This window comes from Sparus aurata, chromosome 2 (genome assembly GCF_900880675.1).
Source record: "Sparus aurata chromosome 2, fSpaAur1.1, whole genome shotgun sequence".
Taxonomy (NCBI): domain Eukaryota; kingdom Metazoa; phylum Chordata; class Actinopteri; order Spariformes; family Sparidae; genus Sparus; species Sparus aurata.
In genome coordinates this window covers 2,048,213-2,118,905 of record NC_044188.1, presented here as the reverse complement: position 1 = coordinate 2,118,905, position 70,693 = coordinate 2,048,213, and the positions used below count along the sequence as shown (strand labels likewise).

The 70,693-nt window shown below is 44.0% G+C and overlaps 5 protein-coding genes across 8 annotated transcripts in view; 2 read left to right on the top strand and 3 right to left on the bottom strand.

Moving 5' to 3' along the window:
• Positions 1–17,270: 17,270 nt before the first annotated feature.
• Positions 17,271–18,460, bottom strand: triap1 (TP53 regulated inhibitor of apoptosis 1). Its single transcript, XM_030438410.1, has one exon. The coding sequence runs from the start codon at positions 18,349–18,351 to the stop codon at positions 18,127–18,129; it is 225 nt and encodes a 74-aa protein (XP_030294270.1). The 5' UTR covers positions 18,352–18,460; the 3' UTR covers positions 17,271–18,126.
• A 1,874-nt stretch (positions 18,461–20,334) lies between these two features.
• supt5h (SPT5 homolog, DSIF elongation factor subunit) lies at positions 20,335–45,670 on the top strand. 3 transcript variants are annotated; one of them, XM_030392655.1, is made up of 31 exons: positions 20,335–20,485; positions 20,711–20,806; positions 23,657–23,810; positions 23,948–24,016; positions 26,043–26,048; positions 28,636–28,647; positions 28,748–28,817; positions 30,248–30,316; positions 30,868–30,933; positions 31,030–31,060; positions 31,192–31,260; positions 31,377–31,628; positions 32,128–32,217; positions 32,345–32,415; positions 33,144–33,249; positions 33,992–34,082; positions 34,262–34,398; positions 34,518–34,673; positions 34,876–35,022; positions 35,126–35,272; positions 35,567–35,692; positions 36,409–36,493; positions 38,783–38,920; positions 39,022–39,124; positions 39,804–39,931; positions 39,986–40,091; positions 40,175–40,333; positions 40,739–40,907; positions 41,804–42,001; positions 44,440–44,535; positions 44,941–45,670. In XM_030392655.1, exons 2-31 carry the CDS (start codon positions 20,720–20,722, stop codon positions 45,079–45,081), a joined length of 3,279 nt encoding a protein of 1,092 aa, XP_030248515.1. In that variant the 5' UTR covers positions 20,335–20,485; positions 20,711–20,719; the 3' UTR covers positions 45,082–45,670. The 3 variants fall into 3 exon arrangements, with proteins under 3 accessions (XP_030248515.1, XP_030248522.1, XP_030248529.1); XM_030392662.1 differs by lacking the exon at positions 26,043–26,048; XM_030392669.1 differs by lacking the exons at positions 26,043–26,048; positions 28,636–28,647.
• A 603-nt stretch (positions 45,671–46,273) lies between these two features.
• rnaset2l (ribonuclease T2, like) lies at positions 46,274–56,771 on the bottom strand. 2 transcript variants are annotated; one of them, XM_030392688.1, is made up of 9 exons: positions 56,721–56,771; positions 53,967–54,171; positions 51,730–51,797; positions 51,552–51,609; positions 50,489–50,556; positions 49,086–49,199; positions 48,489–48,537; positions 48,271–48,345; positions 46,274–46,581 (listed from the first exon to the last, which is right to left on the bottom strand). In XM_030392688.1, the coding sequence occupies exons 2-9, from the start codon at positions 54,147–54,149 to the stop codon at positions 46,393–46,395; spliced, it is 804 nt and encodes a 267-aa protein (XP_030248548.1). In that variant the 5' UTR covers positions 54,150–54,171; positions 56,721–56,771; the 3' UTR covers positions 46,274–46,392. The 2 variants fall into 2 exon arrangements, with proteins under 2 accessions (XP_030248548.1, XP_030248538.1); XM_030392678.1 differs by lacking the exon at positions 56,721–56,771 and adding an exon at positions 54,762–54,904.
• A 2,658-nt stretch (positions 56,772–59,429) lies between these two features.
• cox7a1 (cytochrome c oxidase subunit 7A1) lies at positions 59,430–68,611 on the top strand. Its single transcript, XM_030407574.1, has 4 exons — positions 59,430–59,573; positions 64,983–65,069; positions 65,777–65,861; positions 68,392–68,611. The coding sequence occupies exons 1-4, from the start codon at positions 59,559–59,561 to the stop codon at positions 68,448–68,450; spliced, it is 246 nt and encodes an 81-aa protein (XP_030263434.1). The 5' UTR covers positions 59,430–59,558; the 3' UTR covers positions 68,451–68,611.
• A 706-nt stretch (positions 68,612–69,317) lies between these two features.
• Positions 69,318–70,693, bottom strand: part of chp2 (calcineurin-like EF-hand protein 2) — a 5,052-nt gene continuing 3,676 nt past the window's right edge. The window contains exon 7 of the mRNA XM_030407560.1: positions 69,318–70,474. Coding sequence (XP_030263420.1) covers positions 70,421–70,474 — 54 coding nt within the window. The 3' untranslated portion in view covers positions 69,318–70,420. The remainder of the gene's footprint in view (positions 70,475–70,693) is intronic.

Genomic DNA, 70,693 nt, shown 5'->3' with positions numbered 1-70,693 from the left:
ATGCATCTACAGTAAACCTTTAATTGCATTTGCAGCGAAGGGTTAAAGCTGTATAATGTGTTAATGGCTGAAAAACAAGACTACAAACTAATTCGTGCTTTTATTTGTTTGCAAAGCAAAAGTTGGCATTTTGGCAGGAAACAGTCAGTCAGGCATCTCTGTGCGATCCAAGATAGTGGTGGTGGATGTCTGCCTGTTAGAGTCCCTGACTGATGACTGAATACCAGAGGTGGGAGTAAGTCACATACGTGCAAGTCATAGGCCAGTCTCAAGTCTTAACCTTCAAGTGTCAAGCAAGTCCCACATTACTGTGATGAAATACAAGTCAAGTCGAGCTGGCTAAGGTCAAACTAGTCACAAGAAGTTCATATGAATGTATTCTTTATATCTGTAGACACAGTAAACAGAAGAGGGTGGTTAGTCAATAACATGATGTAATTACATAGTTGATCAATTTTACAATTTTAAACCCATGAATTCAAGAATAAGATCAGATTAATATCAACCCTGGAGCTGCAGCATACTGCACATCCTGCCAGCTGAGAATATTACTCTCAGGTATTGTTCCCCTCCCCTTCTATAAAAGGAGGCTGAAATCACAGGACATGTCTGTTCTGTCCTGAAATGTGTGTTTCTCTTCTATAAAACACATTCTACATCTCAAAGGCGACGTCTTTACTCATTCGGGCCCCTTCTCCTTTCAAAAGGGGCAGAGCTCCGTGAGAAACAGCAGGAGAGACTCAGACACAACACGATACGACATGACACGATACAATATGATACGATACGATACGATACGATATGATATGATACGACATGACACGATACAATACGATATGATATGATACGACATGACACGATACGATACGATACGATATGATACGATATGATATGATATGATATGATACGATATGACACGATACGATACGATACGATATGATATGATACGACATGACACGATACGATACGATACGATACGATATGATACAACATGACACGATACGACATGACACGATATGATACAATATGATATGATATGATACAACATGACACGATACGATACGATACGATATGATACGATACGATACGATATGATACGACATGACACGATACGATACGATACGATATGATATGATACAACATGACACGATACGATACGATATGATATGATACGACATGACACGATACAATACGATACGATATGATACGATATGATATGATATGATATGATACGATATGACACGATACGATACGATATGATATGATACGACATGACACGATACGATACGATACGATACGATACGATATGATACGATATGATATGATATGATATGATACGACATGACACGATACGATACGATACGATATGATATGATATGATACGATATGATACGACATGACACGATACGATACGATACGATACGATACGATATGATATGATACGATACGATATGATATGATATACCTTATTGTCCCGTTCAGGGAAATTTGTCTTGGACTCAACAACTGCACCATAAGTGCCTTGACAGCCACAATGACAACAAACAATACATCATCAGCCATCACTGACAAACACATAGCAGTATTGCACATATCCCATAACATAACACATACATACACTATACATTAATAATACATGCTAAAAGATCACCATAATAAATAATCAAAGCACTGTAAAAATTATTGCACAAATATCGGCCTCAAGCAGCATTATTTAGGAATTGATGGAGGTTGGAACAAATGAATTCTTAAAACGTTTGAGTTTACAGTGAGGGACTCGTTATCGTCTGCCCGAGGGCAGGAGGTCATATTCTAAATGAAGACTATGGGATGGGTCAGTCACTATCCTCTGGGCTTGCCTAAGAACAGTTTGTTCATAAGTAAACTACATGGTCTGATAGTCACTGTTTCCTATCACCTCGTAGCACCGCGTCATACAGTGGCAGAGAGCAGAGTATCAAAAACAAAACTAACTTCTCAATATGCGCAAAAAAAAAAGAAAAGAAAGAAAAGCCAAGACTTTCGAGTCATCCGTGTCAAGTCTATGTCAAGTCTCAAGTTATGAATGCCAAGTCCAAGTCAAGTCTTTCATAGGTGTTTGTCAAGTAAGTCTCAAGTTCTCAAATTTGCGACTCGAGTCGAGTCATGTGACTCGAGTCCTCCACCTCTGCTGAATACCTTGAATACGTTGTAGGCCTGATCACGTTACGTAGCTTAACTTCACGCTGGTGAAGGTTTGAGCTCTCAGCCTCGTGGATGAAGCTGAAGCGTCTTCAAGAAACTCAAACACGTCCAGTTGTCCATGATACAGCACCTACAAGTAACTTAACTACATTCGTGTGTTAAAATAACTCACTGTTGACTTCAGCTTTCACACTGGACATGGATGAAACTCCTGTGCATCCGTCTCTGGACTCTTCTGCATGCTGAGGTTGTCGGGGACATTAAACCTACATATGATAACCCTTTGCTCTGTGGCTCCATTTAAAACAGTGCAGCCCAAAGCTAAACCAGAGCCCTGGTTCAATGTGAGAACTCGCGCAACTAGACAGGATTGACTCAAACTGAACACAGGTGGAAAAAGGACAAGCTGCAGATTTCTCGCCAAATCCTAAAAGACTGCTGGCGCCGCTACCAGAACACCGCTAAAGAGGCCAGAAGAGAGCATCTGTCAAACATTATTGAATCAAATTCTCACAACCCACGTGTGTTATTTAAAACCATTGAATCTGTTCTTGGCTCACCTCAGCCTGCGTGCACAGAGCAATCCCCTGAAATGTGCAATGGCTTCCTGCATTTATTCATTAATAAGGTTGCTACTGCAAGGGCTCTCATTACCACACCTGCATCTGACCCCTCTGACCATGTTCTTGCTCAGCTGTGTTTGATTTATTTGAGCCTGTGTCTCTGATGGCTTTAGAAAATGTGGTTGGCCAGATTAAGCCATCAGGCTCTCCCTGTGACACTGTCCCGCCTCACTTTCTCAAAGAGGGATTCCCTTGTATAGGGCAGTCAGTTCTGGCCATTATTAACAGCAGTTGGCCTGGCCTTGATCGTGGTATGCTAGCCAATTATAGACCTATCTCCAAGCTGCCTTTCATTTAAAAACTCCTGGAAAAAGTCGTCCATGCTCAGTTAAAGTTGTTCCTGGATGAGCATGATATCCTGGAAGTTTTCCAGTCTGGTTTTAAAACAAGGCATAGTACGGAGTCAGCTTTATTAAGAGTCTTCAACGACATCCTCCTGGCGACTGACTCCGGAGACCACGTGATCCTTGTCCTGCTTGACCTAACTGCAGTGTTTGATACTGTGGTCCACAATATTTTAGTGTCACGCTTGCAGCACCTAGTGGGCATTAGTGGTAGCGCCCTGAATTGGTTTAGATCATATCTTGAGGGAAGATCTATGTGTGTACGCCTTGGTGGCTCTGAGTCCCGCTCTGCTCTGCTGTCATATGGGGTTCCACAGGGTTCAATTTTAGGGCCCCTGCTCTTCTCTCCGTATCTTCAGGTTCCATCCTGAGAAAACATGGCATCTCCTTTCATTTTTACACTGACGACAGTCAGATTTATGTGCCGCTGAAAAAGAAAAACGCCTGTCTGAAACCACTTCTTTCATGTCTTGAAGACATTAAAGCATGGATGTCACTGAACTTTTTAGTAAAAGAAGACAGAAGTGATGGTGTTTGGTCCGAGCGGCTCTAGTGAACCCCCCCCTGTTGACTTGAGCCCTTTGGCACACTATATGAAGCCATCAGTCTCAAGCTTGGGTTTTAAGATGGACAGTGATTTTAAATTGGACCGGCAAATTGGTGCAATAGTGAAATCCAGCTTCTTTCACCTGAGGCAGCTGGCAAAGGTGAAGCCCTTTTTTGCACAAAAGCACTTTGAAACAGTAATCCACGCCTTCATTACATCTCGGCTGGATTACTGTAATGCACTTTACTTTGGAGTCAGCCAGCCCTCCCTCACACGTCTCCAGTTGGTCCAGAACGCTGCTGCTCGCCTCTTAACTGGAGCACGTAAGAAGGAGCACATTACTCCCATCCTGGCCTCCCTCGACTGGCTGCCTGTGCATTTTAGAGTTCATTTTAAGATTCTTTTATTAGTTTTTAAATCTTTAAATGGTCTCGCCCTGCCTTCCCTCTCTGAGCTGCTCCATCCCTACACTCCTGCCTGGTGCCTCAGGTCAGCTGACCAGCTGCTCCTGGAGGTACCGAGGTCCAAGTGGAAGCTCAGAGGGGAAAGAGCTTTTTCTATTGCCGGTCCCAAACTTCGGAACGTCCTCCCACTCCATATCATACAAGAACAAGCCCCCTTAAAACCCATTTTTATTCTTCGGCTTTCAACCCAGCATGAGACTCTGCTCTTGTTTTAGTGTTTTTATTGTTTTTATTGTTTTAACATTTTTATTGTTTTATTGTTTTTATTTTGTCTACTATGTTTTTATGTTTTATTGTTTTTATTTTGTCTCCTATGTTTTTATGTTTTATGTTCTATTTGTTTTCGTGTACAGCACTTTGTCCCAGCTATGGCTGCTTAAAGCGCTTTATAAATAAAGTTGAGTTGAGTTGAGTTGAGTGGTTTAGGCAACAAAACTACCTGTATAGGTCAAGGAAAAGAGAAGAAAAAGAAGAAACTGTTAGGTTTGGTTTCACTACGAACAGCCGCCTCCTGGATGAAGTTCATCTCCTCCTCCTCCTCCTCCTCCTCCTCCCTGTGCAGACTGGCTTTACTTTTCTCTACGACCTCATGAAGTGGCCGGTATCTGTTGATCTGGACGAGGAGAGGTGGACTCTGTGTCTGTAACATCGATGCTTGGTGCTCACAAAACAGGCTGGATGCATTTCCCTTTATTTCAGTGCTTAAGTTTGACACTGTGAAGTCCTCCTGCATTCAGTCATCGTCTGTGAGAACTGTCCACTTCACTTGCACAATCCAGGGATTTACTCGTATGAATCCAACACTGAGTCTTTTATAGCACAGGTCTAAACCCGACCGCTGGATGACGCATGTTCGTCTGATGTTCACCATCCTGCTGAGCTGAGCCAGAAGATCAAAACACTTTTGCAATAACGGAAAGGACCTTTTTTTAAATGTACAGGTTGTGCAGTTAAAGGTTGGATGTTCGTCTGTGTGTTCCTAACTGTCGACAGATGTGCACACAAACACTATACTTATACTTATTGTCACTGAAGTCAAACCTCATGTAGTTTATGTAGTTGCGTGTTAAAGCTCAGTGAACTATATCGTCTACAACAAATGGAGCCAAATGGGTCAGAAAAAGTCGTGAACAAGATGAACATCACAATAAATCTGCTCATATTGACAACTGCAGTTCTGGTTCTGGTTCAGTTCTGTGAGCTGCTGATATCCAGGAGCAGCTCTACAGCGTTTAAGCTCGGAGATGACGTCGCTAACGACGCTGTCGGCTGTGATGTCTTTAAAATTATGGATTTTCAAATAGATCCAACGTTTGATAACTGTTATGACCCCTGAGGTCGTACAAACATTTCTGTACATGCTTGTCTCTCCTTGAATAACCCCGTTACCTGAGTGTGAGTGTGAGTGTGTTTATTGCAGGTTGTCCAGGGAGCTGATTGGTTGCTGCATTGAAGCCAGGAGTTTAAAGGCCGGCTCCTCCCACTTCCTGTGTCCTCTCCTCTGTTAGAATATCTGTGTGCAACATGTGTTTTTGAATAAAACCTTTTAAAAATGCTTCTCTGCTGGTGCTGGTTGGAGGACAGAAAGAGGGAAGTCTCATTTTCATGTTGCACCTGGGTTTCCCCTCGGCACTGGTCATAACAAACCCTACTGGAAGAACCAGCATAGACCAGCACCAAAACACAACATGTGCTGAGCCAACAAGACCAGCACATGTTGTGTTTTGGTGCTGGTCTATGCTGGTTTGCAGGGATGCTGCAGGAAGGCCAAACTGAGACTCTGACTTTACGAGTTGCTGGCTTTTATCCTTTTATTTGTGGGAGAATGTGATTTATCGTTTGCTGTCAGAGTTTGGCAAAATCAACAAAGCTCTGATTCTGACTGAATCTGTGTGAGTGTGTGTTCAGGCACTCAGAGTATTCTCATTTTTGTTGTGCAGCATTCCAAGCTGCTTGATCATACTCACTCTTGGCAGGACGAACTTGAACCTGGTGCCTGTTCTGTGGCTGCTGGAGTCCCAACATGTAGTCTTACTTATTCTGAGCGTCATTTCCCACGAGACCTCCACCACAAACACCAGAACCCTGGCCCAGAGAAAGTCCTTAACACACAAATAAAATTCATGGCACCATCTCAGAACCCAGGGTGTGACCTCCAATCCGGCTGCTGTTAGTCACTCAATTAATGATCTTGATGATTGAAACCAGGTGTATTGGCATCAATTTTGACTGTTTATGCATGAAAGCGTCAGACCACATTATTAAAACAAGCCTGTGTGCGTCCTCAGTCCCACCGTGATAATTAACCCCAGGAAGCAGGAACAAACAGGATTTTAATGACACGTGTAGTTCCAGCTGTGAAATATTAAAATATTGAGTGTTGTTTGATTCACAGGCTGAAGATCACATTGTTCTCCAGCTTCCATTCAAAGTTCAAAACGTTTCACCCAGGAATGTAAATCCTCTCCTCCTGATGATATAAAGTCCTCCTCTCCTCCTCCTGATGATATAAAGTCCTCCTCTCCTCCTGATGATATAAAGTCCTCCTCTCCTCCTGATGATATAAAGTCCTCCTCTCCTCCTCCTGATGATATAAAGTCCTCCTCTCCTCCTCCTGATGATATAAAGTCCTCCTCTCCTCCTCCTGATGATATAAAGTCCTCCTCTCCTCCTCCTGAGGATATAAAGTCCTCCTCTCCTCCTCCTGATGATTAAAGTCCTCCTCTCCTCCTCCTGATGATATAAGTCCTCCTCTCTCCTTCTGATGATATAAAGTCCTCCTCTCCTCCTCCTGATGATATAAAGTCCTCCTCTCCTCCTCCTGATGATATAAAGTCCTCCTCTCCTCCTCCTGATGATATAAAGTCCTCCTCTCCTCCTCATGATGATATAAAGTCCTCCTCTTCTCCTTCCTGATGATATAAAGTCCTCCTCTCCTCCTCCTGATGATATAAAGTCCTCCTCTCCTCCTCCTGATGATATAAAGTCCTCCTCTCCTCCTCCTGATGATATAAAGTCCTCCTCTCCTCCTCCTGATGATATAAAGTCCTCCTCTCCTCTCTGATGATATAAAGTCCTCCTCTCCTCCTCTGATGATATAAAGTCCTCCTCTCCTCTCCTCCTCCTGATGATATAAAGTCCTCCTCTCCTCCTCCTGATGATATAAAGTCCTCCTCTCCTCCTGATGATATAAAGTCCTCCTCTCCTGATGATATAAAGTCCTCCTCTCCTCCTGATGATATAAAGTCCTCCTCTCCTCCTCCTGATGATATAAAGTCCTCCTCCTCCTCCTGATGATATAAAGTCCTCCTCTCCTCCTCCTGATGATATAAAGTCCTCCTCTCCTCCTCCTGATGATATAAAGTCCTCCTCTCCTCCTCCTGAGGATATAAAGTCCTCCTCTCCTCCTCCTGATGATATAAAGTCCTCCTCTCCTCCTCCTGATGATATAAAGTCCTCCTCTCCTCCTCCTGATGATATAAAGTCCTCCTCTCCTCCTCCTGATGATATAAAGTCCTCCTCTCCTCCTCCTGATGATATAAAGTCCTCCTCTCCTCCTCCTGATGATATAAAGTCCTCCTCTCCTCCTCCTGATGATATAAAGTCCTCCTCTCCTCCTCCTGATGATATAAAGTCCTCCTCTCCTTCTCCTGATGATATAAAGTCCTCCTCTCCTCCTCCTGATGATATAAAGTCCTCCTCTCTCCTCCTGATGATATAAAGTCCTCCTCTCTCCTCCTGATGATATAAAGTCCTCCTCTCCTCCTCCTGATGATATAAAGTCCTCCTCTCCTCCTCCTGATGATATAAAGTCCTCCTCTCTCCTCCTGATGATATAAAGTCCTCCTCTCCTCCTCCTGATGATATAAAGTCCTCCTCTCCTCCTCCTGATGATATAAAGTCCTCCTCTCCTCCTCCTGATGATATAAAAGTCCTCCTCTCCTCCTCCTGATGATATAAAGTCCTCCTCTCCTCCTCCTGATGATATAAAGTCCTCCTCTCCTCCTCCTGATGATATAAAGTCCTCCTCTCCTCCTCCTGATGATATAAAGTCCTCCTCTCCTCCTCCTGATGATATAAAGTCCTCCTCTCCTCCTGATGATATAAAGTCCTCCTCTCCTCCTCCTGATGATATAAAGTCCTCCTCTCCTCCTCCTGATGATATAAAGTCCTCCTCTCCTCCTCCTGATGATATAAAGTCCTCCTCTCCTCCTCCTGATGATATAAAGTCCTCCTCTCCTCCTCCTGATGATATAAAGTCCTCCTCTCCTCCTCCTGATGATATAAAGTCCTCCTCTCCTCCTCCTGATGATATAAAGTCCTCCTCTCCTCCTCCTGATGATATAAAGTCCTCCTCTCCTCCTCCTGATGATATAAAGTCCTCCTCTCCTCCTCCTGATGATATAAAGTCCTCCTCTCCTCCTCCTGATGATATAAAGTCCTCCTCTCCTCCTCCTGATGATATAAAGTCCTCCTCTCCTCCTCCTGATGATATAAAGTCCTCCTCTCCTCCTCCTGATGATATAAAGTCCTCCTCTCCTCCTCCTGATGATATAAAGTCCTCCTCTCCTCCTGATGATATAAGTCCTCCTCTCCTCCTCCTGATGATATAAAGTCCTCCTCTCCTCCTGATGATATAAAGTCCTCCTCTCCTCCTCCTGATGATATAAAGTCCTCCTCTCCTCCTCCTGATGATATAAAGTCCTCCTCTCCTCCTGATGATATAAAGTCCTCCTCTCCTCCTCCTGATGATATAAAGTCCTCCTCTCCTCCTGATGATATAAAGTCCTCCTCTCCTCCTCCTGATGATATAAAGTCCTCCTCTCCTCCTGATGATATAAAGACCTCCTCTCCTCCTCCTGATGATATAAAGTCCTCCTCTCCTCCTCCTGACGATATAAAGTCCTCCTCTCCTCCTGATGATTAAAAGACCTCCTCTCTCCTCCTCCTGATGATATAAAGTCCTCCTCTCCTCCTCCTGATGATATAAAGTCCTCCTCTCCTCCTCCTGACGATATAAAGTCCTCCTCTCCTCCTCCTGATGATATAAAGACCTCCTCTCCTCCTCCTGATGATATAAAGTCCTCCTCTCCTCCTCCTGATGATATAAAGTCCTCCTCTCCTCCTCCTGATGATATAAAGTCCTCCTCTCCTCCTCCTGATGATATAAAGTCCTCCTCTCCTCCACCTGAGGATATAAAGTCCTCCTCTCCTCCTGATGATATAAAGTCCTCCTCTCCTCCTCCTGATGATATAAAGTCCTCCTCTCCTCCTGATGATATAAAGTCCTCCTCTCCTCCTCCTGATGATATAAAGTCCTCCTCTCCTCCTCCTGATGATATAAAGTCCTCCTCTCCTCCTCCTGATGATATAAAGTCCTCCTCTCCTCCTCCTGATGATATAAAGTCCTCCTCTCCTCCTCCTGATGATATAAAGTCCTCCTCTCCTCCTCCTGATGATATAAAGTCCTCCTCTCCTCCTGATGATATAAAGTCCTCCTCTCCTCCTCCTGATGATATAAAGTCCTCCTCTCCTCCTCCTGATGATATAAAGTCCTCCTCTCCTCCTCCTGATGATATAAAGTCCTCCTCTCCTCCTGATGAGATAAAGTCCTCCTCTCCTCCTGATGATATAAAGTCCTCCTCTCCTCCTCCTGATGATATAAAGTCCTCCTCTCCTCCTGATGATATAAAGTCCTCCTCTCCTCCTCCTGATGATATAAAGTCCTCCTCTCCTCCTCCTGATGATATAAAGTCCTCCTCTCCTCCTGATGAGATAAAGTCCTCCTCTCCTCCTGATGATATAAAGTCCTCCTCTCCTCCTCCTGATGATATAAAGTCCTCCTCTCCTCCTGATGATATAAAGTCCTCCTCTCCTCCTCCTGATGATATAAAGTCCTCCTCTCCTCCTCCTGATGAGATAAAGTCCTCCTCTCCTCCTGATGATATAAAGTCCTCCTCTCCTCCTCCTGATGATATAAAGTCCTCCTCTCCTCCTCCTGATGATATAAAGTCCTCCTCTCCTCCTGATGATATAAAGTCCTCCTCTCCTCCTCCTGATGATATAAAGTCCTCCTCTCCTCCTCCTGATGATATAAAGTCCTCCTCTCCTCCTCCTGATGATATAAAGTCCTCCTCTCCTCCTGATGATATTAAGTCCTCCTCTCCTCCTCCTGATGATATAAAGTCCTCCTCTCCTCCTCCTGATGATATAAAGTCCTCCTCTCCTCCTCCTGATGATATAAAGTCCTCCTCTCCTCCTCCTGATGATATAAAGTCCTCCTCTCCTCCTCCTGATGATATGAAGTCCTCCTCTCCTCCTCCTGATGATATAAGGTCCTCCTCTTCTCCTCCTGAGGATATAAAGTCCTCCTCTCCTCCTCCTGATGATATAAAGTCCTCCTCTCCTCCTCCTGATGATATAAAGTCCTCCTCTCCTCCTCCTGATGGTATAAAGTCCTCCTCTCCTCCTCCTGATGATATAAAGTCCTCCTCTCCTCCTCCTGATGATATAAGTCCTCCTCTCCTCCTCCTGATGATATAAAGTCCTCCTCTCCTCCTCCTGATGAGATAAAGTCCTCCTCTCCTCCTCCTGATGAGATAAAGTCCTCCTCTCCTCCTCCTGATGATATAAAGTCCTCCTCTCCTCCTCCTGATGAGATAAAGTCCTCCTCTCCTCCTCCTGATGATATAAAGTCCTCCTCTCCTCCTCCTGATGATATAAAGTCCTCCTCTCCTCCTGATGAGATAAAGTCCTCCTCTCCTCCTGATGATATAAAGTCCTCCTCTCCTCCTGATGATATAAAGTCCTCCTCTCCTCCTGATGATATAAAGTCCTCCTCTCCTCCTCCTGATGATATAAAGTCCTCCTCTCCTCCTCCTGATGATATAAAGTCCTCCTCTCCTCCTCCTGATGATATAAAGTCCTCCTCTCCTCCTCCTGATGATATAAAGTCCTCCTCTCCTCCTGATGATATAAAGTCCTCCTCTCCTCCTCCTGATGATATAAAGTCCTCCTCTCCTCCTCCTGATGATATAAAGTCCTCTCTCCTCCTCCTGATGATATAAAGTCCTCCTCTCCTCCTCCTGATGATATAAAGTCCTCCTCTCCTCCTCCTGATGATATAAAGTCCTCCTCTCTCCTCCTGATGATATAAAGTCCTCCTCTCCTCCTCCTGATGATATAAAGTCCTCCTCTCCTCCTCCTGATGATATAAAGTCCTCCTCTCCTCCTCCTGATGATATAAAGTCCTCCTCTCCTCCTCCTGATGATATAAGTCCTCCTCTCCTCCTCCTGATGATATAAAGTCCTCCTCTCCTCCTCCTGATGATATAAAGTCCTCCTCTCCTCCTCCTGATGATATAAAGTCCTCCTCTCCTCCTCCTGATGATATAAAGTCCTCCTCTCCTCCTCCTGATGATATGAAGTCCTCCTCTCCTCCTCCTGATGATATAAGGTCCTCCTCTTCTCCTCCTGAGGATATAAAGTCCTCCTCTCCTCCTCCTGATGATATAAAGTCCTCCTCTCCTCCTCCTGATGATATAAAGTCCTCCTCTCCTCCTCCTGATGGTATAAAGTCCTCCTCTCCTCCTCCTGATGATATAAAGTCCTCCTCTCCTCCTCCTGATGATATAAAGTCCTCCTCTCCTCCTCCTGATGATATAAAGTCCTCCTCTCCTCCTCCTGATGAGATAAAGTCCTCCTCTCCTCCTCCTGATGAGATAAAGTCCTCCTCTCCTCCTCCTGATGATATAAAGTCCTCCTCTCCTCCTCCTGATGAGATAAAGTCCTCCTCTCCTCCTCCTGATGAGATAAAGTCCTCCTCTCCTCCTCCTGATGAGATAACGTCCTCCTCCTCCTCACAGAGACATTAATCATGAAATTTGCATAGCATAGCTGGATGGAGAGAGGAGGCGTAGCAGCCAGGGACAGCCAGCAGGTGATTTATGACCCGGGAACAAAGAGACAGGTAATTTGACTAAACACAAAAAGAATGAATCACTGGATAATGAAAAAGAATTGACCCGAGGCAAACACAACACTGAGGTTGAGCAATCTGTCAGAGATTGCTTGAGGAGGAGAGGATGATAATAAAACTAATGTGAAGGTGAGAAAATCCGTGTGGACAGGTGAGAAGTCAGGACACGAGCAGAGGGTGGGAGATGCTGGGATGTTGGGAAATTTCCAGATATGTTTGTGGCGACATGTGCAGAACGTAATGTCTTCATAACACTGACCAAGTTGATTTTAACACCTGAATATATGTACAGTTGAAACCAGAAGTTTACATACACTATATAAAAAGACACATATGCTTTTTTTCTCACTGTCTGACATGAAATCAGACAATCACTTTTCCTGTTTTAGGTCCGTTAGGATTACCAAAATTATTTCTATTTGCTAAATGCCAGAATAATGAGAGAAGGATTTTTTTAGACAATTTTTTATTACTTTCTTCAAAGTCAGAAGTTTACATACACTAAGATTACTATGCCTTTAAACCATTGCTGATGTTGTCATGTATTTGGAAGCCTCTGATTTGAGTTAATTAGAGACACACCTGTGGATTTTAAGGCACACATGAAACACACTGCTTCTTTGTGTAACATCATGGGAAAGTCAAAAGAAATCAGCCAAGATATCAGGAAGGGAATTGTGGACTTGCACAAGTCTGGCTCATCCTTGGGTGCAATTTCCAGATGCCTGAAGGTGCCACGTTCATCTGTTCAAACAATTATATGCACGTATAAACACCATGGGAATGTCCAGCCATCACACCGCTCAGGAAGGAGACGGGTTCTGTGTCCCAGAGATGAATGTGCTTTGGTCAGAAATGTGCATATCAACCCAAGAACAAAAGCAAAAGACCTTGTGAAGATGCTGGCTGAAGCTGGTAAGAGTGTGTCATTATCCACAGTGAAACGAGTACTGTACCAACATGGGCTGAAAGGCCACTCTGCCAGGAAGAAGCCATTACTCCAAAAGAAACATAAAAAAGCCAGATTACAGTTTGCAAACGCACACAGGGACAAAGACCTTATTTTTTGGAGACATGTCCTGTGGTCTGACGGAACTAAAATCCAACTGTTTGGCCATAATGACCATCGTTACGTTTGGAGGAAAAAGGAGGAAGCTTGCAAGCCTGAGAACACCATCCCAACTGTGAAATACGGGGGGGGGGGGCAGCATCATGTTGTGGAGTTGTTTTGCTGCTGGAGGGACTGCTGCACTTCACAAAATAGATGGCATCATGAGGAAAGAACATCATGTGGGAATACTGAAGCAACATCTCAAGACATCAGCCAGGAAGTTAAAGCTTGGGTGCAAATGAGTCTTCCAAATGGACAACGACCCGAAGCATACTGCCAAACTGGTTACTAAGTGGCTTAAGGATAACAAAGTCAATGTTTTGCAGTGGTCATCACAAAGCTCTGATCTCAATCCTATTGAACATTTATGGGCAGAGCTGAAAAGGCATGTGCGAGCAGGCGGCTATACACTTGGCTCAGTTACACCAGTTCTGTCAGGAGGAATGGGACAAAATTCCTGCCAACTATTGTGAGAAGCTTGTGGAAGGATATCCAGAACGTTTGACCCAAGTCATACAGTTTAAAGGCAATGGTACCAAATACTAATGAAATGTATGTAAACTTCTGACTTTGAAGAAAGTAATAAAAATTGTCTAAAAAAATCCTTCTCTCATTATTCTGGCATTTAGCTAATAGAAATAATTTTGGTAATCCTAACAGACCTAAAACAGGAAAAGTGATTGTCTGATTTCATGTCAGACAGTGAGAAAAAAAAGAATGTGTGTCTTTTTATTAATGTATGTAAACTTCTGGTTTCAACTGTATGTATAGGACACGTACATTGCCCACATGTGTTCTGTTGGATTAAGCCTTTTAATCAAACGACTGAAATGAGTTGTAGTTTGTTGTAGTTGTGGTGAGTTAAAGCAAAACTCACCAAAACAAAACCGAGGGTCTTTTTGTGAATGTATACGAGTCAAACCTTCGTGTAAAAGCATAATTACGATGAAAGAGGCACTTTTAAGATTTACCGTATTTTCGTTTTCAGTCAAACTCATTTCCAATGGGAGTGCTACGGGCACTTTTACGATAGCATCAAAATCTCTCTGTTTAAAACAGTAAGAAGTCTCGACACAACATGAAACTTTGCTGGTAGCATCACCAGGGTCTCTTCACATGAACACGAGCATTGAGAACATTGTTTGTGTACACAGAGTTACTAAAAAGAAGGTTTTTGAACAACTCACGTTAGCAGTAGCTTGTTCCGCTCGCCGCCGTCCTGCCAGTGGAGAAGTGTCGATCTCAGAATGTGACGTAACCTGGAGGACAGTTAAGGTGGAACGCTCCTAAAGCTTAGTTCCATATAAATGCAGGATAATTTGTTGTTTTGTTGTTAGTGAAAAACAATATTGACCTTGAAGTTGAAAAAGGAGCCTCATATAAGAAACAATACTAAAATCAAAAGCTGTAAAAGTCACGTGAGATCTCGTGTGGATAGTTGTTGCTGGAAGACAGTAGTTCCACCTTAACTGTCCTCCAGGTTACGTCACATTCTGAGATCGACACTTCTCCACTGGCAGGACGGCGGCGAGCGGAACAAGCTACTGCTAACGTGAGTTGTTCAAAAACCTTCTTTTAGTAAACTCTGTGTACACAAACAATGTTCTCAATGCTCGTGTTCATGTGTAGAGACCCTGGTGATACTACCAGCAAAGTTTCATGTTGTGTCGAGACTTCTTACTGTTTTAAACAGAGAGATTTTGATGCTATCGTAAAAGTGCCAGTTGCACTCCCATTGAAAATGAGTTTGACCTGAAATACCTCTTGCCTCTTTTGTTGTAATTGTGCTTCTAAACGAACATTTGACTCGGGTACATTCACAAAAAGACCCTGGTTGTGTTTTGGTGAGAGTTTCAGTGTGAGTGCTGCAGGCTGGCGGCCACAGAGAGGGACGGATCTGTCGTACGTCACTCAGACAGGTGTGATCGATGGCACACTGATAAAACGAAGAAAAATGTATGTTTCACGTGACAGAGAATTGTTGCCACACAGTCGCATCGCAGTGAGTTTGACTTCAGTAAATCTCTGTCAGCTCTGTTGAAAGTCGTCTTCTGTTGCTGTTCGATTCTTTTCGTGCTGCTCATCCAGAAACAGACTCCCTGTCACAACACGTGTTCCCCAACACAACACAGCTGCTGCTTCTGATCGGGTCACACTCTGGTTAGAACTTCAGAAATTCACTGCAGTGATTTGACAGTTCTTGTGCTCTGTTTGTATTGGAGGGATTTCACTTTGACAGATTTAATCCAAGCTGCAATAAATTTGTGGAGGCAGCCTGTGATCTGTAGCGGGACGAGGGAAGGTCACACCTGAGTCCACGCAAACATATCATGTTGAAACAAATAACAAGATAATAGAATTTAATACTAAATTTACTAAAGTATCAAAGGCAGAGGTGGAAAGTAAAGTAAGTACTTTTACTGAAGTACAGCTTGAGGCACTTTTTACCTGTTGAAAAACCTTTAAAGGGCCAATACAACTCTTAAACGAGGTATTTCACCTGCCGGAAGGTGATTGCAGCTCCAACCTTGAGACTGACGGGTTGTTTCTGCTTCAAAATGACTTGATTTCGGTCTTGGTGGTTATATTTGACAGATTATAACCAATCCACTCATTTTCACCTGTTGAAATACCTTTAAAGGTCCAATACAACTCATAAGAGGCTGATAACACGTCATGACATCGAGTTCAGCGTGTTGACCTGCTCCACATTTACATGTCAGGATGTTGTTTCTATAGACACAGATCCAGTATGTAACTGTCATGTATCATCACAGTAACAGTGTTACAGACATCAGCAGCTGTGAACACATAACAACATCATGAACACTTCCTGTGGTTTGGTGCCGACCTGTTTATAAGGAGGAGTTCATGTTTATAATCATCAGAGGACGTTACAGACGGTGTTTTTGGTTCCTCTCTGTTTCCTGAATATATTTGTATGTGTGTGAATGTGGAAATGAGACACATGAACTTGTAGCACTTTGTAGAAGGAACTTTATAAAGTTCAGCAGCAGCGACCAACCTGCTCAGTGAGGCGTCTATGTTTACATGTGTACGGTTCTGTGTGTACGGTTCTGTGTGTGTATGGTTCTGTGTGTGTATGGTTCTGTGTGTGTATGGTTCTGTGTGTGTATGGTTCTGTGTGTGTGTACGGTTCTGTGTGTGTATGGTTCTGTGTGTGTATGGTTCTGTGTGTATGGTTCTGTGTGTGTATGGTTCTGTGTGTATGGTTCTGTGTGTGTATGGTTCTGTGTGTGTATGGTTCTGTGTGTATGGTTCTGTGTGTGTACGGTTCTGTGTGTGTATGGTTCTGTGTGTGTACGGTTCTGTGTGTACGGTTGTGTGTGAACAGTTCTGTGTGTATGGTTCTGTGTGTGTACGGTTCTGTGTGTATGGTTCTGTGTGTGTATGGTTCTGTGTGTGTACGGTTCTGTGTGTATGGTTCTGTGTGTGTGTATGGTTCTGTGTGTGTACGGTTCTGTGTGTGTACGGTTCTGTGTGTACAGTTCTGTGTGTGTGTACAGTTCTGTGTGTACAGTTCTGTGTGTGTACGGTTCTGTGTGTATGGTTCTGTGTGTGTATGGTTCTGTGTGTGTACAGTTCTGTGTGTATAGTTCTGTGTGTGTACAGTTCTGTGTGTACAGTTCTGTGTGTATGGTTCTGTGTGTGTATGGTTCTGTGTGTGTGGTTCTGATAAAAGCAGCTGTAGACGTTATAAACTGGCGATGCAGCTTTAAAGACTACGAGTGCTCCCGCAGACTGAAATCAGTTTCTGGCAGACGATCACTTTTCGGCGCCACACCGGCTCACTTCCAGTGGCTGCTCTGGTTATTTTCACAGCCAGGAAGTTCAACTTTGTTAGCTGCAAAACAGCACAGAGCAGCTTTAATAGGGATGAACGGGGCTCCGCCTCCAACACTGAGTCCAGTAATAACACGCTGTTAAGAGACCGCTGATTGGAATTCTGTAATGAGTCCAAACTTCTTCAGCTGAAAGAATAAAACTGAAGAACGAGCTGTCAGAGCAAAACATTTTATTCTATAATCACAACAATCCTTCAGTCAGCTGACATGTTATTAAAACATCTGTGTGAACTAACAAACAAACAAACAAACAAACAAACAGAGGAGTCGCCCAGCAGGGACAGAGAAGCAGCAGGACGCTCTGAGGAAGTGACATGTAAAAGTTGATGTCATGTAATAATTCTGCTGCACATCAGAGAACAACAGACCCGACTGGAAACGATCCAGAACCAACAGTCTCCATTAAAGAGCTGCAGTGACCTTTGACCCGTCAACCAAACACCAGAATTATAGCAAGAGGTGGAAATTAGGAACAAACACAAGAAGTTAACTCAAGACAAAACCATTTAAAACGATCCGCTAAGAGTCATGAAGCCAACAGTGAATTCAACTAGCTGCTGCAGACAGGAAGTGATCAGTCACTATTGATCAACCATCCAGTGCTTGTATCTCCTGATAATCCATAAATCCACGGTGACGCCTCCACACGTCCACAGCTGCAGCTCTCAACATGCAGGAGCTGCAACCAGAGAAGGTTCTGGGTGTCCTTGGTGTCTAATGGGTCCAGATCCATGTTAGTGATTGATTGATTGATTAATCGATCAGTTGTCTCAGCAGGCCAACAGCGACGTCCCTCAGGTTAAATAATCGAGCAGATGTAAGCAGCTGATATGAGAAGAAAAACGACTTTAAACCAAAAGATGTTTTGGGATCGGTTCAGTGTTCTGGTCCAGTCTCCTCGTCCACTACTGCGGCATCGTCTCTGCTCCTGCGCATGCTCAGTGGGCCTCGTGGACACGCGCCACGGGCAGCAGGGTGGAGTGACATCGGTGTGGATGTTTCCTCTCCATCAGCTCTCGGGTTTGTCCTTGTTGGGGCCCATGAACTCCACTCCGTCGATCGGGATGTCCTTCTCCTTGATGGCCTTCTGCACGCACCGCTGGTACTTCCGGAACGTCTCGGTACACGGGTCGCCGCTCCGGTCCCCCTTCAAGAACTTCTCGGCGAACCAGCGGTTGAAGCACTGGTCGTACTCCCGCTTCAGGTCGGTGCAGGCCTCCCCGACGCTGTTCATGTCCGACACAAACCAGAAAACACGACGAGGAGACGAAACGTGGAGGATTCCTTCAGCTGCGGCGTCAACATGAACTCTGTCGCTCTCCTTGAACCGCGCGATGCGATTGGCCGGTTTGAGAGCGCCGTCGAACGTTGTGGCGTCACGACGTGTCAAAGATCGCGTGTTGAAAGGAGGCATCACTCTGAGTCATCCCCGAAGAACTACAGACCCGAGTTGTCTTTTGTGCCTTCTGCGGCTTAAGTACAGCTCATGAGCAAGGCTTTAGCACCCTCACCCCCACCCATACATCCACCAGGAACACCCTGAAGACTTTAGTATAAATCTGTGCATTGTTCTGCATTTTAACAGGACCAGTAACCGCTTTAAAATAACATGAAAAATCAAATTCTGACAGAAGAAGAAAAAAAAGTAAAACTATGGTGAATTTTGTCTCCAGTTTATTAAACTAAAGTCTCTGCTCAAGAGAACTTATCAACAAGGATAACACTTTATAATAACCATCACTGATAAATTTACAGTTTATTTGAGTAATTTCACTGTCAAGAAACAATAACATGAATCATAAGTCATTTATTCAGCAGTGGTAAAAGTTAAAAACATCAGTTGCAACTCTTTAACAGCATCCAAATCATATAAATGAACTACACAGTATTTATCAACCATTGACAAGTTATTATGAACATCAGTTGCAACATTCCAATACACAATTTCTGATAGATGGTTAAAAATGCATTCCATTGCTCGTTAACAGTGACATAATTTCTCTTAAAACAATATGTCAGTCGTTCTCTTCCTGTTCCAGCATTCGATAATATTGTTTTACTTCACCTTTAAACTTCTCGTCCAGTGTTTTATACAGATGTAGTGGACGACTGTCAGAGGATGAAGTGAAGTGTTTGAGAGCATTAACAGATAACACAGAGTTCATGGTTGTGGCCTCCAAGGCGCTGCTCCAGAAGGTTGGAGATCTTCTCCTGGATGTGGACGGCTGCACTATCTCCCCATCCATGGAACCTGGGTGTCATCCTTGATTCCACACTATCTTTCCAATCACATATTAAATCCATCACTAAATCAGCTTTTTTACCATCTCAAAAACATCTCCAGACTCCGGCCCTCTCTCTCTGAACCTGTGGCTGAGACCCTCATCCATGCCTTCATCACCTCCCGCCTGGACTATAATGGAGTTCTGTCCGGGCTCCCTTCCAAAACCCTGGATAGGCTCCAGTATGTGCAGAACTCTGCTGCCAGGGTTCTGACCTGTACCAAGCCCTGGCATCACATCACCCCCACTCTCATCCACCTTCACTGGCTCCCAATTAAATCATGTATCACTTACAAAATTCTCCTCCTGACCTGTAAATCTCTCCATTCCCTCGCCTCCCAATATCTGTCTGACGTCCTCCTCCCCTACACACAGTCTCTGACGCTGCGCTCATCAGGCACACAGCTCTCCATCCCTCCCACCAAACTACAAACCCTCGGTGACAGAGCCTTCTGGTGACAGCCTCCGCTCTCTGGAACTCTCCCAGCTGAAATCCACAAACTGACTTCTCTGGAGACTTTCAAAAGAGACTTAAAAACCCATCTTTTTAATAAGGCCTATCAGCTCTAGATCCAGCCAAATCAATCAGCTTTTTTATTTCTTTATCTTATACGTGTATTTGTGTTGTTGTTCTTTTTTTTGTTTTTTGTTTATCCATTTATTCTTTGTTTTGTTTGTTCCACTTTGTTAAGTGTCCTTGGGTACCCTGAAAGGCGCTATAAAAATTAAATCTATTATTATTATCATTAAAACATGATATTGTTGTTTAACTTATGTAGTTATTTTTGTTATTGTATTTTTTATTATATTGAATAAAAAAAATATCAGCAACAACATTTTTCTGAATGAAAATGGAAACAGTCTATCTGTGAATGTTTTTTGTAAGTTTGGGTAAATAGATGAGGAGTGACACCTCTTCTCTTTTGACCCATTCGCTGTCGAAATCTCGCGATACATTTGCGCAGCTCTTCGAAATCTCGCGGTTCTCCATGAAGACGTGAGAGGCATCAGGGTGTGGAACTGGGCTGATTTTGACATTTATTCATCAACGAACAGGATATTAAACAGAGGCGGGAGTGAACGCGGGTAAGAAACCTTCGCAGAGCTTATCGGCTAACATTTGATCTCAACCGTTCTCGAGATATGGAGCATTACATCAGTGCTAACTACATTAGCATGCTGTGCTAGGCCATCCTGATTGTTGTGGCCGGATGCTTCGGGGCTGCTAGCTTAATGTTAGCTGTTAGCTGGTTTTAATTCAAACTTGAAAACGGTGGTTTTGTTTTAATTGCGCCGTCGTTGTCTGTTCAGGATTACAAGATGTCCGACAGCGAGGACAGCGACTTCTCCGACAACCAGAGTGAGCGCAGCAGCGACGGAGAGGCCGAGGAGGTGGAGGAGAATGAGGTAAGCTAACCGCTAGCTAGTTATGCTAACTCCCCGTGGGTTCAGGTAAACACTGTGATGAGCTGCCCGAAGTAGCACCGCGGGAGGAGCTCCAGTCACACCAGCCACAAAAACATACGAATATAAGTTACTATAAAGAGGACAGAGAATATTGTTAAGTTTATTAGGGCCCGAGCAGGTCATCGACCTGTGAGGTCCCTATTGAAATTGGAAAAATTCTTCTTCTTCTAGTTTTGGAAGCCTGAACATATCCTAAAACTCACCAAATTTGGTATATACCTCACATCTGGCGAAAATTGCAATAGAGCTCAACAGTGACCGCCCACTTTATTAACGGCTCCGGTTCCTGAAGTGAATTTGCCATTCATTTACTCCATTGACGTTTCATAAAATCCTTATATAAAGAGTTTTAGGCCTGGAACCAAGCCAATCAGCTAGCAGATGAATCGTGATCATAAAACATTTAATTCGGCGCAAAACAATGTTGGAAAACGGAGAAAAAAGCAAAGTTACAAGACTGTGTACATAATTATCTTAAGAGTAAAGCAACTACTCATCCCATAAACCATTGCGAATGTAACAGCGACGTCTCTGATTGGTGGAGCTCGCTGTTACCATGGAAATGTTTACCGAACCAGCAAATTTCATGTTCGGCTGAACCCTTAATAAACTCTCCTCATCACTACCAACGCAGCAGGTCAGAAAGTGACATCATGGTCGCTCTGTGGTAAACGATCGTAGAGTTCAGTGTTAGCAGTAACTAGCTAACATGAAATTCGGGGGTTTGGTAAACATTTCCATGGTAACAGCGAGCTCCACCAATCAGAGACGTCGCTGTTGCACTATAGGATTGTGGGTAGTGTAGTACTTCTCCATGACATCGCGAATAAAACATGTTTTACTCAAAACAAGGTTGATATCATACGGACTTGTGGCTTCTACAGGATCATATATCATCGTTTGACAATCTGATAGCTCTTGGTGAGTCTACTTTGTATTATTACGACATTATGGCCAATAATCAAAATCTATATGCAGAATATGAATGGCATTTTCACTTCCGGAACCTCACTGTTGAGCTCTATACTGCATTGTCACTGGGCGTGGTCGTGACCTGCGGGCTCTGTAGCGCCCCCTAATGTTCAGCCCCGCCTCCCACAAGTGCGTAGAAAAACGAAATTCAATACGCAGATTCCTCATGACCAGACGCACAAACAACCCTCTTGTTCCGATACCGTCAGTCCAACAGGAAGTCAGCCATTTTGATGTGTGACAGCGTTTTTGACAAATTCATGCCTACTTTGAAAACTATCTTGTCCTCGAGCTTAACCACCACAGTCTTCACATTCACGCAGTATCATCTTCATGCCTTGAAGACCAAAAGTTATTAGAATCTTTCAGCTACGTCATACTTTAGTGGGCGGGGCGGTGGAAACCATTTTTTTCCCCTCGCCATCAAGCATCAAGGATTTAAAACTTCAACATGCAATTTCCTATCCACACCAAACTGCTCATAAGTGTAGAGGCTGTCGCCCTGAATACATCTCCGCATCAATATTTAGTTGGCCATTTTGATTTTGGCTGCCATTTTGAAATACTGCCAATCTTCGTACTTAAATTATCTCCTCCTACAGATGTAACACCACCGACTTCACAGTCACTCAGTACCATCCTCTGACCTTGAAGATGAAAAGTTATTGAAATCTTTATCCTACGTCAAACCTGCTGGCCGCGGTGGAGCGGTCAATTCAAATCCTTCGCCGTAAAACATCGAGTCCTCATAACTTCTTCATACAATTTCCTATCTTGGCAAAATCTCTCAGGAATGCAGAGGGAGTCACCCTGAAAATATCTGTGTTGTTAAGGGGCGTGGCCGTGACCTGCGGGCTCTGTAGCGCTCCCTATTGTGATGCCCCGCCTCCTACTTGTACATAGAAGGACGAAATTTGGTACGCACATTCATCATGACCAGACGCACAAAAAACCCATTTGGATGCTTACTCTCAGTCCAACAGGAAGTCAGCCATTTTGATGTGTGGCGGCGTTTTCGACAAATTCATGCCTACTTTGAAAACTATCTTGTCCTAGAGCTTAAACACCAGAGTCTTCACATTAACTCACTTATCTTCTTCATGCCTTGAAGAACAAAAGTTATGGAAATCATTCAGCTGTTTCAAACCTGGTGGGCGTGACGGCGGACGCCATTTTTCCCCTTTGCTGTCAAGCATCAAGCCCTTATAACTTCCACATACAATGCCCCATCTCCACAAAATTCCTCATAAATGTAGACAGTCTCGCCCTGAATACATCTACACATTCATTCAAAGTCGGCCATTTTGAATTTTGCGGCCATTCTGAAATATTACCGTACATCGTACTTTCACGTCTTCCTCCTACAAATTGGACAGCACAGACTTCACAGTCAGTCAGTATACTCCTCGGACCATGCTAATGACACGCTAGGAAAATTTTCATCCTACGTCATACTTTCTGGCAGTGGCGGTGCCCGCCATTAAAATCCTTCGTCATGAAGCATCAAGTCCTCATAACTTCTTCATACTATTTCCTATCTCGGCCAAATCTCTCAGGAATCTAGAGGGAGTCGCCATGAATAGATCTGTGCATCAATACTGTTTCATATCCCTAGCGCCACCCACTGGACACAGGAAGTCAGACAAACATCATCCGATTGTCATGACATTCCCTGCTTGTTTTCTCCCCGTCATGACATGCCTGTAACAGGTGAGTGCGCAGTCCGACAACGCCGCAGCCTGACACGCGTGGACTGCGAGGGCCCGTTCATCACTGCTTGCAGTTTTAATTGGTGGTTTCGTTTTTATCCGTTGTCAGGAAGAGCCGGCCAGCCCCCAGGGCAGCGACAAGGTAGCAGAGGAGGAAGGAGAAGACCTGGACGATGAGGAGTATGATGAAGAGGAGGAGGAGGAGGATGAGGATCGCCCCAGAAAGAAGCCCAGACATGGAGGCTTCATCCTGGATGAAGCCGGTATGAATCTCCAGCTCTTTATTGATGAACTGATCTGGTCCTGCTGCTCCATCAGGCACCTGCTGCTCTTCAGAGGAGAAATTAGCTCTAACGCAGTTTCTGTCTTTCGTCCTTCTGCTTCTCTCCTCTCTGTCTAGATGTGGACGACGAGGAGGATGATGAAGAGGAGCAATGGGAGGAAGGAGCAGAAGATATTCTGGAGAAAGGTGAGGAACTCGGCCTGTTCACAGACACCGCGGAGACACACACTGCCACAAATCCAGCCAAACTCTTGTTGTTTCGGTGGATATTTCCTGTAAAATCCTGCTTTGATTAAAGGACCATGTCGGTGTCTTTTAACGTTTTAGCCCATTTACCACAAATCACACCAACAACACATTCCTGCTGCCCATTTCCCAAAGCATGCTGCAGTGTTTCTAAATGTGTTTTATGTTACGTCGCCACTGGTTTCACATCATTTCAGTACACCATTACACACAACTTGCACATGTTAAAAGAAGAAGTTGATCAGTGTGAACAAGTTGTCAGCATTTAAAACAAACTGATGTTTCTCTTTGACTTGATAATGAGATTCAGACTTTTCAGACCAATCAGGTATTAACCTTGTAACGCATGTCAAAATAACACAACTGTAAAGAAACACTAGATCTACAACTGATTACAGTGATGGATTCAGTTCTTGAGGCGAGTCTGGAGTCTGTGAGGAGGCTGCCAGCGAGGGGAGGAACAGTTCAAATGGAAACATTCTTTGGCGACGAACAAATCTGCTTCATTTGTAGCTAATGGGCTAAAACATACCAAACTCCCAAAAGTTAAGTCTGTCGCCAAGCTGAACAATCCCTGGTTGGATCAGAAATCACATTTCGACACACATTTGATCATTATTTTAAACTGCTGGCTCGATTTCAAATGTGAACATCCATCTGCATGAAGGCAGAGTGTGTTTTATTTTCTGTCAAACCGAATTTGAACTTGACGGTTTGTTTTTGTGAGAGATGTCAGATTTTTTCCCCCACAGAACATCCAACGCTCTCACAGCACACATGCTGACAGGTGTACCGTCTAAACATGCATGATGGCTCCGCCCCCTGTAGGTGTGTCAGTTAGTCATGAGCATATGCACATGATAACATCTGCTGTTCTGAAAGTCTGTTGAGCCGTTTTAGCAGTTGATCTTTACCTCGTTAGAATTAAAAGGAGCTCTCGATGTAACGATTGCTGTTTTAAATCCCGTTAATCATTGTTATATTAATTTAAGCTCTCTAAAAGTTTCAGGAAGAGAACAAAGTAATTTTTGGTTGAACAAACACTTTCTTATGAACACAATATAATAACATCCTGACAGAAGTGTTGGGTACTCTCTGCCGCTCTTAAGGAATCCAGTGTTCTGCCAAGACAAACTAAATAATCAAACCGTCTTTGTTTTCATGACTGAATAAATAAACCGACCTTATTGGACGGCACAGTTTATACTGATTTACTTGGAGGTTTTACTTTATTTATATGTGGTGGACCCTGCCACTGAGAACAGTTTCTTCATGGAGAGTTGAACCCTCTGTCGTCAACACCTTCATGTCACTGATGAGCCAGTGGGAGGAGGAGTCGTTGTTTGTGATGATATTTTGTGCATCCCTAAATTTTACTATCGTTATCCAAAACTGGGTCCACAGTTCCTGACCAACGTCCTCATTAGAACGCGTTAACAGGATGTGAGGCGATTAAGTACGTTCCTGATCTCAGTATTACATTGACAGCGAGGTGTTTTTTCCTCTTTGGATCAGGCTTGCTGTTATTTACAGTTTTGTATTCAGTCTTATTACTGTGCTGATTGTCCATCAGTGCTTTTAACACAGTGCTCTCTACCTGAGAGACCTGGAACTTGATATTTTAATACTTTTAAAAACCCTTATAGAGTAAAATGTATAACTGTCAATTCTAAATTCAGTTGCAATCCCTGTTGCATAATATTCTCCTATTTATCCTCGTCAGGAAGCGACATAGACATAAAAATGTGTGGAAGGACAGTAACGATGTAAAGTGCGACTGTTGTGCCTGACTTTTAACACGACGGAGGCTTCTGTGCGACTCTTGAAGCGCTCAGTGATCTGGAGCTGCGAGTAGCTTGAAGTGATGAGTGATGAAGCTGATGTGATGAAGCTGAACATGAGTGTTGTCTGACTGAACTCTCTCTGTCTTATCGGTGTTCCTCTCTGTCATGCATGTCCTCTTCAGTTAACGGTAAATCTACTCCAGATCCTCTCCTGCTCTGATGTTTCCATTTATATCCATGTGTATCTGAAACAAACGGAGTATCAGTTCCATCCATTTGATAAAACCATGTCCCAGAATGTATTAACCCCACCCCATCTCAGCACAGCTGTGTGTGGGAGCGTCAAGCTTCATGTGAGGAGGCACTGAGGGCAAATCCATTATTGGCTCCCTGAACAGCTCACGTTACGAGACAGTTAACTGGCTGCGAAAAGAATATTCACATGAAATTGTTACAGTTGCACTGATTTCACTAATGAAATACAAATGAAACCAGATGTGATGAAGTCAGTGTGATGTTGACGTCCGAAACATAAAAACAAGGTGGTGATAAAAACGTCACATTAATGTGTCCAGTGTGATTCTGCAGCCAGAGGTTCCATCTTCAGTCGTAGAGAATGTTTCGGTCGTAGTCTGGATCTGTTGTAAGAACCAAGTGTGATCATTTGCCCGACCCTGCTGCCTGGTAGAAGACTGCCATGTTTTTATTTCAAATCGTCTGGACTAACTGATGTGGTTGAAGCTTTTTATGTGGCACATGGTGTAATGCATTCTATCACCAAAGGACGACGGACAGTAGAAACAAAATCAAAGATGGCTGCTTCGATAGCTCCGTCATCAACGGCACGAGTGGGTGGAAGTGTAGACGTTGTTCTGTCGATTCACAGAAATGACAATTCTTAAAGCGACACTTTCCTCCCATCTGCGAGACGCCAGGTCGTAACAGATCCCCCACTTTATATACAGTTAACACGTAAACCACTGGGACAAACAAAGACAGAAAGAAGTTCATGTAGAACATTTGCTGAATGAACAAGAAGGTCCAAATAATGCAGAATGAGTCAGAGACAGAGTTTCACAGAGTTTATAAAGTGTCTCCAACTCAACAACTCACTAAACTGACACATTTGTTAAGGGAGTCTGGGGACTTTCTCCACGGGGACAAAGAAGTAGCCTATATTGTTACTGTTTAGTGTCTTTGTAACATGTGACATGTTTAGATCAACAACATGTTTCTTCTTTTCATAAATGGAGTGTAAATGGTGAAATCAGTGTAAACAGTGTGTTCAAACAGCTGATCAATGTTGGCAGGTAAGACTTTAGCACTTTAGACACAGAAGCAGACAGGCTGGTACAGACATGCTGCCACAAACTGACACTTTTTACAAGGAGACAAACAACTTCAGCTGAAAGATTTAATGCTGAATTTACAACAAGGACACAATCAGTTACAATCTGTCACACACACAGTTTCATAATGTTAGAAAGTTTGTTTTGACTCAACAACTCTTAAAATCACTACATTTGTTAATGGAGTCTGGTGATGATGTGTGACTGGATCAGTTCGAACAGACAGTGTGTTCACATCAAATTTATGAAAGAAGAAACATGTTGTTGATCTAAACATGTCACATGTTACAAAGACACTAAACAGTAACAATATAGGCTACTTCTTTGTCCCCGTGGAGAAAGTCCCCAGACTCCCTTAACAAATGTGTCAGTTTAGTGAGTTGTTGAGTTGGAGACACTTTATAAACTCTGTGAAACTCTGTCTCTGACTCATTCTGCATTATTTGGACCTTCTTGTTCATTCAGCAAATGTTTTACTTCAGATTTCTTTTTGTTTATAAGATATTTCTTTATGTATAAAATATTGTGTCTGTGAGTCCTGTTAGGGCTGCGAGAGCCGAGCACATGGTGTTTATTTTCAAAAATATTCCCTGAAAAGGATCAAAACGACAATGAATGTATTGGCTAAATCCCAAAGTACTGAACCATTTATAAAAAGAAAAGAAACTTGGAACCAACGGGATTTCGATCTGAGAGACAGGAAGTCGGACGGTACAGAGAGACGAACAAACATGTTGTTGGTTTGGATCTTTTCTTTGGATTAGTTGAAAGAAACAAAGTTTGAATGAAAGTAAACCATGAAAAGCTCCAAACACTCGCTCGGCGTGATGTTGAACAGTTGCTGGGTTTTGTTTCTACTGAACCGTCTCCTTGAACCACATCGGACCTTCGCGGGCCTCATGCTTCTCTGTGCGTCACACTCACCGTTAATCTGTTTGTTTTTCTGTTGTTTCTTTCTCCCATCATGCTTTGTGTTGCTGCTGCTGCCTGACTCTGCTCCTGTGTGCTCTGCCCTGATGACAATGTCTGTTGGCTTCTGTCCTCCTCCTCCTCCTCCTCTTCATCCTCCTCTTTCCCTCTCTGCTGCTGCTTTGCCTTAATCCTGTTGTTTCCTCTTCTCCTTTTCTTGTCATCTGTTTTCTTGCCTGTATTTGTTCTTACATCTCTTCACTGTTTTTCTTTCCCTCTCTTCTTTCCTTTCACTCTTTTGTTTCTGTTTCCTTTCTTTGCTTCCTCTCCTCCTCTTTCCTCCTGTTCTCTGATTATCCCTCTACACTCACTCCTTACTTCTCTTCTCATCTTTCGTGTCCTTTATCCTTCATTTATGGCTTTTATCTCATCTCATCTCTGCTCCTGCTCTTCTTCTCGCCTCTTCCTGTATCCTCCTCTTCCTCTCTTTCCTCTGTCACTGGTCCATCCTGAGCAGAGGAGGCTGAAAGTAAGTCTATTCTTTGTTCAGCACCAACAATATTTAGTTTGATCAAATTCATCTAAATCAGATTTAGTTGGAATGTAACAACGTGGTCCTCTCTCCTCAGTGTCCAACATCGACCATGTGGTTCTGGATGAAGATAACTCCGGATCCAGGCGGCTGCAGAACCTCTGGAGGTAACAAACGGCTAAATATCTGCGTTCAGGACGCACGCCAGTAAGCTAAAGTTTGAACCAAACCACCCTGGCAAGTAAAAATGATGAAGCTGGAGCCCTTTCTCTACAGGAACATCTCCAAGAACCCTTTTATGAAAAACAAAACGCTTTTTCTGACCGTTAAAGTTGTTTCATAGACTTTAATCACAAACAGACTCAGTGAAACATGAAATGTGCGAGTCAAACGTCCAAACATTGTGTGTGTGTGTGTGTGTGTGTGTGTGTGTGTGTGTGTGTGTGTGTGTGTGTGTGTGTGTGTGTGTGTGTGTGTGTGTGTGTGTGTGTGTGTGTGTGTGTGTGTGTGTGTGTGTGTGTGTGGAACATGATCTCCATCCTTTCACCTGTCGACCTCTGTGTCGTCCTCTTCATCAGCGGTTTAATTCTTTGAACGTTGGCGTTCCATCTGTGGCTGCGTTGGTGTTTTTACTTGTTCCGGTGTCTTCAAATGCTTCATAACCCTAAAATCTGTCCAACCGGAGCTATGACAGGGTTCAGACCTCCTGGAAAACCTGGAAAACAATCTTGTGATGTCCTGGAACATTATTTAAACTCCCCAAACTAATCAGTACAGTCTGGTGTGAGGCGTAGCCTGGATTTTTCTTACAGAAAACTAGCGAGTTGTTCATTTTAAGAGACTTGTCTTATTTTTTCTGTCATATATTTAATATTCCTCTTAATGAAACAACCGTGGTCATCAGTGTTGGCAGCCACCGATCAGACACTGTCACTCACAAGAGGGAAAAGTCGTTAAGGTTGTAAATGAATTGATTAAGAAACGTGTGTGAGCAGCCAGAGCGTCACTGAAAATGTCCTGGAAATGATCTCTAGCAAAGATCATCAGATTGAATTAGATCAAAACATTTAATTTTTGATAACAGAAAACATGTAGAACGTAGAAACGTGAACGCCATATGTCAGAACACTCTGGTGTTCATGTTTTTAATATGCACATTATCATCAGCAGAATATGAAATATGTTTCCATGAGAAGTATTTCCCCGCCGCCGACATCAGTGTTTTCTGTGACGTTATTTCTTTAAAAAACAACTTTGATTAAAACTGCTGACTCGTTCTGTCGTCTCTCTCTGACGAGCATCCACCTGTTTCTCAACGTTTTGCTGTTTATCTCCATCAACCAACGACATCGTGTGCACACAACATTCAGTCATGTCACTGATGAAGTTCAGGAAATGTAGCACAGTTTGAAAATAAAACTTGATGAGTTTTCAGTGCTGCAGACTCACAGCAATCAGTGACGTCCATGAAACCTTTTGCTCTCACTGTTCAGATCAAATGTAGTTGATGAAAAATAGAAGCAGATGTTTTTCCACCGACTCTGCAGCCAAAAATACCAAAAGAAAGTCTTAACTGTGTGTGTGCTGTGTTTTGCAGAGACTCCAGAGTGGAGGAACTGGGTCAATACTACGAGAGGAAGTATGCCAAGCCCTCCACAGGGGAGCAGTGAGTATCTTTGTTCCTTGGCCTTGTAAAAAAAACACATTATAGCATTTGAATATTTGTTACTTGACAAAACAGACTTTATGGACTCAGCTCCCACAAAGCGTCTAAAAATAGCTGTTACACAACCGTTAAGTGTTTATCTTTGTTTTTTCATTCAAGATTGAGACCAAAGTTCATCTGTTACTCACAGATGTAGAAACTGAACTTCTCAGTGTATTTATTTATCCTCTGCTTCAGAAAGAACCGGGCCTGTGTGTGATCACATCAATTCACAGTCAAGATTTGGGTTTCTAAAGATAGATAGATAGATAGATAGATAGATAGATAGATAGATAGATAGATATTCTCTGCAGAATTGTAGAGAAAAGCATCTAAAGTTAAGGCAGGCTGCTTCCCTCCTTTTTAAGAAATGGATAAATGTTTTTTGGAAACAGGTTTTAACTTGATGCTTAATGTTGATGAACACAGTCGAAGTTGATCAGGAAGCTTCATCTCTACAAAACTCTGCGTCCAAGGTCAGACTCTTGTTTTTCTTCTTCTGTGGTGTGCAGTTACTCCGGAGGGTCCGATGAGCTGTCTGATGACATCACCCAGCAGCAGCTGCTTCCTGGTGTCAAGTATGTGACGACATCGTCCACCAATCAGCAGCGATAACGAGTGTTTGTGTAGACGATCGAGTTTTCTTAATGTTGAACTTTGTTTGTCGTCTTCAGGGATCCCAATCTGTGGACGGTCAAGTGTAAGGTGTGTGTCCTCTGAGAATAAATAAACACACACACACACACACACACACACACACACACACACACACACACACACACACACACACACACACACACCTCTCCTCTCCTCCCTAACATACTCTGTCTCTTTAGATCGGAGAGGAGAGGGCGACGGCCATCGCACTGATGAGGAAGTTCATCGCCTACCAGTTCACAGACACGGTAAGAAGTTTATTTGTTGACTTCTTCATCTGCTGCAGGACAAATGTTCTGCTCAGCCTTTTATAATATGAGCTTAAGGACTGTTGTAACCTGCTCCACCCTCCTCCACCCAACAGCCTCTGCAGATCAAGTCCGTGGTCGCCCCGGATCACGTCAAAGGTTACATCTACGTGGAGTCGTACAAGCAGACGCACGTCAAGTCGGCCATCGAAGGCATCGGCAACCTGAGGATGGGCCTGTGGAACCAGCAGATGGTCCCCATCAAAGAGATGACGGACGTGCTGAAGGTTGTCAAAGAGGTCACAAACCTGAAGTCCAAGTCGTGGGTCCGGCTGAAGAGAGGCCTGTACAAGGACGACATCGCTCAGGTATCAGCTGATGACACCAAACACCTGCTGCACTGTTAGAAAGTCTGTTTCAGAAACAAAACCAAATGAGTTATCAGATGAGTTTCAACATTTCAACAGCTGGTGACACTGAAGCGTTTGTCACACTGCTTATTAAATATAATAATAACCATGTATTCAAGGCTGAACAGTTATTGATCAGTAAGTTGAATCAAACAGAAAACAAACTTTCAGATGTTGTAGCTTCACAGATTTGCCACCTTTCTGCATTTTATATCATTTAGATTTTTTGGATCAACATTGAGTAATTTCATGTCAAATGTCTTGTTCTGCCGAACTCAAAGATATTCAGTTTATTCTCTCTCATTATTCCGAGACTTAATTAACTATCACATTTGAAACGATCAAATCAAAATGATTCCTGGTGAATAAATAGACAGTACAGTTCTGATTATTAAGGCAAAAAACTTCTTTTGAGGTCAAAATCGAACTTGTTCTGTTTCTCCCCTTTGGTCTCCAGGTGGACTACGTGGAGCCGAGTCAGAACACCATCTCCCTGAAAATGATCCCTCGTATCGACCTGGACCGGATCAAAGCCAAGATGAGCCTGGTAGGACCAAAACACACGTCAACACATGTCAACACACGTCAACACATGTCAACACATGTCAACACACTTCACTGTGGACTCACAGAGGTGAGAGATGACTGACAGCTCTGTCGTCTGTGTCCTGCAGAAAGACTGGTTCGCTAAGAGGAAGAAGTTTAAGAGACCTGCTCAGAGGCTGTTTGACGCTGAGAAGATAAGGTACACACACACACACACACACACACACACACACAGCTTGGACCACGTCGACGACATCTGATCTTCACACCGTCGTATGAATCTGGTCAATGGCCACAAACAGTTAATCTAGTTTCTGTCATGGAACTGAAGGGTGAAAGTCCACGTCTCTGATGTTACACATCTTTAAATCCCCCTAAAACACAAATTCACTCTCTTTACTTCAGACTGTAAATCTGAACTACTTACCTTTTAAATGTGTCTGCAGAAGATGATCTGTCAGTTCAGCCAAAAATGAAAATCAGATTGTTGTTTCGTCGTTCACAAAACATTTGTTGATCCTTTCCGCTGGTCCTCAGGAGCCCAGAGATCCTAAACTGATTTGTAAAGATGTTATTTTCTTCCTCGATGCTACAGTGAAGATTTCAGCCTGTAAAATTGTGTAAATATGTCTTTTAAGTCAGTTTTGGGACGTGATGATACTACAGATTGTGGCTGACGTCTGTATTGTGATCAGTTTCACCCTCCGGATCATCGTGAACATTAACAGAACAGCTGCTGTCTGATGTATCTGTGTTAAAGATTAGATATGAGAATATTTAACGTCCTGTCTGCTTGTTATATATTAGTTATTAATCCCTGATACGTGAGGTTTTCCACTCTTTTAGAAAGTAATCTGTGTTTTTAAATGAAATATGATGCAGTTGATAGTTTCAGTTTGAGGTTACAGATGATGATTTGATTGACAGGTCCCTCGGAGGCGAGGTCAGCCATGACGGAGACTTCATGATCTTTGAGGGGAACCGCTACAGCCGCAAAGGATTCCTGTTCAAGAGCTTCGCCATGTCTGCTGTGGTGAGGACGCTCTTCCATGTCAAATACTCCTGATGCTGCGTCGTTAGGATGTAGTGTCAAACTACTTCTCTAAAATGTACAATTATCTGGCTTTTTTACTATAAAACACTCACAGGTGGAGTCCTAAATCAAGGCTGAAACAGCTGGTCTTCAGGTCAAAGATATTTGTTTCACACAGCAGGATACATGCAGTGAGCTCTCGCGTCATGAACTGAACTCTGTCTGATGCTCCATCTTATATACTTTTCTGATCTGGGGGTTTCCACGCCCCTGGATCCTCCTTCCTTTAGGCCTGATCAATACCCTTATCCTCGATTAACCTCCATTTTTAGATTATACCGGTGTAATACCTTCCAAATAAGACCTTAAAGATATAGCCAGACACCCGCTCTCAGCCTCCTCCCTCCTCTGGGCCTCGGGGGTCACGTGGCAGTAGTCCTCTTTTGTTTATTTCATACATAGCATTTCTAATTTCCATATACAGCAATTGTGACTCTTGTGGCCTTCTTGGAGATTCCTTCTCCAGTGTTTTCTACAGTGCAGGCCTCCCAGGTACTTTATGGCTCTTACATAAAACCAGCTGAGCACTCCTAAATAGGGTGATGGTATTGCAGCTCAGACACTACAGGGACCTGAGATCCTGTCCTGAGAAAAGACTTCTGATTTGAATGTTAGACTTCAGCTGGAGGATATGAAGGTCGTGTGTAGAGAATCTCCTCAGCAGCAGGTTTCTGTCTGACAGATCACAGACGGTGTGAAGCCCACGCTGTCCGAGCTGGAGAAGTTCGAGGACCAGCCGGAAGGAATCGACCTGGAGGTGGTGACCGATTCAGGTGACGGTTTTTTAATTAAACTGAAAGATTTAGATCTTGAACTGTTTAAACAGCCTGCTTTTATTTATCTACAGTTTTATATTAGTTGATCTCTTGTGGAGCAGACGGCAGCTGGGAATGAACACCAAATAGTTTTTATTAAACTCACATGTAAAGTAAAATTTGGTGTCTGTGTGCAGGTAAGGAGCGTGAACACAACCTGCAGGCCGGTGACAACGTGGAGGTGTGTGAAGGCGAGTTGATCAACCTGCAGGGAAAAATCCTCAGTGTGGACGGCAACAAGATCACCATCATGCCCAAACATGAAGACCTGAAGGTACACACACACACACACACACACACACACACACACACACACACTTCAATCTAACTGTCGATGTCGTCGCTGTGATGTGTAAAGCTGAAATGGCGTCCTGTCCGTGTGTGACCTCGTAGGATCCTCTGGAGTTTCCGGCGCACGAGTTGAAAAAGTATTTCCGGATGGGCGACCACGTGAAGGTGATCGCCGGGCGGTACGAGGGCGACACCGGCCTCATCGTCAGAGTGGAGGAGAACTTCGTCATCCTGTTCTCCGACCTCACCATGCACGAGGTACCTGTCCAGTTAACGATGCCGACTGCTGCTCACCTGCGTTTGTCGAATAATTAATGAGTTCTAACCCTGGAAGGAAGTCGTAGAAGTTATTAAACGTTGAGGATTTTGGGTTGTGATTCAGTTGTCGTCTGTCCGACCTAAAGAAATAGTTTGTATGTCTTTAAACGCCTCTGGTCTCTTTCTTTACCTCTCACCCCAGTTGAAAGTGTTGCCCAGAGACCTGCAGCTCTGCTCGGAGACGGCGTCTGGCGTGGATGCAGGCGGACAGCATGAGTGGGGCGAGCTGGTCCAACTGGACCCACAGACGGTCGGAGTCATCGTCCGACTGGAGAGAGAGACGTTTCAGGTGATTGTCTGCTTATAATAAGGAAGGATAAAATATTCAGTTCACGTTCAAACTGAAGCAAAGTAAGAAGAAGAAAAGTTTACTGACTCGTGTTTCCTCTCAGGTGTTGAACATGCACGGGAAGGTGATGACGGTGCGACATCAGGCGGTGAACCGCAGGAAGGACAACCGCTTCGCCGTGGCTCTGGACTCGGAGCAGAACAACATCCATGTCAAGGACATCGTCAAAGTCATCGACGGGCCGCACTCGGTCAGAACCGCTTTTATTAGTCCACTACTGTCGATATTTACATCTTCATCAAGTGAGATCTTGCAGCTGACAAAATGTTTACTTCTTGATCTTCATAATGATTTTAGGTATAAGAAGGGTTTTATTTCCAACTTTATTTAAACTGCAGTTGAAATGATTGAATCATGTCAGTGAGGAACAGAAGGCTGAACTCTGCCACCCTTCAGTTTACACCAGAATCAATGTGGGCAAGATAACTGTGTTTAAAGTGTGTGTGTGTGTGTGTGTGTGTGTGTGTGTGTGTTCGTCCTGCAGGGCCGTGAAGGTGAGATCCGTCACCTGTTTCGAGGCTTCGCCTTCCTCCACTGTAAGAAGTTGGTGGAGAACGGCGGCATGTTCGTGTGCAAGACCAGACACCTGGTGTTGGCTGGTGGATCCAAGGTCAGAACCATATCTGGAGCGGCAGGGATGATGTGTTTCTGTTGGCTGACCCTGAAGTTAGCGTCGAGTTTATAAAGCGAGATGACCCTGACCATAAACACCACTCTTGTGATGCAGATGCTAGATGTAAAAAGTTAACGTTAAGCTGTCAAAGCTTCCTGCTACAGAATACTAAAAGCACTCTACTTTAAACTGATCAGAGTACAAGTTGTAAAGTCAGAGTTAGAACAGTGTGTAACTAAAGTGGGCTGTAAAGACGGACTAGTGAGTAGATGAGTCTCCGTGTCCGACAACCTCTGTAGTCTCATTCAGACACTCGTTAGCAACCGCTGTTTGTTCAGACACCCGAGAGCTTATAATTAAATTAAATTAAGAACCGTCTGAATATCTTAATCTTGTGTTAACCACAGACAACAGTTCAGACGTCAAAAAGCCCAGTGACTCTGAGACGAGGGAACTGAAATACAAACTAATTCTGTGTTGTAGGATCATTTTTTAGGTGATTGGTTGATATGTGATGCTGAGTTTTCCCTTCACAATACTGCATGATGACATGTAATTAAGATGGAGGAGAAGAGTTCTAAATGAGAACATCTAACACCCTTCAGACTGTCACAGTGCAGCAGCCTGACGATGACTTGTCCGCACAGTTGTGATCTGTTGAACTACAAACTCTCAAACTTCTGTATTTTGACTCTGATGTTTTGTCTCTTCAGCCCAGAGACGTCACCAACTTCACAGTGGGAGGATTTGCTCCGATGAGCCCTCGGATCAGCAGCCCCATGCACCACGGCGGAGGAGGTGAGTGCCGAAAACCAAACATGATCAGCACTGAAGGAGAGAGTCGCTGCTGTGGTGGGAAAACAAAATGCTTTCCAGGAGGCGATATCGTGAAGAAGCTGAAGGAGAATAAGAATGGTGGCTTTGTTTGAGCCTTGTTGGCGTCTGCTGCCTGTTGATGTAGACTGAAAGCAGCTGTGTCAAATCCTGTTTCTTTAGAACCACTCAAAACAACTTCCACAGGCAGTTAATGTTACAGAAGAATTCATATATAAACAAAAGTGAAAGCAACAGAGGGAATGTGTTAAACTCTGACATCCTGTCAGGAGGCTTCTGCTGCTTCCGCAGGGTCGGAACCGACTGAGCACCTCTGTGAGAATCAGGAGCGCCGCGGGGAAGTGTTCGTGTTGTCTTGTCTCTACAACAACAATATCTTGATAACTGCTGCTGTATGATCGATACCACTCCTTTGTGGATTTACTGCCCGATGGTTTTTATGTGATTGTTTTGGATTGGAAGTAGAATGTGGGCACATGACACGTTCTCTAAGAGACAAAAATACCGTGAATATCATCGCCTCTTGCCCGATTATCAGCGAGAAGCGCTCGGAGCGGCTGCATGCTGCTAGAGACGCACTTCCTCACTGGGAACTATTTAATAGAGACGCTCAGAAAACGACGTTATGTAGACACAGGCCTGCAGAGATGTTTCACATGAAGAAGGCTCAGCTTAATAACTGTCAGGCTGCTGGATGCTTTCCTCTGCTCACACTCCACAACCAGGAACTTGAGCTTTCAGGAACCGCAGCAGCCTGTGGTAACAAGGTTTTCTTTTTACAAGCGATGTTGACGAGAAGTCAGCTGGTCTGTTTGATGCGTGTGGACGTGGTTTGCACTGAAGCAGCTGTCACGAATGATAACAATGCTGTTATTGTCACGCAGCCGCCCACCACCAGGATGTCAGTGGGATTTAAATCTGAACTGTTTATCAAAGTGATGTGATCAGCAGCTGCAAGTAGTTATAATATCCAATATGTTTTCATCCGGCGTTTAAAGGTAAACATGAATCTGTGCTCAGTGTGTTCTTACTCAAGATGAATCAACTAGACGTTTAAAAGTCCGAGCCGATCCAAAACAATCCGATCCAAATCCTTCACTGTCGCTTTCTTATGCAGGGTTTCCTCTACATGTACTTGACTGTGGCGCACCGCCACGGCAAAATAAAAGCTGCCACACCTTAAAAATTCAGGCATAAATAAATCTAGTGTTAGAGAAAGGAAATATTTTACCGTCGTCTTCCACCGCAGTCTTTGACGTTAACTAGCATGTTGGATATTTAGCTTGATAATTAGCTAGAGGATTAAAATGGTCACTTAGAGCAGAGTCCTGCACGGGTCTTATTTTGCAAACCTGCCCGAACCCGCCATACTTATAACCGCATCCGACCCGTTTTCCGACAGTAGCACAAATTACATTCGTACCCGAGCCGACCTGGTATAAATTGATACTGACGTCCGAAGGAAAATCGGACGGACGCAATTTTTAAAAGTGAAAGTAAGCCAGCGTGGGGAATGGGAGTTCTGGGAGGATGCAAGCACGCATTAATGAGCTCATATGAAATATAAATGCTTATAATTTGTGTCGCTAATAATGACTGATGATAAGTGACGCCTTGAAAATGGCGATCGTAAAACCTGACCCGCCTCTTCAGGCGTCCGACCCGATCCGCATCTGTGTCCGACACAGTACATTATGTTTCACCCGTGCAGGACTCTGACTTGGATAACTCCTCTCTTGAAACAAATAATAAAAATATTTCTTTACAACATGAATCTTCATTCCAAGCCCATGCAGGGGAGTTCATGATGGCTGTGTGAGAGCATTCCCTAAATTCCCTAAGTAGCCTTTGACATAAGTAAAAATATTACATTATAATGACCCAAACTGTACACACACACACACACACACACACACACCCCAGCGCCACAGTCTCAGAAAATACTGGATCGGCCTCTCTATCAGCTCTTAATCTGCTGTTTCGCTCCAGCTGGAATTACACCAACTCAAAACATGTCCAGCTGATCTGAGGCGGGAGATCCTCCATTAACAGGGCTGTTGAGAATATAAAGTGCTTGTTGAAAGTAATTTTGGCTTTAAAAATGACAAACTATAAATTGTGTTGAAACATGTTCTGTTATTAGTTTTTATATGTGTCTTTTATACGTTGATGAGAGGCTGATTGATGCTGCTCTGTCAGAGAGGAGGCGCTGTGTCAGCACTGTGTGAGGCAGCTGTTTGTGTTGTGGTGCAGGTGCTCCTCAGAGAGGTGGAGCAGGAGGAGGAGGAGGAGGAGGAGGAGGAGGTGGAGGAGGCATGGGGCGGGGCAGAGGACGAAGAGACAACGAGCTGATTGGTCAGACGGTCCGCATCTCCCAGGGTCCCTACAAAGGTAAGCCACCTGTTTTCATCAGGGTCAGTTTCTACACGAGAACATTTCTGTTGATCAGTTCCTTCAAACGAGCTACTGATCAATGTGCCTACATTTCCCAGGTTACATCGGGGTGGTGAAGGATGCAACAGAGTCCACAGCCAGAGTGGAGCTGCACTCCACATGTCAGACCATCTCTGTAGACCGACAGCGCTTAACGACCATGTACGTACCCAAACACCTGTCCTGTACCCACCTGTCGTCTTCTTCTTCTTCTTCTTCTTCTTCTTGTTCTTGTTCTTCTTCTTCTTCTTTTCTTGTTCTACTTCTTCTTCTTCTTTTTCTTTTCTTCTTCTCTTCTTCATCTTCTTCCTCTTCGTCTTCGTCTTCTTCGTTTTCGTCTTTTTCTTCTTCCTCCTCCTCCTCTTCTTCGTCTTCGTCTTCGTCTTCTTCTTCTTCTTCTTCTTCTTCTCTTTCTTCTTCTTCTTCCTCTTCATCTTCTTCTCTTTCTTGTTCTTGTTCTTTTCATCTTCTTCTCTTTCTTCTTCTTTTCTTGTTCTACTTCTTCTTTTTTTTTCTTTCGTCTTCTCTTCTTCATCTTCGTCCTCTTCTTCGTCTTCTTCTTCATCTTCTTCGTCGTCGTCTTCGTCGTCTTCTTCCTCTTTGTCTTCGTTTTCGTCTTTTTCTTCGTCTTTTTCTTTCTCCTCCTCCTCCTCCTCGTCCTTCTTCTTCTCATCTTCTTCTACGTCTCTGTCTTCTTCTTCTTCCTCCTTCTCCTCCTCAGTGATTTATTGATGAGGCAGATCTACTTTTAGTGGAACTGTAACATCTGATCGTCTCTCAGTCTGTCCTGAGTCTCTAACCTCACATTAATGTCCGCCCTGTCTCTCCTCCGTCTGTCCAGGGGAGCCAAGAGACACAGTGGAATGACGTCCACTCACGGACGGACTCCCATGTACGGCTCCCAGACTCCCATGTATGGTACCGGCTCCAGAACGCCCATGTACGGGTCTCAGACGCCGCTACACGATGGTATTACCCACAATCCCTTGTGACTGGAAGTGTTTCTTCTCTGCCCTCTAACAGGAAGTCGTACGCCTCATTACGGCTCTCAGACACCGCTGCATGATGGGAGCAGAACGCCGGGTCAGAGCGGAGCCTGGGACCCCAGCAACCCCAACACACCTTCCAGGTAACACACACACACACACACACACACACTCTCTCTCTCTCTCTATTTCGTATTTGTTTTAAATGTTTGCATCTTCTCGTCAGGAACGAAGAGGAGTACGACTTCGGCTACGATGACGAGCCCTCCCCGTCCCCTCAGGGCTACGGAGGAACCCCCAACCCCCAGACTCCTGGTTACCCAGAAGTCCCGTCTCCACAGGTCAACCCTCAGTACAACCCTCAGACACCTGGCACACCTGCTATGTGAGTATCAGCAGATATAACAGACACATTGTTCTGTCCTCTACACGATGATCAACAACTCGCTCAGTCTTTTTTTGTCCTTTTTTGGTGAAACACGAGGTGAGAATTGTATCACGTGTCTCTGTGTCAGTTTAGATAAAGATGTACTGTTTATGTTGTGGGAATGAATAGGAGGATAAATACCTGGAATAAGTGTTAAATCTCCAGTTGGCACTTTTCTCAGAGAAAGTATTTGAAGCTGATAAAAGTGGAGGTTTGTTTCACTGTCGGCTGTGAATCATTTTAATTGGATCTCTGATACTTGAACGTGTGTGTGTGTGTGTGTGTGTGTGTGTGTGTGTGTGTGTGTGTGTGTGTGTGTGTGTGTGTGTGTGTGTGTGTGTGTGTGTGTGTGTGTGTGTGTAGGTACAACACAGAGCAGTATTCTCCGTATGCGGCCCCGTCCCCTCAGGGCTCCTATCAGCCCAGCCCCAGTCCTCAGAGCTACCACCAGGTGGCGCCCTCGCCAGTCGGCTACCAGAACACACACTCTCCAGCCAGCTACCATCCGACACCCTCCCCCATGGCCTATCAGGTAGGAGAGACTGCTCTTGAAATTAAGTAATCATAATATTATCTGGGATGGCAACCGTCGTTAAGTTTCGGTACCACCGCCTAGTGAGAACGGGAAGAAGTAGAAATGATTTAAAGTCGAGCTTTGATAACCGACGTAGATCTCATCAACACGTTTTACAATTTATGACAAAAGTACATTTTCACCTCCAGTATTTCATTGTTGAATATCAATATTTGTTTATCATGAGAACCAAAATCAGGATTTGAATATAGATACCAAAACTCAGATGTCGGCCGTCACGCCCCCGGTGGTTCTGTTAGGAAATACACATCCGTCCTAGAACCGTCACTGGACTCAGATCAGATCAGGATTTAGTGTCGAGGGTCTGCCTGCAGATTTAAACGTGTTCAGTGTTTCAGTTCGACATGATATTAAATCAGTTTGGGATATTTCAGAAAGAATCTCAGTGTTTCTGAGAGAACCAGCGCTGTACGGTGCACACGGAACCATCGGACCTGCTGTTTGAGTACAAGTGTAACACTCACATGAAGAGACACGTGAATACAGTGAAGGCACAGACCCGTCTCCACTTTGTTCCAAAATATTTATATTTTGTTTTGATTTCAGTCTCCTGTTACTTAAAAGTTCTGCAGAGGAAGAACAGTGAAGTGATGACAGATGTCGTTCTGTGTGTTCAGTGACAGAAGTACTGATGAAAATGCAAGCGGTTCTGTTGTGAACAGCCTCCTGAGATCACAGGAGTCGTTGGATTTAGATGTGAATCAGATTTGAGGCGTCTGTGTTTGGGCTCCTCCAGTGAATTCAATATATTTACAAATTGGACAAAGTGCTTCAACATTTCTGCTTCCTTCAACTTCCCCTTTAACGTGTTTGTGATGGTGCCTCGTCCACAGGCCAGTCCGAGCCCGAGTCCTGTGGGCTACAGCCCCATGACGCCCGGAGCGCCCTCGCCTGGAGGTTACAACCCTCACACCCCGGGCTCCAACATCGAGCAGGGCGGCAGCGACTGGGTGACCACCGACATCCTGGTGCGGGTGAAGGATTCCTTCATGGACCTGATGGGACAGACCGGCGTCATCAGGAGCGTCACGGTAACCAACACGGTCACATCATCGACAGCATGACATCATCAGATCAGAGTCATGACATCACATCAGTTATCATATTGATCAGACTCGGATATGAAGGCCGGTCAGTGAAACAGTCCGTCAGTCTGGATCCAGATAACGATTCACTGATCAACAATCTTATATGATCGATGAAAAGTGGAAACCAAATCCTTATCGTCACCTTTAATAGAAATCCTCCATCTTGAATCTCCCATGGGGCACTTCTGTGTCAGGAGGGTACAGTATACATATATATATACATATATACATCAGCTGATCAGTTTCAACAATGATAGAAAGTAGAGATAATATATGTTCAGCTCGGAGTGGAGGAAATGTCTCAGAAGCTGCACAGAGCAGATCCAGCCAGACAGGAAGTTGGCACGGTGCACCCTGTCCATGTTTCAAAATAAAACACCTGGTGCAGACTCTACAGCAATACAAAGTCAGAAAACTGAACAATAAACACACTTGAAACAGACGGATGACAAAATGATTTAACTACATTCTTACTAAACCACAGTGGAAGCACACAAATCAACAGGAAGTGATTAAATAAACCGAATTGCAGCAAATTGAAGTAGATTGTTGACACTCGACGCCCGAAATTCTCCCAGTGACATATCAGATAATTGATGATGATGATGATGATGGTCAGCCGCAGTCTTGGATATGTGCTGGACTCATTATTCATCGATGAATCTGTTGATGGTGAAACGTCTTCAAACATCTTGTTTTGAAAACTGTGGGTGCAGTATTTGGGCGAACTAACCCATGAATTGTGAAATCCTGCAGTGTTGTAAGTGAAATGTTATCGGATGAGTCAGAAAAACTGAGATGTGGCTAAAAAAACGAATGTATTCTGTTTCGCAATGTCAAACCGAGCTTGTGAAACTAATACACATGTTCTTAATACAGAAGAACATCCACAAAATGTTTGATCCGCCTCTCAGATGTTTGGAGTTGCGTGCCCTCAGCACCCAGTTCTGAAAAGTTCTGATGGAGCCTGATCAGCGTTAAAATGCGGAAACGTGGGCTGTAAGTGAGCCGAGTTCATCTCACAAGTCAAGACAAGATCAACCCTACGTGTCGGACACGTGAAGGCCTCTCAGGGCTGCAGATGTTGTTACAGATGTTTCACTTCACTTCATGAACGCCCCCGTTTAAGGTTCTTTTTCCAAAACGACGTACCGAAATTAAAAGCATGACAGCTCCCACATAGTTTGAGACTCAGGGATGTGCTTGGTACCATTGGAAAGGTAACACCCTCAAGTTTTTTCTCGAAGTGTAAGTGTGATTCTATGACATACTGACACAGAGTTACAGAGGTTGGAACACTCAAAATTTGAAGTCAAAAGACTAAAAAATTGATTTTTTACAAAGTTTTTTCTAAAGGCATGTCTGTGCGTTTTGTTTGGGTCCTTTTTTTCCAAGAGCGCCCGCTGAGATTCAAAGGCTTATAACTCGAGAACCCCTTTACCTAGAAACATAATCTTGGTCTCAAATGAAAGCTAAGACCCTGCAGGGTTTCTTGCTTGTTTGACACTTGTAGCTAGTTTTGGGTAAAATGACATGGATATTCCCATTCTATGGACTCTTGGCGAACTATGAAAAAATAATTGTGTCATGCCGTTGTAGCTGTGGAAAAAGGGAACACTCCGAAGGTATGTAGGCATTCTTGCTTCTTGTGGTAGAGGGCTCTTTCTAATGTTGTGTCATGGTGAGTTTAGAAGCTATTACATGGTCTGGAAATAACTTTTTTGGGCTTAAAATAATGACGACAGTCTCAGCTTTCCAACAGTGAGTATATACTGTTAAGATCTGATGCTTAAAACTATTAGCAAAAAAACTATTAGTTTTTACGAAGGATGTTCGTTTAGTGAAGGGTGTTCCTATGTTGGAACGGTGTTCCTTAAGTGGTTAATAGACCAATATTAATATAAGAAAACACCATTGGTTCCAACCCCGGTCGTCACAGTGGTCCTGGCTGACATGCTGTTGGTCACAGAAGAACTTCGTCCTCATCTTTGTCCTCTGAATGACAAAGAAAGAAGAGCAGCAAACGATCTCGTCTGAGAAGCTCAGAGCAAAGAAATGTGTCAACACGTCGTACCAGCCGGTTCTCTCGTAGTTTAACCTCGACTCTGAAAGACACACAGACCTGAAGACACCACATTAGGCTACTTACTGACTCTCAGACAAAGGCTACATTATATTAATGTCAATTAATTACAGATTGTGTAACAGGAACGCCAAAGACGAGAAGAAAACGTCAGAGCTTTGTCTCAGTTCTTGTTTAACTGAAGCTGATGTGTCGCACGTATCAAGATGTTTGTGTTTAATGTGTTGATGTCGTGCTCTGTGTGTGTGTGTGTGTGTGTGTGTGTGTGTGTGGTGTGTGTGTGTGTGTGTGTGTGTAGGGAGGGATGTGTTCAGTGTTCATGCAGGAGTCGGAGAAGGTGGTCAGCATCAGCAGCGATCACCTGGAGCCCGTCACTCCCACCAAGAACAACAAGGTAACTCTTCACCGACTTCTCAGATTGTTTCAGACCGTCATGTTTTATTTTACAGACGATGTGTCGTTGGAAAGTTTTTCCGTCTCGTTGGACAATAAATCAACATCACAGTGTTCAGATGCATATTACAGCCCATAAAATGTTCTTGATGTTCTGATGTTCAACACAAACTGCGTATTGAGGCGTTACACAGTTTTACATTTGGATTTGTGAGACAGAATTTCACAAAAAGAAAATACAAATGCTGAAACTTTCATGTCACATGAGTTTCTGAAAGTTTTTAAGTATCCAAAAATGACGTTTATTCAAGACTAAAATTTTCAAGGTCTGAAAAGTGCTTGGATTTTAGCTTAAGTGCTTGAAAGTGCTTGACATTATAACTCTCTAAACTCTCCGTGCGTGCAGGTGAAGGTGATTCTGGGAGAGGACCGCGAGGCGACCGGCATCCTGCTCAGCATCGACGGAGACGACGGCATCGTCCGCATGGAGCTGGACGACCAGCTGAAGATCCTCAACCTGAGGTTCCTGGGACGCCTCGAGCACTGAGAGGCCGACAGAGAGACACCGACCAGGAACACACACACACACACACACACACACACACACAGTGGACTGTCACCTGAACGGTCACATTCAAACAGACGGACGTGTCGAGACTTTGTATCACCTGGTGAATCAGCAGACAGACTCCGTTCAGTCGCAGGAGGAATCAGACGGACACAAACATTCTTCTTCCTCTCTGTAAACCAGTTTCTGTGTCGGAGCTTCATTAGTCCAGCATGTCTCTCTCTCTCTGTCTCTCTCTCTCTCTCTCTCTCTCTCTCTCTCTGTCTCTCTCTCCTCTCTCTCTCTGTCTCTCTCTCTCTGTCTCTCTCTCTCTCTCTCTCTCTCTCTCTCTCTCTCTCTCTCTCTCTCTCTCTCTCTCTCTCTCTCTCTCTCTCTCTCTCTCTCTCTCTCTCTACTCTGCTCCTTTTTTATTTTTTAACTTTTTTCGTTAGCTTCACTGTAACCTCAGTAGTCGACCTGTTTTTAGTGCTTTTCTCAATGTTCTGTCAGTACTTCTGGTTTTTTTCTGGGTGGAGGAGGTTTAAAAAAACTACAGTGTAACTTGTTAATAAACTGTGAAACCAGTTCATCCGTTTGTCTGCATGTGGATTTTTGTCCTGGTGGCTCAGCAGGAGCGAGCTGCAGAGATCCATCCACTGGCTCTGTCCTCACCTGCCCAGGTGTTTCTTTAGAAATGAATATATTAATTTCACTGAAGCTTTTGGGGAAACTCCCTCCAGGGTGAACGTGTTCACACACTCAGTTCTGGAAATGATAATCTGCAGCTTGAGGGCTTTTAGTTATCAAGTTAGTGGAGGAATCGTTTCAGTCCTGCTGCTGTTGCTCTGTTTCTGTTGTCAGGGATCATTTTGCTCCTTCACGTACGGAAAATAGATGCGATGTGACAGTTTGTCTCTGAGTGAAGTTACGTCATACAGATGTTTAAAACTTGTGGTCGCGTCCAGCTTGAACTTTGGGCTGCACTGCCTCCCACGACTGCTGCTGCTGCTGCTGCTGCTGCTCCGTTGGTGCGTGAGAATTCAGGAAAACGTTCAGAAATACAGATGAAATGAACGCAGAGTCACAGACAGAAGCACATAACTGAGCCTTTAGTCTGACTCTCAGTACTCTCACACTTCCTTTGTTAGGAACCAATGAGCTTTGAGCTCAGAACCACAGGAAGACTCAGCAGTTGGAAAAACAATCGGTAACTTTATTGAATGGTTCAGAGCAGGTGTGTGTTCTTTGTTAACCGCTTCAGTCACATCTATAAATGTTAACATCACATTCAGAGCTGCTGCGGAGGCTCAGTCAGCCGCAGGGCCGCGTCGGCTGCTCGTGGTCGATGGGCAGGTAGTAGAACGGGACGTCAGGAGGGCAGGGGTGCCCCGGGGACCACCTCCGTCCTGGGCCGGGCCCGTCATCGTCGCCCGGGTGATCACAGCCCAGAGTCAGGTTGCGAGACAGAGGGATCTTCACCTGAAACCACACCTGTCTGCCCTGAGGGAGGGAGAGGAGGGAGGAGAGTGAAACACAGCAGCGAACACGGAGAGGATACCGTCGTATTTATTATCTGTGCTGCTCGCATCACCACGACTAGTCCTCCTGTCCAGAGTCACACATCCTGAGAACGGCTGGAAGTTCAGACATCTGGAACAAGTTGTGGTGGTTTTAGCCACAGCATTTCTTTGGAAGTCACTTCTGGACTTCTTGGTGAAACTGAAGAGGTTTTAAAGGGACTCGCAGACCGACTGCCCGACCAACATCAACATCAACGTTAAGGACCGATGACTTTAGATTCAAGTCGGCGAGGTTTCAACACGGCCCTGGAGGGAAGTGTTGCTCGGTCTGGTTGAGATGTTATCATGTTATTGGAAAGAAAAACAGCTGGCGTGTTTCAGTTGGAACAGGAAGTAGATCTCCTGTGCATCGCGTGATTGTGAAGGCGAACTCTCAAACGCCTTGAGGGAATTTCTTTCAGATTTGGAGGATGGGAATTGTGCTCGAGGGTGAACTGATTAGATGTGTGTGGTCCGACAAAACAAACATTTTCCACGAACACTCAACAATTCACACTTTTCCACAGAATGGCCGTTTAACTGTACGTTACATTGACGGAGGGAACATCGCTCCGTCATCCCTCCTCGCCACATCGTTCACCCGCCGAGAAAAGACTAATTTCCTGCACTTCCACCCACAAAGCATCGTTACAGGAACAGACGACCGACTCAAAGCTACGCAGGAAACCGCCGTCCGAAGTCATCATGTCTGAGGATCACTGAGGACTTTTCTGTTGTTTTGGGAACGCAGCGGCTCATCGAGGTCCCTCAGCTGTTTCTGGAGGGAGCGAACTTTCACAAACAATAATCAATCATGGCCGACACGCAGCAATCACCAGCATCTCTGTTCGATCTGACCACTCTGCTGTTTGTGGACGAGTTCACACTTATGTAAGTCGACCACCTGAAGGTTTTCATCTGGTTACAGTTATGTATTAAGTGGTTGGAAAACGCGACTATTGTTCTGTCAGTAAGTGGTCTGAACCTTGAGTGGTCCCAGCTGCGAATATTTGCTGGATTTCTCTGATTTTTATGACGGTAAACAGAATATTTTTGAGTTTTTTCTTCACATTTTGAAATGTCAGCAGGCTCTGGAAACAGCGTAGCATCAGCATGTCATCAGTTTCAGGTGATTCATGCTTTAAAATGAAGAATCGGCCTGAAGTTAATATTTCTGCTGATGTGACGGGACGATGAGGTGACGCCATGATAGTGTGAACAATCTGAAACGCAATCGTCCGTTTGCATCTGCTGTGTTTTACTGTTTCATCGTGTTCACCGTCAGCTGGTACAGGAGGCGTGTTCAGTTCACACATTTCCTGTGATGCTGCTTCAAAATAAAAGCTATTAAATGACTAAATAATTGGGTGGGGGCTTTTATTGTGAAGGAGTTATAGGAAATACAACATGTTTGTAGCTGAATTAGTGGAACCTCTTTGTCAGCGGTGATCGAGACAAGAGCATCATTGGTTTAAGACAAGACAGGCAGTTCCTGTCTTAAACTAAGAGCTGTGGTGACCAAGCCGGGTCAAACCGAGCCGAGCCGGGCCGGGCCGGCAGGTGTGATGACAGTAGTTGGACCCAGCTCGAGGACATGGTATCATATCGATAAAGACACAGGAGATCTGACCTTGCTGTCTGTCACACACTGGATCTCATGTTTGTCACCCAGATGTGGAGCGAGGACCTCGTCGACCTCGGCGACCTGCACAAACACAGGAAGTACGTTCTCACACAGCGAAACACAACGCAGGAGCTCCTCCTCCGTCTGTAGCTCTGCAGTGAACCAGAACAACAGGTGGAAACAGGCGAGAGGTGAAGTTTAATGAACCCTCAGTGTGTCGTCACCTTGTAGAGTCGATCGCAGGACGGAGTGATGCCGGCGTCCTGCAGCCACCTGCAGGAAAACACAGCACACGTTACTTTCTACAGCACAAACGTGATGACTGGATCTATAAACAGGAGTGATGTGAGCATTCAGTGCAGGAGCAGTGTTTCAAGTGTGGACTTTCTCACTCTGCAGAACTTTTACCTGCACAAAAATGCTTCAAAACACACTAAAGGAAAGTAAAAGCACATTCTGACCTCTTTAAAGGTGCACACCTCCACCTGCTGTGTGCAGAAGCAGCAGATACATTTTCTGATACTAGGCTGATAATTAATCAATATAGATCCTGCACCCCTGGTCTCTGTAGTTGCCAGTATAGATATGCACCCATCATACTGTGCTGCACTGATGTTTCACAGCTAGTGTTAGCAACGTTAGCTCGTGCAACAAACTGGGAGGTGATTTAAAAAACGCCGTCTGATTGTGATCAATAACACCTTCAAATAAGTACTTGGTTACATTCTTAGTTACATACGTGTGTGTGCGCGCGTGTGTGTGTGTGTGTGTGTGCGCGTGTGTGTGTGTGTGTGTGTGTGTGTGTGTGTGTGTTCACTAACTTGTAGATATCAAACTGTTGTCTCAGTTTCAGGCAGATCTGGAAGTATCTCAGTGGAGAGTTCATTCCCTCGACACACGCTGCACACACACCGTGCTTCTCCCACTCCTCTCTCCTGACACACACACACACACACACACACACACACACACACACACACACACACACACACACACACACACACACACACACACACACAGATGCATCAAGCACAAAGTCATTTCCAGTAACGAACTATCAGGAGGAAATTAAATGGATCAGTGTCGGGGGGAGACTGAAGTAAGATGAGCCCTTTTTCATATTTAGGATCTCTACATCAAGACAATCATAATTTGGTCGCTAACTAATATATCTGCATATATTTCAGGATGTTGTGCATCCTTTAAACAAACAGAATGAGTGTAAACATAACTGTTTACATCATATAGCATGTCTCTTCCTACCCCCCCCCCCCCCCCCCCTCACCACCACCTAAATATCAGTCACTTCTTCACATTCATGTGTATTTTTATTTATTATTTTTATTTTTAAGAGAACATGAACAGCTGTGTTTGTGGAAAGAAAACACTGGAACTGAATTCTTGGTCCAGGATCATAGTTTCTTGGTGTCGTTGCTGACAGTCAGGTCAGTTACAGTAACACATCTGAACTGAAACTCTCATCATCTTTCCTTCCTTCCTTCCTCTGTCATTTCATTTCATTTTTTAAATGTATTTATTTATTTATTTAGTTGGGACAATGCACATTAATTAACGTTGATGTGTTAAGCATCAGCGTAAATGTGCCGGACTTAGCATAGATGCTACATTTCAGCCGTAGTGCCAACGCAGGTTCATGGACAACACAGACACAGAAGACTCTAAAAGCAACGAAATCGTACAATGTAAAATTACAAAACAGAACACAGACAGACATAATTCAGGCAAAGCAGACGCAGACAGACAGGATAAAACAGACAATTGTCTATCCTCTCTTCTCCATCTCTCCCTCGATCCATCCATCTCCCTCCTCCGCTGGGTGGCTCACCTTACCCCGGAGCAGCCATGTTGACTTTATTAGTCCCCACAGCTAAAACGATGCACTTTTATGCAGGTTTATGACCTCATGTTGTAGCTCATAGACCACAATTGATGGATAAAACACATTTAAAATGATCCATTTTGGTCGAAACACGATTCTCATGAAACTTCTGATAGACTAAATTCACTTTCAAGAGTTATAAATGTTTTTTGGATATAAATGTCTAAGCACTTTCCCCATGTCCCAGACTCCATGAAAGATGCCTTCCTCCTAAATATTTGGTCACATGATCGATGTTTCGTACTGTTTTCTAGCAACAAAGATGGCTCAGCTTACCCTTTGGCTCAACTTACCCCAGTCTCCCCTACTGGTGGTGTTTCTTACCAGAAGTGAAAGCTGGTCGTAATGGTCAGCAGAGACGGCCAGAGTTCATCCAGCTGTGCTTCCAGCTCCTGGGAGACGGGGGACATCAGCCAATCAGCTCTCAGCCTCAGATATCATGTCGATTTTAAAATGTGGCTGTTTTCTTCTTAACGAGGCCCTTTAATCCATAGAGTCCAAGTATATATTTGACCCGTGCTTCAATAAAAACTCTGTGGATGACGTTCTTTGTTTTTACAGTTTACTGAAACTTTCCTCCGTCATACAAAAGCGCATGATAAGCACAATAAATGTAAAATAACAGCGGTTCAAAGCGCGGTCAGGAACTCGTGTGCTCTCAAGGCTCCACTGCTTCAACTCTACAGCCAATCAGAGGCCAGGGCTGACTGCACTAATTGGCAACCCTCATTAAGCAAAGAAACTGTGGAGTCACTTCTTCTCAACAAAACTAAATACACAGTTCTGTTACACTCACACGTGGCATCAGAGCTGTGATTCATTAGACCTTCACTTCTCTGGAAAAATCAAGTGAATCACTGTTGATGATGTCAGAGAGTTTGACGTTATGGAATAATGTTTGTGTATTGAGCCGAGGAGACAGGATTAATATATTGGCTGAAACACACAGAACAGCAACACGAAGACGTCCAGAACCGAATGAGAACCGGGCTCAGCAGGTGTCACACAGACAGGAACCAGAGGAAGTCTTTGAGTTTCTTTTACAGTTCTTAATTTTGGGTCAGTATCAAACATCAAAGGTTATTTTACGAGCTTTGATGTTTGAATTCATGCCATGTTTTCAAATTGATCATAAATGTGTCAGCAAATCTTCAGACAGCTGCTAAAAAAACAAAACCACAGCAGCGACCTGAAGCCGAACTTTTATACAGTACGGTTTCATTTAAATGTGTTTCTCTAAATTTTCTGTGCTGGATCTCAAAGAGTTTGATCTGCCGTCTCTCTTTACGTGACGAACACTGACGTGATCCAGCGGCAGCCTGATGAAACACAGCTCACACCCTCCCCCTGATGTCTCAGGTAACCAGGTGAGCTGAAGCCGACTCACCTGGACGTCTGACTGGAACATCGGCCAGCAGTTGCAGCAGCCGAACGCCTTGAGAGGCCTGCGGGCACAAACACCGACACGTGATAGTCAGAATCTGAACCTGGTGGACTGGAGATGAAGCAGAAATCATTTTTTTCCAGCTGGAATATTTAGGAGTGTTAACGACGCTGATAGTTACCACAGACCGTGGATCGTCCAGTTGTTGATGCTCGGAGGGATCTGACACAGATTCTCTCTGTCCAAAGACTGCAGACAGACAGGCAGGCAGACAGGCAGACAGACAGACAGACAGACAGACAGGCAGGTAGGCAGACAGACAGACAGACAGACAGACAGGCAGGCAGACAGGCAGACAGACAGACAGACAGGCAGGCAGACGGACAGGCAGACAGACAGACAGACAGGCAGGCAGACAGGCAGACAGGCAGGCAGACAGGCAGACAGACAGACAGGCAGGCAGACAGACAGGCAGGCAGGCAGGCAGACAGACAGACAGACAGACAGACAGGCAGACAGACAGACAGACAGACAGGCAGACAGGCAGACAGGCAGACAGGTAGGCAGACAGACAGGCAGGCAGGCAGACAGACAGACAGACAGGCAGACAGACAGACAGACAGGCAGGCAGACAGGCAGACAGGCAGACAGACAGACAGACAGGCAGACAGACAGACAGGCAGGCAGACAGACAGACAGACAGGCAGGCAGACAGGCAGACAGACAGACAGACAGACAGGCAGGCAGACGGACAGGCAGACAGACAGACAGACAGACAGACAGGCAGACAGACAGACAGACAGACAGACAGGCAGGCAGACGGACAGGCAGACAGGCAGACAGGCAGACAGACAGACAGACAGACAGGCAGACAGACAGGCAGGCAGGCAGGCAGGCAGGCAGACAGACAGACAGACAGACAGACAGACAGACAGACAGGCAGACAGACAGGCAGGCAGGCAGGCAGGCAGGCAGGCAGGCAGACAGACAGGCAGGCAGACAGGCAGGCAGGCAGGCAGGCAGGCAGACAGACAGGCAGGCAGACAGGCAGGCAGGCAGGCAGGCAGGCAGGCAGACAGACAGACAGACAGACAGACAGACAGGCAGGCAGGCAGACAGGCAGGCAGGCAGGCAGGCAGACAGGCAGGCAGGCAGGCAGGCAGGCAGGCAGGCAGGCAGGCAGACAGGATCTGTTATTAACATGTTGGCAGGATTAACTTCCCTGCAGGACTCTGACTTCCCGTCCTTCACCACCTCCCCTCTAGTCTTTCCTTCCTCGCTGCCTCCTCAATTCCTTTTCTTTCTCACTTCCCTTCCCTCTTTTCTTTGCTTCCTTACATCCTCTTTCCTCTTCTACTGGTCTCCTTATTTCTTTACTTCCTTATTTACTTCCAACCTCCTCTTGTCTTTCCCTTCTTCACCGCTTCCTCTTTTCCTTCCCTATCTGCCCGTTTCCTTGTTTACCTCATTCTTTACTTCCTTACCTTCTTGTTTCCTATCCTTATCACATCCTTTCTTCCTTACCTTAACCTTCCCTTCCCTCCCTCCTCATGTCCTTCGTTGTTTCCTCAAAAGTAAATGTACTTACAAATCTGATCTTTTGTATCAGAGCAACAGTTTACTCTCCTTTCCTTCACTACCTCCTTATCTCCTGCTTCTCCTCTTCCTCGCCTCCCACTACCTCTTAATTTCCTTGTACTCCTTTGCTTAGTTTCCTTAGTTTCCTTTTTGTCCTCCTCGTTTCTTCAACAACCCTCTCCATTGTTTCCTTCCTTGTCTCCTTCTTTCTTGGCCCCTCTCCTTTTCTTCCTTACCTCTCAGCGTTGTCCTTTCCTTCCCTACCACCCCGTTTTCTTTCCACATATCATCATTTCCTTCCCTGCATCCTCCTTTCCTTTATAACCCCCCATTTCCTTATATCCTACTTTACTCATTTTCTTACTTCCTCCTTTCTCCTCTGACTCTCTACATGTCTTCCTTCCTTGTCTCCTTCTTCCCTCAACTCCTCTCCTTTTCTTCTTCCCCTAGCCCTCCCTCTCAAGGTTGTCCTTTCCTTCCCTACAGTACTTCCTCATTTCCTTCACTGTCTCCTGTTTTCCTTTATCTTCCTCCTTTCCGTTGCTTCCTCCTGGTTTTCCAATTCTTCCTCGTCTCCTGAATTGATCCTTCACAATCTCTTCTTTCCTTCTTCTTTGCCTCCTTCCTTCCTTGACTATCTACCGCTGTCCTTTCCTTCCCTACCTCCTAAGGTCTTTCCTGTTTCCTCCTTTCATCCTCACCTTCTACTTTATTGCCTCTCAGTAACTAATGTCTCCATCTTATCAACAGCTGTTAGGAAACGAGTGAAATGATGATGATGATGATGATAATGATGATGATGATGATGATGATGATGATGATGATGATGATGAAGCTCACCTGACAGAACCCTCCGGGCCACTGAATAGTGAACAGGATGCACTTCCAGGAGCAGAACGGCTTCTCTTCCACTCCCTGTCGGCCATATTTGTAGTCCTCCCTGTGTACTTCCTGCGTGTGCGTGCGGGTGAAGTCCAGAAGCTGCAGCAGCAGGAACAAACCGAGCAGCACCGAGCTCCACATGTCCTCAACGATCCAAAAGGTTCTGATCAAATAATTAACAAATAAAACATCAGCCAGAAGATTTTTACTCAGGTGTATTCCATCTTGTACTTTTTAATTGCGGAGACTTGAACTACATGAAGCTGAGAGTACATGTGTACTTTTACTTCAGCAGTACTTTTACTTGTAACTTGTAATTTTCCCACTATTGGGCCATCATGTCTCACAGTTATTAACGGCAGTCTGTCCTCTGGAGTAGTCCCTGTGAATCTTAAACATGCAGCTGTGCAGCCTTTACTAAAAAAACCTGGACTGGATCCTGCTGTTTTGGCAAATTACAGGCCTATCTCCAAATTGCCTTTCTTCTCTAAAATCTTAGAGAAGATTGTGTATTCTCAGCTCATGGACTTTTTAAATGAATCAGTCTGGTTTTAAAACATTGCACAGCACAGAATCAGCACTTTTAGGAGTTTTTAATGACTTCTTTTTAGCTACTGACTCTGTTCACCGTGTTGTCCTTGTGCTTTTAGATTTGACTGCAGCATTTGATACAGTGGACCATGAAATCCTGATTGCTCGTTTGGAGCAGTGGGTGGGCATCAGTGGCACAGCACTGAGTGGTTCAGGTCCTACCTGTCACATCGGACCTTCTCTGTCAGCCCTGATGACTCTGTGTCCTCCACTGCTCCTCTCTCACGTGGGGTCCCACAGGGCTCTGTGCTTGGCCCTCTTTTATTTTCTCTCTCTCTTTTACCACTTGGCTCCATTCTCAGGAAACATGGCATTTCTTTTCATTGCTATGCGGATGACAGCCAGATTTAAAGGAGGATTCCTACTCCGTTAAACCACTGCTAGAGTGTTTACATGACATTAAAGCCTGGATGTCTTTAAGTGTTCTGAATTCTAATGAACAGAAGACAGAAGTCATGTTCTTTGGTGGCACTTCTGTGACCCTCCCCCAAGTTGATCTGTTTTCTCTGGCACAGTATCACAAGCCAATTGTGAACAATCTGGGTGTAAAAATGGACTCAGACCTTAAATTTGACAGCCAGATTAAAGCTGTGGTGAAATCTAGCTTTTTCCAGTTAAGGCAGCTGGCAAAAATCAAACCAGTCCTTCAGAGACAGTAATCTGAGACAGTAATCCACGCCTCTGTGACCACTAGGCTGGATTACTGTAATGCACTTTATATGGGGGTTAGCGGGTCCTCCATTGCTCGTCTTCAACTGGTACAAAATGCTGCTGCACGTCTTTTAACTGGCACAAGCAAGTATGAGCACATCTCACCTATTTTAGCTTCACCCCACTGGCTGCCCGTCCATTTTAGGATTCATTTTTAAATTCTTTTATTTGCTTTTAAAGCCTTGAATGGCCTTGCCCCACTGTACCTCTCTGAGCTGCTGCACCTCTACACGCCCAGCCGGTCTCTCAGGTCAGCTGACAGCGCCTACAGCTGGATTAAGCTCAGAGCGGACCGAGCGTTTGCCATAGCAGCTCCAAAGCTTTGGAATGGTCTGCTGCTGCACATGAGACAGGCCTCCTCTCTGTCTCATTTTAAAACTCTTCTTAAAACCCACCTCGTTTCTTTGGCTTTTAACACCACGTAGAGTGTTGATTTTTATGTGTTTTTATGTGATTTTATTTGTTTTATGTGTGCACATGCATATTTTATTTTTTAATGTACTTATTTATTTATTTATTTAATCTCTGTTTTATCCTTTTGTGCAGCACTTTGGAAACCTTGTGTTTGTTTAAACTCGTGCTATATAAATAAAGTGGATTGGATTGGATCAACAAAGAGCATTTAATGACACTGTAAATACATGAAAATGATATTATTCATTATTTCACACATTCGTTGATATAATAATATAAAAATAATATACTGTCAGTTATATAAACATAACATAATATTATGCATTAAACAACAAAATGATATATGAGGCCGGGTTGTAGTAATAATCTCAGTTTGTTTTATTTGCTATATGCAAATACACACAAACGTCACTGGAATAAACCTTTTTTTTACACTAATAAAGAAATATCTTCATGTAGAACATTTGCTGAATTAACAGAAACGAACAAATAATGAAGAATTAGTCAGAGATGGTGCCTCACAAAGTTTATAAAGTTTCTCTTAAATTAAAAACTCATTAAATTGAGACATTTCTCAAAGGAGTCGTTCACAAACTTTGTTACATTTCTCCTCATGTTGCAACAACTGTTAAAATCAGGACTTTGTGAAGGGAGTCTGGTAGATCACCGTGTGGTTTGACGGCTCTCATTGGCTCCTTCATCACTCTGATATATTACTATATTACCATTAGTACATAGAGAAGCTGGTTTATCCTGTCACGCTTTTTGAAAGTTAAACAAAAAAATCTTTCAAATGAAAATTTATTTCTGGGAATCTCTCAGCAACATATGAAAATGATTACCATCAATAAACAAGGCGAATATTTTAATTCCCCAAACATCCTGAGAAACTAAGACATCATCATCAGACTTCCACTGAACTCCATCAGTCTGGATGAACACCAGATACATACTTTAGAGCTTCCTGTGACTCTTGAAATATTTAATCCGACTTACCAGCGAGCTGCTGCTGCTGCTGCTGCGGCTGCTGCTGCTGCTGTGGACGCTTCTTTCTGTTCACTTCAGTAAAAACAAGAAGTGGAACTGAGACTGAGCAGAACTCGTGTGTGTTCATGTACACATGAGGAAACTCTTCCTCTTCTCCCCCGGCACACCTGACAGGTGTCAGGAGGAAAACAGATGAGTTATGTTCTGTGTAAACACACTACAGAGGCAAGGCAAGTTTATTTGTATAGCACCATTCAGACACAAGGCAACTCAAAGTGCTTTACAGGCACACACAACACACATTACATTAAAAGACATAAACATTTCATTTAAAAGACATTAAAAATTGCATAAAAAAAATAAATTAATTAATAAAAAATTTAAAAAAATAGCATTTTAAGACCAGTAAAAACATTAAGAGACAAACATCAAAACAAGTAGGCTAAAATAGAGAAGCTTTAAAAGAAACAGGACTGTAGAGTCAGAGTCATAATGCAGTTCAAAGACTTGAATTGCTTCAGTTAAAAGCAGCGGCAAAAAGAAATGTTTTAAGTCTTGATTTAAAAGAGGTGAGTGTTGGAGCAGACCTGCAGTTTTTAGGGAGTTTGTTCCAAATATGTGGCGCATAGTAACTGAAAGCTGCTTCTCCATGTTTCCTTCTGACTCTGGGGACTGAAAGCAGACCGGTACCTGACGGTCTCAGAGGTCCGGATGGTTCAGAACGCGGCAACAGATCAGAAATGTATTTTGGCCCGAAACCGTTCAATGCTTTATAAACCAACAACAGGACTTTGAAATCTATTCTTTGATAGACAGGAAGCCAGTGTAAAGATCTGAGAACTGGAGTGATGTGATCTACTGTTTTGGTTCTTGTTAGGACTCGAGCAGCAGCGTTCTGAATCAGCTGCAGAGTACGTTTGACCTACAGGTGATCTATAAGACCTGCAGTGAGGAGACTTCCTCTGTACAGTTATTCTCATTTAGACTTTCTGTGTCAGATAAATTAGTCATAAGAACAGATAACATAAGTAAAGGTGAATATCTTTGTTTCCCTGAAGAGAACAGCTCATCAGTTCTTCCTCTGAACGCAGTCCGACTGTTTTACAGCCTGATATTTCCAACATCTGTCTGATTTGAGTTTCCAGTGAAACTCGTCTGATTCAGAGGAAGTCGTGTTATCACGCTGAGCAGAGAGCGGCTCGACTAATCTCAGCAGCCGATGAAGTCAGAACACAAACGTGAGACGGCCGACTGATGAAGAGTTTCTCATGTAGTCATCGTCAGTACAGCCGGCCTCATGATGTCACTGACACGGATCGATACTGTGAACAAAATACAATAACAACACTGCACAGTTACTGCCAGTTAATTACTTTTTGATACGATACTTTAAAACTTTTACCAGAGTAATATTCTAACACCATACCTGTACTTTTACTTGAGTATCACCTTTTTCAGGTACTTTTTACAACGCTGGTTGTTGTTGTTTGGCAGATTACTGTGTGGATTACTGAACAGTAATGGAAGAAGTAATATTAAAATACTCTATTACAAGTTAAAAGTCCTTCATTCATTTTTATTGATGTAAAAAATATGAAAATCACAAAATGTGCTTAAAGTGACAAAAGTATGAATACTCATCAGGCCTTCTGTTGGTGTTATACACAGTCATGTAATGTAACTAAGTACATTTACTCAAGTAAAGTACCTCAAAATGATATTAAAGAACAGTACTTGAGTACTTCCATTTTCTGTTACATTATACTTCCACTCCACATTCAGGAGGCAGATATTCTACTTTTTACTCCACTACATGTATTTCATTACTTTGGTTACTAGTTACTTTGCAGATTAATATCAGATACTTTAAGACTTTTACTCGAGTACCTTCAAAGGTTCTTCTACAATCTTTAACAAATAATATCTGTACTTTTACTTGAGTATCACCCTTTTCAGGTACTTTTTACATCACTGGCAGATTACTGTGTGGATTACTGAACAGTATGCCATTTATTTGATTACTTTGGTTACTAGTTACTTTGCAGATTAATATCAGATACATTAAGTACATTGTTTTTGGTGACTTTCAGGATTAATTTAACACCATATCTTTATCTTTACTTTTACTTGATTATCACCCTTTTTAAGTACTTTTTTACAACCCTGGTTGTTGCTGTTTGGCAGATTACTGTGTGGATTACTGAGCAGTAATGGAAGAAGTAATATTAAAATACTCTGTTACAAGTAAAAAGATTTTTACTGATGTAAAAAATATGAAATTCACAAAGTGTAAATACTAATCAGGTCTTCTGTGGGTGTTATATACAGTCATGTAATGTAACTAAGTACATTTACTCAAGTACTTGCATACAATTTTGAGGTAGTATTTGATTTTCTGCTACATTATACTTCCTCTCCGCCACATTCACATTTAGTTACTAGTTACTTTGCTACTCTGGCTCTGATGCAGCAGGTGATCTGCACTCTGCTGCTGAACGATCAATAACACACTGATTAATGACTGTTAATGACCTCATATTGTGACAGAGACGATTTAAACTCCATTTTGCAGCTCGTTCTTCAGGTTCATTGTTCCGGATCCTTCCTGCCTGATGGAGGTCGGCTGTTTGTTTCCTGTGTTGCTGTGCGACAGGCGGACACACACAGTTTGGCCTCTACAGCAGATCGTAGTTTGGCTGAGATTCAGACACACTGATACTGTGTGTGTGTGTGTGTGTGTGTGTGTGTGTGTGTGTGTGTGTGTTTAAGTGTGTGTGCGCATGTCCTTGTCAGGGTGAGACGAGGAAGAGCAGCTCGACACACACTCTCACACACACCGCCACAGACATGAACCACCTGCTGGTAAATACAACTCTTCTTCCTTTTTTTCTTCTTCTTCTTCTTTTCTTCTTCTTCTTCTTCTTCTTCTCTGTGTTTGCTCGTCTGACGCTTCAGGGATCTTTTCAGGTGACAGAACAGGAAGTCAGGCGCAGGTAGAAGAGGAGAAAGTGTGTGTTTGTGCAGGAGGACGGGGGGTCGAGGCCCGACCTTTGTACCGTGTAGGACAGAAGTGTGTAACTTTCACTGAGGTTGTGTTTTATGTTGTTGTGTTTGTGTTGCTGCCGAGCCGCCGTGTGTGTGTTCATGATGTTATACGATCTGTAGACTCGCCTCACATGACCTGCTGTCCTCACTTCACCTGACCGCCATGACTGTGACCTGCTGTTAGTGGGACAATGCAGCTCAGCACGTACACACACACACACACACCTCCTTCTCTGCCTCCTGATTGGTTCAAGTGTCAGTTTCAGAGGCTGTGATTGGCTGTCGGTTGTGCCAGTCGTGCCCACAGCGACCCAACGTGACCTTTGCAGTGTGTTAAGAAGTCATGCAGCTTTCTTAAAGCGGCAGGCGGCTGCTGCGTGCAGAGGTGTCCGGATCAGAGGAGGAAGTCAAGGCTGAACCTTCAAAATAAAATACCCTCCTTATAGACAAACTGCAGAGTTACACTGTGTTCAACATCTGGACGTCTGTCTGTACAAAGTGAAACTGCTTGACACGTTGTAAGAGGTGAACTGGGTTCAGACGAGGGTGTTTGTGGATGGACCTCCTGTGTTCACCTGCAGATTCTACCGGGCCACATTCATAGATTCATATCCACCTGTTTCCTCGGGAGCCTATGGGGGCTGCCATGACAGATAACTACTTCCGCCGGCGGTTTTCTGTTTCCGGTTGCCTTGCAACTGCATGATGGCCGCTGCCGCTAAGCTAGCCCTGAACAACTAGCGTTAGGTCATAAGTGCTAAATTGTTTTTAAAATGAGCTCAGGTACAACATGTGCCGTTGTTGGTTGCCACAACAATTCATGAAAATTGAAGTTTTTTTCAGAAACGTCTCGTGTAGTACATCAACCACTGAGACAAACTTGTCCGTGCCCTGCGCCCTACACGCCATGCTGAGGAAGGAGGAACGGAGACTAGCGCGGCTCGCGGCTTTGACACTAAAATAAATATTTGGGTTTATGAATATCTTCCACAGAATAGCTGCTGCATGACTTTCCTAACCCGGCAACGTCCGAGCAGCCGCCTGTCTCCACGGCTTCACTTTCCTTCAGCATTATCCACGCTGTATGTTTAGCTTGATTGACACTCTGGCTGGGCGCTACTGCTGCCTTCAGAAATATAAACTCGCTGTGTTTCTTCAACAGTACTTTCCCTATTTTGTAACTATGCAGGTAGTTGTATGCTTCTGTGCTTTTGTAACTGCGTAATTCTCCACCGTCAACACCTTCAGAAAATATAAGATAAGCATTAGCCCGACGTTAGCTACATCGCTAACTTATTAAAACATCTGTACTGTGTATCCACCGCCGATTTTTTTCCATTCTGTCGCTTTCTTCGTGTTAAAAGCCGGTTTTTAGAGCGAGCATGACAGCTACGTTAACGTAAACACCGAGGTCAGCCAGTTCAACCGGAAGAGCATAACCGAATACTGCTATGAACCATGGGTAAACTCACGAAGTCAGGAATAAGGTGGATAGAAGAACTAGATGTTGGACACAAAGATGGCGTATGTCAGATGTTCCAGGCTGCTTTAATCACAACCAGAGTCAGTTTGATCAGATCTCTTTGGATCATAACACAAATAACTGTTTACAGCTGTGGAACATTTTAACAATGCACATGATTGTTTTTTAATATGCAAATAATTGGATCCAAACCCACCAGTGCTGTCGACGCTCCAACACCAAGAAAGAGGAACAGAGAGTTACTGTCCTATCAGAACATGAACAAACTCACAGTGAGGTTTCGGTGGCGCGGTGGGATCGACCACACCTGGTGCCGGTCCGTCAGCTGCCAGCAGCCGGGAAAACAGAAATGAGACTTTCTGTTCTCCTTTCACCCGACATCACAACTCGTAGTATCACAGCGTGTTTCCAGTTTCACTGCTGGACTGCAGCGTCACAGATTCAACAGAGAAAATACTTGTTTATTTCTAACTATTGTATAAAAAGAATTACAGGCAAATTGACGAATGTGAAGAAAACTGAAGGGAGAAAATCCTGCACAGTTTGAGTTACTGTTGAAGAAGATGAGCAAAATGTGTTTGAAAATGTTACACAGGAACACAACTCGATGTCGCCGGTCTGATTTTGTCAAAATGATTCAGAGCAACAAACTGTTTTTGTGTATAAAAAAATAAGTTGTTGGTGTTTCAGGTCAAATGTCTTCACTGAAAAGGGAAGAAGAGAGTTTTTAGTCTCAAATGAAAGTGACTACTGATGGAGTCAGTGCGGCAGGAAGTACGTTATATTTAGCCCGTTAACAGATGTGGAAACATGCTGGAACATTCAAGGGTGAAGAAACACGCGGGGAATACTTTTGATCTGGACCTCAGTTCAGCCAAAGAAGGGATGGATTAGTCAGATCTTGTGTCCAGAAACAGCAGTGAGAGGCTCAGAGTGGACGTGTGAGGATGAAACCTGCAAACATTTCAAAATACATTTCTTCTGAATTTTAAAAGGTCTTCACCAAAGGTTCACCAAAACAATAAGAATCTAGTCCTCCTCTCCTCCTCCTGATGATATAAAGTCCTCCTCTCCTCCTCCTGATGATATAAAGTCCTCCTCTCCTCCTCCTGATGATATAAAGTCCTCCTCTCCTCCTCCTGATGATATAAAGTCCTCCTCTCCTCCTCCTGATGATATAAAGTCCTCCTCTCCTCCTCCTGATGATATAAAGTCCTCCTCTCCTCCTGATGATATAAAGTCCTCCTCTCCTCCTCCTGATGATATAAAGTCCTCCTCTCCTCCTCCTGATGATATAAAGTCCTCCTCTCCTCCTCCTGATGATATAAAGTCCTCCTCTCCTCCTCCTGATGATATAAAGTCCTCCTCTCCTCCTGATGATATAAAGTCCTCCTCTCCTCCTCCTGATAATATAAAGTCCTCCTCTCCTCCTGATGATATAAAGTCCTCCTCTCCTCCTGATGATATAAAGTCCTCCTCTCCTCCTCCTGATGATATAAAGTCCTCCTCTCCTCCTGATGATATAAAGTCCTCCTCTCCTCCTGATGATATAAAGTCCTCCTCTGCTCCTCCTGATGATATAAAGTCCTCCTCTCCTCCTCCTGATGATATAAAGTCCTCCTCTCCTCCTGATGATATAAAGTCCTCCTCTCCTCCTCCTGATGATATAAAGTCCTCCTCTCCTCCTCCTGATGATATAAAGTCCTCCTCTCCTCCTCCTGATAGATATAAAGTCCTCCTCTCCTCCTCCTGATGATATAAAGTCCTCCTCTCCTCCTCCTGATGATATAAAGTCCTCCTCTCCTCCTCCTGATGATATAAAGTCCTCCTCTCCTCCTCCTGATGATATAAAGTCCTCCTCTCCTCCTCCTGATGATATAAAGTCCTCCTCTCCTCCTCCTGATGATATAAAGTCCTCCTCTCCTCCTGATGATATAAAGTCCTCCTCTCCTCCTCCTGATGATATAAAGTCCTCCTCTCCTCCTCCTGATGATATAAAGTCCTCCTCTCCTCCTCCTGATGATATAAAGTCCTCCTCCTCCTCCTGATGATATAAAGTCCTCCTCTCCTCCTCCTGATGATATAAAGTCCTCCTCTCCTCCTGATGATATAAAGTCCTCCTCTCCTCCTCCTGATAATATAAAGTCCTCCTCTCCTCCTGATGATATAAAGTCCTCCTCTCCTCCTGATGATATAAAGTCCTCCTCTCCTCCTCCTGATGATATAAAGTCCTCCTCTCCTCCTGATGATATAAAGTCCTCCTCTCCTCCTCCTCCTGATGATATAAAGTCCTCCTCTCCTCCTCCTGATGATATAAAGTCCTCCTCTCCTCCTCCTGATGATGTAAAGTCCTCCTCTCCTCCTCCTGATGATATAAAGTCCTCCTCTCCTCCTGATGATATAAAGTCCTCCTCTCCTCCTCCTGATGATATAAAGTCCTCCTCTCCTCCTCCTGATGATATAAAGTCCTCTTCTCCTCCTCCTGATGATATAAAGTCCTCCTCTCCTCCTCCTGATGATATAAAGTCCTCCTCTCCTCCTGATGATATAAAGTCCTCCTCTCCTCCTGATGATATAAAGTCCTCCTCTCCTCCTCCTGATGATATAAAGTCCTCCTCTCCTCCTCCTGATGATATAAAGTCCTCCTCTCCTCCTCCTGATGATATAAAGTCCTCCTCTCCTCCTGATGATATAAAGTCCTCCTCTCCCCCTCCTGATGATATAAAGTCCTCCTCTCCTCCTCCTGATGATATAAAGTCCTCCTCTCCTCCTGATGATATAAAGTCCTCCTCTCCTCCTGATGATATAAAGTCCTCCTCTCCTCCTGATGATATAAAGTCCTCCTCTCCTCCTGATGATATAAAGTCCTCCTCTCCTCCTGATGATATAAAGTCCTCCTCTCCTCCTGATGATATAAAGTCCTCCTCTCCTCCTCCTGATGATATAAAGTCCTCCTCTCCTCCTCCTGATGATATAAAGTCCTCCTCTCCTCCTCCTGATGATATAAAGTCCTCCTCTCCTCCTCCTGATGATATAAAGTCCTCCTCTCCTCCTCCTGATGATATAAAGTCCTCCTCTCCTCCTGCTGATGATATAAAGTCCTCCTCTCCTCCTCCTGATGATATAAAGTCCTCCTCTCCTCCTGATGATATAAAGTCCTCCTCTCCTCCTCCTGATGATATAAAGTCCTCCTCTCCTCCTCCTGATGATATAAAGTCCTCCTCTCCTCCTGATGATATAAAGTCCTCCTCTCCTCCTCCTGATGATATAAAGTCCTCCTCTCCTCCTCCTGATGATATAAAGTCCTCCTCTCCTCCTGATGATGTAAAGTCCTCCTCTCCTCCTCCTGATGATATAAAGTCCTCCTCTCCTCCTCCTGATGATATAAAGTCCTCCTCTCCTCCTCCTGATGATGTAAAGTCCTCCTCTCATCCTCCTGATGATATAAAGTCCTCCTTTAAAAACAGTCTCTCCTCACATGTGCAGAACTTGCCTTAGAAACATCACATTTTAAGGTTTCTTCAGTACCACAGTGATCCAGTGACGTCTGTCTGAACATCCACAGGTTCACTGCTAACAGGAAGTGCTAACAGCTAATTCTGCTAAGTTTTAAATAAAGTCTCTAGTTACTTGACTCATTCAGCAGAATGAACCTCCAGAACGTCTCTCTCTCTCTTCTGTCCTGAAGCCCTAAATGCTAAAATTGAACTTTTTGTATTTTTCTTTTTCTTTTGTGATTTCAGAAAGTTCCACTTCTGGCCGGCCGGGCCTTCAGCAGCTCGGCCCGACAGCTCAGGAACAAAGTCCCCGAGGCCCAGAAACTCTTCCAGGTAACACGAGAGTAAAGAGCCGGAGTTCTGGGGATATAAACTGACGTTCAAGTGACGATGAGGAACTTTCAGCTTTTGTTGTTTCTAGTGCCACCTTTGGACAAATGTGACAAATGTGGTACGACGCCACGGCGTGTGACGAAGAGACCGCAGAACGATTCACGATGAGATGTTGTTTATAAATGTATTTACATGTGACACATGTGATCGGACCCGAGCACAGACACGGTCTCGTTCGCTGTTACAGGTCATTTACAGTCATCAGAGGAATCAGACACGTCTTATAAACACTTACAAGTTCCTCGAATTCACTTCAGTCGGGTTTGTTCTCCACATCTAAGGTCCTTCTGTGGAGTTTGGCATCTGAAGACCATAAACAGCCAGACGCCAGAACAGTCCACATCATACTTAATACTTTTTGCATCTCACCCAAAAAAAGGCAGATTCCATAAACCGCTTTTATAACTGTAGTGAAAACTCAAACCAGATTGTTGAGAGTGTGTTACAGAAACACAGTCAGTGTTCTCATGGAAACCAAACACACTATCCAAAAATTTTTATCAGACCGAATTGATCAAATTGTGAAAGTCAAACGAGGGAAAGAAAGTAATTACACAGTCTGGCTGCTATGTCAAATTGGGCATCATGCTAACATGATAGCATAAACTGTTTGGTTTTTGACTGCCATGTGGTTTCCATGGTTACAGGAGGACAACGGGCTGCCCGTCCACATCAAAGGAGGAACCGCAGACGTCCTGCTCTACCGGGCGACCATGACGTTAACCATCACAGGTAAACATGTACAGAACTCTCATATAACAATTATGTAATTATAAAACTCAAACAGGATATTCAGAACAAACCCCAAAGAGGATGTATCCATCGGTTCAGCTGAGGATAAAGTCAGCCGCAGTGGTTTCGAGTCCGACACATCAAGAAGATATCTTTTGTTTTTTGAGTCGCCACAGAAACAACCAGTGTCCTGGAAACCCAAAGAGGGAATTTCTATCTTTGGAAGATCGCCATTCGATTTGTCGCAATGAGAAACACATGCACTGAGGGGATGTGGGGCTTCAGTCTCAGATGAAAAACATGTTACAGTTTGCAGTCTGGTCGTCAAAAAGGAGAAAGTAGGACTCAACCAACGAGGAATTTGCTTTGACATCTTGGGGTCGTTTTTGATCATTAACTTTGATGATTTTATGTTCTTTAGAAGTTTCCAGAGACAAAAACTCAAACAACACAACAGTGAAGGAGACAAAAACATGAGAGTTAAAGTCTGCTGCTCTTAAACTGACCACAGGATCACAGAGCTGCCTGACTCTCTCTGCTGGAGACAGACAGGAGGACAGACAGGTGGACAGACAGGTGTACAGACAGGAGGACAGACGGGTGTACAGACAGGAGGACAGACGGGTGGACAGACAGGAGGACAGACAGGAGGACAGACGGGTGGACAGACAGGAGGACGGACAGGAGGACAGACAGGTGTACAGACAGGAGGACAGACAGGAGGACAGACAGGTGGCCAGACAGCAGGACAGACAGGAGGACAGACGGGTGGACAGACAGGAGGACAGACAGGAGGACAGACGGGTGTACAGACGGGTGTACAGACAGGAGGACAGACAGGAGGACAGACGGGTGGACAGACAGGAGGACGGACAGGAGGACAGACAGGTGTACAGACAGGAGGACAGACTGGTGGACAGACAGGAGGACAGATGGGTGGACAGACAGGAGGACAGACAGGAGGACAGACAGGAGGACAGACAGGAGGACAGACGGGTGTACAGACAGGAGGACAGACAGGTGGACAGACTGGTGGACAGACAGGAGGACAGACGGGTGTACAGACAGGAGGACAGACAGGAGGACAGACAGGAGGACAGACAGGAGGACAGACAGGTGTACAGACAGGAGGACAGACAGGAGGACAGACAGGTGTACAGACAGGAGGACAGACAGGAGGACAGATGGGTGGACAGACAGGAGGACAGACAGGAGGACAAACAGGTGTACAGACAGGAGGACAGACAGGAGGACAGACAGGAGGACAGACAGGAGGACAGACAGGAGGACAGACAGGTGTACAGACAGGAGGACAGACAGGAGGACAGACGGGTGGAACATCAGAACGTCACACTTGTTAGTGAGAGACAAGAATCAAAACCAAGAAGTGCAGCAGAGTTTCTTCATCCATACAACAAATACAAATACTATTCACCGACCTCTGGACTGTGATTAAACTGAAACAGGTAATGGCTCATTTACTCTCAGTCATACTTGAGGAAAAGGAAAGATATCCTGTTCAGTTATTACTTTGGTACTTGTGATCCATTCTTGAGCCATCTTATCTGATTGATAACAGCTGGTGACTTGATTCAGCTTTTAGACTCGGCCACAAACACTACAATGGGAAAGTCTAAGGAGCTGGGCGATGATCTGCTAAAAGAGCTAATTATTGATTTGAACAAGTCAGGAAAGTGACTTTGAGGCCTTTCACAGCAGTTACAGATCAACTGTACAACAAACTATCACCTGCTGCTGAGAGACAGCCGGTCTGATGGACATGGGTCAACCAAAATCCACCAAAAAGACAAGTCTGCAATGTCTTAGAAGCTTCTGGCAGACAGCCGTCTACAGTCCGGTGTGTTGGACATCCACGTGAGCTGAGAGGCTGCTGAGTTAGACAGACGTAGCATCTGAAAGCTCCACTGAAGTTTGCTGCTGATCGTATGGATGAAAACTCTGTGGTCACATGAAACTAAAACTGAGCTGTTTGGTCAGTATGAGCAGCAGCAGCATGTCTGGAGGAGAGAAGCATGGTGCTGGTCGTGTTCTGCTGTGGGGCGGTTCTGCTGCTCTAAAGAAAGTAAATGGAATAAAGAAGAAGGAGGAGAATCTCCAGATTCTTGAGAAAAACCTCAAATCGTCAGCAGAGGATCAGCTCCTAAACACACATCAGAAGTGGTAATGAAACGGATAACTCAGGCTTTAACTGAGGTTTCATAATAACTTTCTAATACTTCCCAAAGTCCCGACTGAACCTAATCGAGAACATGTGGACTGTGCTGAAGAGACAAGTCTGATTCTGTGACGGGGAGCGATCCAGAGGACCGTCAGAAGCTCGTGGAGTGTCTGAGAGACATTTAACTAAACATTAGAACTACGGTGTGTTTATTTATCATCCAACAGATTTGGACACATTTCCAGAAGACCAATGATCATTTTAATTATTGAACCAAACTTCATGAATGTTTTTGTGACAAAGTTCAAAAATAAGTAATTAAAATAATGTTGTATGACTTCACCTCTGCAGGAACCTGTTACTCCTGCTACTGGCTGCTCACCGCCTCCATGCCTCAGAAGAAACAGTAGAGAAGAACCAGACGGGCTCCGGGCTCGGACTGTCGCCTGGAGGCCGACACTCTGCTCCGTCTGACGCTAATGTTTGATGTGTACATTTGATTTTATCACCAGCCGTCCTTCTTTCATTATGGCAACGATGATTATGTAAAAAGAAAGTGTTAAAACTTTAAGCTGAGCGCCTGCAGAGTCTTTATTTCCTCATCCATGCTGAACGTTTGATCCGGACCCAGCAGCCGGTCTCACGCTGAGCCCAGACACATTGATCGTTTTTACATATTGGCAGGCGTTGAGATTTGTTAGGATCACTCGAAGGTTCTTGAACTTTCTGGACCGTGTCGTCCTCCATGTGTTCTCAGACCGCTGACTGATCCTCAGCCAGAGAGGTCGAGGTCGATGAGTCCAGCGCCCCGACGCGGCTCTGAGCGGTCGGGACAGACGTGGCACCGAGAGAATTTGCGTTATTATTCGATCTTTTAATGCTTTAAATGTTTCATATCCAATCTAAGGAAGATGTCAACACAATGTTTGTGATCGTCTCCAGATGTGACGCACAGAGGCAGAGGAAGCGTTTAGCCATGGCTCCACCTAGCATCATGATTTCTCCGGCTAAAATGAAAATACTTTTAGGTTTTCATCTTTAACAGAAATCAGTTTTTGCTGTCGCAGTCTCACTCAGGCTGCACTGATGGAGCTTTTAACGACCTGTTTCCTTTGGAATACAACACAGAACAATATTAATATGAACCATTAGCCTCCCAGACTGGACACGACTCCTTCAGTCTGTAATAATTCAGAGTCCAGTTTCTGATCTCAGGAAGAAAACTTGCTGAAAGATTCAAAGACAAAAAGTGAAAAGAAAAATACTCTGAAACAAGCTGAAGGTTTAAAGGTTTTTATTCAGGACAGAATGTTTCTCTCTGCAGGTGGAAACCTTCACATTCATGTCACATTTCTCAACGAGCGTTAATCAAAAGTTTTGACGATGGAGACTGAAGTCACAGAAAACATCCGTGCTGCCGAGCGACAGTGAAGGTTTGGCTCTCGTGTGAACGTCTCATCTCCGGGGAAATCTGATGTATCCTTGTTAATTCCAGATGGTTTCTCATTACATTTTAATAATCTCAGTCTGTAGTGATCCTCTGACTGATCATCCCCCGTGTAAACCTGTTTTCATTCCTGGAGATGTACGTAAAGTGTTCCTAAACATCTCAACGTCCAGCACAGACTTCAGAGTTATAACCCCACAAACACTGAACACTGAATAATGTATTTATTTTTCTCGCCTAATTTAGCCTGTAGATGAGCTGTCGCTGCCCCATCAGCTGGAACAGCACAAGTTCAGGTGTAATAACAACATTATAACATAACATGAAAATTAAAGCACTTTCTACATGTTTTTTCTGAGGAAGTTTTCAGCCACCTGGCAAAAAACGTGAAGTTTTATGACCTCAAAATACCAAAATACCTGAGAGTAACAGGAGCATTAGACTCAATATAGTTCTTTATTTCCTTCTTCACATTAACTTTGTGTGGATTAAAAAGTTAGAAACAAGAGCTGAGGTGGAAAAACAGCTTATTCAAAGAGCAAAGTGCTTAAAACTACTTAACTTGTATCATTTCAACATTTAAGGCTTTAAAAACTGATATAATCTTTATATTACTGGATTTTAAATCTGATTGGCTACATGACTTGTCAATCATCTGGAGGCTGGTGTATAACAGGCTCAGGAGAAGAGGGGGTGGGACTCTTCGTTGGCTGTGGAAGTGCATATCTATTCAAATGAGCTGTCAATCAAACAGCGGCCATCTTAGGAGTCTGAAAAGTTTATTTAGTTTTTATTAGTCTTTTTTCTCCGTGGTGTCTCTTCTGTCCTCGTTGAGAACATCGTGTCCATCATCGGCTCCTCTCGAAGGTTTTAGAAAGAGACGAGCGACCGATCGTCTTCTTCTCAACGCAAACGAGAAGATCCTGAAAGTCTTTATCTCAGGAAGCGAATACTCATCTTGTGATCGATATCCACTTTCTCCAGTGACTGAAAACAAAATGAAATCATTTTAAGTTTCATCACGGACCTTAAAGACCACACATGGTTAAGAGTCTCAGAGTACATTTAAGCAGTTTGTTTGTGTCGTTGTGTTGTTGTATGCAAAAGAAATGAACTTATTTGTATTTTATAAATCTTTCCAAAGTTTATGCTAGAATTATCTTCTGGCTTTATCGCTGCACAGTTTGAATTCACTGTTTAAAGATT

Coding starts and splice junctions, on each gene's coding strand:
- triap1 (XM_030438410.1), bottom strand. CDS start 18,351: ATGAACAGCGTCGGGGAGGCCTGCACCGACCTGAAGCGGGAGTACGAC.
- supt5h (XM_030392655.1), top strand. CDS start 20,720: ATGTCCGACAGCGAGGACAGCGACTTCTCCGACAACCAGAGTGAGCGC. Junction 34,083..34,261: donor GGAGGTGGTGACCGATTCAG/GTGACGGTTTTT, acceptor GTCTGTGTGCAG/GTAAGGAGCGTGAACACAAC. Junction 42,002..44,439: donor GCGTCATCAGGAGCGTCACG/GTAACCAACACG, acceptor GTGTGTGTGTAG/GGAGGGATGTGTTCAGTGTT.
- rnaset2l (XM_030392678.1), bottom strand. CDS start 54,895: ATGGAGCCAAGTGGTAAAAGAGAGAGAGAAAATAAAAGAGGGCCAAGC. Junction 51,610..51,729: donor TGGACGATCCACGGTCTGTG/GTAACTATCAGC, acceptor TTGTGCCCGCAG/GCCTCTCAAGGCGTTCGGCT. Junction 49,200..50,488: donor ACGACCAGCTTTCACTTCTG/GTAAGAAACACC, acceptor TGTGTGTGTCAG/GAGAGAGGAGTGGGAGAAGC.
- cox7a1 (XM_030407574.1), top strand. Junction 65,070..65,776: donor AGGCCCAGAAACTCTTCCAG/GTAACACGAGAG, acceptor CCATGGTTACAG/GAGGACAACGGGCTGCCCGT. Junction 65,862..68,391: donor CATGACGTTAACCATCACAG/GTAAACATGTAC, acceptor TCACCTCTGCAG/GAACCTGTTACTCCTGCTAC.